Source organism: Phragmites australis, chromosome 12, assembly GCF_958298935.1.
Source record: "Phragmites australis chromosome 12, lpPhrAust1.1, whole genome shotgun sequence".
Taxonomy (NCBI): domain Eukaryota; kingdom Viridiplantae; phylum Streptophyta; class Magnoliopsida; order Poales; family Poaceae; genus Phragmites; species Phragmites australis.
In genome coordinates, this window is record NC_084932.1 from 5,608,439 (window position 1) to 5,680,527 (window position 72,089).

The window sequence follows — 72,089 nt, forward strand, 5'->3', positions numbered from 1 at the left end:
CAAGAACGACGTGGAGGGTTTCCTGGTAGTAGCCGTGGTGCACAAGTCAAATACACAGTCTCAATACATGTGATGTCCATCCGTCGATTGTGAGAACAAGAAGCAGTTCTCCACCACCCAGTAGATATATTCCCACTTGATGCCAAGGGGCTTTATGCCTGGCTATACCCGTTGAATCGAGCATGGTGAAGCTGAGATCGTATAGAAAGGGCAATACATTGGAAGAGAAGATGAAGATATGTGCACCGATATGCCGGTCGACGAATACATCGATATGCTATCTGCTGGAGATACGTTGGCCGATGATGATCTAGAGGAGATGTTGGCCAACGTCGACGTCGATGATCTGGAGCAGATGTTGCACGATGGGGAGGGGAACTTCACCAATGAAAGAGAGTTTCAAAAGTTCCAGCGTATGGTAGAGGACTTTAAAACACCGTTCTTCCCGGGCTGCGAGAAGGATCACACAAAGTTGTGTACCGTGCCTTCACTGCTGCAATTGAAGGCAAGCAACGGGTGGTCCGATACAAGCTCCACAGAGTTGTTACTGTTCTTGAAGAAATTGCTTCCAAAGGAAAATGTACTGCCAGAAAACATGTACCAGGCCGAGCAGGTTGTGTGCCCATTGGGGTTGGAAGTGCAGAAAATACATGCATGTCCAATTTGCATGTTGTATCGTAGAGAGAATGCGGACTTGCAAGCGTGTCTCATCTGTGGTGCAGCACGGTACAAGTGTGACGGTGACGATATCGATGGTGAAGGAAAGAAGAAAAGGCTTCCCGTGAAGGTGATGTGGTATTTTCCTATAGTCCCCCGTTTGGAGCGTTAATTCATGAACAAACGGCAAGTTGAACTGATGCGATGGCACACCAATGAGCGCAAGGATGATGGAATGCTGAGACATCCCGCTGATTCTATGCAGTGGAGAAACATCGATAGAAAATACAAGAAGCCCTTTGCAAAAGATGTGAGGAATATAAGATTTGGGTTGAGTATGGATGGGATGAATCCATTCGGTAACATGAGTAGTAGTCATAGCACTTGGCCTGTGACTCTATGTATCTACAACCTTCCTCCTTGGTTGTGTATAAAGCGGAAGTACATTATGATGCTGACGCTGATACCAGGGCTGAGGTAACCTGGCAACAATATCGATTTCTACCTGGAACACAGATGCTTCCAATTGCAATTAGAGGTATTTTGCTGCCGAAGGTCCGAAACCCAATCATAAAGCTGTGTTCATTCTTCAACGCGATATCACAAAAGACCATTGATCCGACCAAGCTAGATAAGCTGCAGGAAGACATGGTCGAGACTCTATCCTAGCTTGAGGTGTTGTTCCCTCCATCGTTTTTTGATATCATGGTGCATCTCATTGTTCACATTGTGAAAGAGATACGGATTCTTGGCACCGTGTTTCTGCATCAGATGTACCCTTTCAAGAGGTTAATGGGAGTTCTTAAGAAATATATTCTAAACCAAAATCAACTAGAAGGCTGCATGGCCGAGGGCTGGGGAACCGAGGAGGTCATTGATTTCTGCGTTGATTGTTGTGCCTGTATCTCGCCATGAGGGGAGGCTACACTAACGACCCCATTTCATTCACGCAAGCACATTTCGTAGTTCTGCAACAATCAGTTGTAGTGGACTCGTATGTCGAAGAACACCAGAAGATGCTACGCACCAGAAACCCAGGGAAGTCCGATGTTTGGATCGCGTGAGAGCACGGAGATCATTTTGGTGCTTGGTTATGTAGACAAGTGATGGATAAATAGATAGAGTGTGCTTAGTTGAATGTGTTGGCTCATGGACCGTCAACTACAATCTTCACATTCCAAGGATATGACATAAATGGCTATACATTTTATACGAGAGCTCAGGATAATAAGAGCTCCAACCAAAATAGCGGTGTCCGTATAGTTGCCTACGATTGCAATGGAAATAGGGAGACCTACTACAGATTCATAGAGGAGATATGGGAGCTCAACTATGGAGTGTTAAAGGCTCCTCTTTTCTGGTGCCAACGGGTCAAACTTTTAGGGGGTGTGAAGACCGACTAGTACGGTATGACTACAGTAGACCAAAAACTCGTTCAATATAGTGAAGAACCATTCGTACTTGTGAATGATGTTATTCAAGTCTTCTATGTAAAGGACCCAGACCCGACTAACAAGGAGGAGCGTCACGTGGTTCTTCAAGGAAAAAGAAGGATTGTCGGAGTGGAGAATGTGTTGACGAGGAAAACTACAATCAATTTGACGCACTACCTCCTTTCGGAGAGGACGTCAACCTAGGTCCAATGGAAGACACCGACGAACCTCCCTATGTATGCCGTGATCATAATGAAGGGAAAATCATTAAGACAAAGTAGCTAAATTGTATTAATTACTATGTACAAATTTGTTTTAGATGCAATTATACCTCACTTTTGTTATGGAAGCTTCAATTGCTCTGGGCGCACGCGTGACAAAAAACAATTTTTTTGCACCCCACGGTACCAACACTGAAAGGGGTTTCACTGTCGGTTGACATATTGGGCCGGCAGTGAAACTACTTTCACTGCCGGTGGATTTATTAAGCCCACAGTGAAAGTAGTTTCACTGCCGATCATCTTATTGAGCCGACAGTGAAGGTACTCTTTCAAATTTAAATAAATATGTATTAGGATTTTAGGTCAACAAAATATTAATAACTATAGATAGTACAAACTCAATCGAAAACTCTTGAGTAGCCCAGCGGTTTGTTCATTCTTACTTGGTGAAGGTCGTGGGTTTGATTCTTTGGTGCACGCGTGAAACAAAAACAAATTGTTTGCACCTCGTGGTACCAACAGTGAAAGGGGTTTCACTACCGGTAGACATATTGGACCGGTAGTGAAACTACTTTCACTGCTGGTGGACTTATTGGGCCGGCAGTAAAAGTAATTTCACTGTCGATCGTCCTATTGAGCCAGCAGTGAATGTACTGTTTCACTGCCGGTGCTCATATTGAACCGGCAGTGAAAGCCCTCCCCTATATAATTGCTCGACGCCTGACCTCTGACACTTCAAAAAAATTTCCCGGCATGTGCCCTCTGCGCCGAAACGTTGCCGTTCTTAGAGCCCCATTGTACCCGGCCTGGAGGCCACCGTCCCCTTCCCTGGAGCCATGCCGTCCCCGTCCCAAAGGCCATTGTTTCCATCCTCGATGCCACCGTCCCCCGTCCCGCTCGTGCCGCCGTCATTCGCACCCGCCCGCCTCACCGGCCAATAGAGCAAAGGTAAATTTTATCATCACCTCCCTCCCTACTCTATTAATCTGGACAACAAGTTACATGTGCTTTATGCTCTGTGATGAAACAATGCACTGAGACTGGGCTTGATTTCTGAGTACACTAGCATATACCTGGATGGTACTTGTTGTATGTTCGGTTCTGTACTTGTACACTGAGAAATCCATGTTTGTTTGGCTATCCAGTGCAATATATATTAAATTGATCCCTGGATGTGTGATGCTATGAGTTCAAAGTTTGTCTAATGTACATGATACTTGGTAAATTGTTATGTTAGCTTCTTTGAGCAGTCATTTTGCAAATTGATATTTAGTTCTCCTACATGGGCACTTTCTTATTTGTTCTGTTCAAAGTTTGTGCACTTTGTTGGCATAGCAGCCATGTCCATGATGATGTCTTAAATTTTGAAGAACTAGATCACGTTCTATTTGCAAGCTGAAATCTCAGAAACATTGCCCTGTCTATGATGTATTCACTAGAACTATTAGGGAGCAGAACTTTAATAATTCTGGGGCCAATTGTTACTCAATATCTGAGAGCAGTTTTACACAAATTATGTTCCTCGTGTCCATTACTTTATGTATACATGATGAGAGATACTGTCCTTTATGGCTTGTTGTCTTTTTATCTCAAGATCATGTGTAATGAATACTCTTGAACAGTCTCTTGTATTTTGATATGTGGTATGATATCCATGCTTTTGAAATACTAGTTGGTTTGGCTATCCAGTGCAATACTAGTTCAGAGAGCATTAGTGTGGTTTGTAGTATATCATTTTTGCATATTCTCTGAAATTTAGGACTGCTATGACATGTTATGTTGTTCACCGTGGTCGCCAAAGTGGAGTGTTCTCCAGTTGGGAGGAATGCCACACACAAGTTAATGGATTCAAAGGAGCATGTCACAAAGGGTACAAGTCCAAACATGTAGTTGTTGCGGCATACAACAGTCAAATCATCCAAGCTGAGATAAAATTGGCTAACTTCAAAAATAAGAAGTGTGACGTCACGTGTAAAGATGTTATAATCCTAGTTCTGGTTGTAATCATCATTATTTTGCTATGATGATGTGACTTGTAAGATCAATGTGTCAATTGTCAATACCTTTATGCTTATTTTGCCTCGTAAGATGTGACATCTTTTTGTTAAATGTGGTCATAATGTACTCAATTACAATATTGTATTTGTATGCATTCTATCTAACGACTCCTTCATGGTTATCTCACTCTATCGACAGTCTCTCTCCCTCCCTCGTCGGCTTTATCACTATTTGTAGAATACTCAACCGCTCGTCGTTCTCGCATGCAGAACTTCCAGGAAGGGATGGCACCACCAACCACCAATTAGGCCCAGGTGCCAGAAGGAGATGTAGTGCTGCCGTCAAACATTGAAGAAGGTAGCCCGAACCACTACCTCAACCTGGAACAAACAGACGCCTGTGGAGGCGATGAGGTAATTCATAAGTAGATGAATGCATATGTTCTACATATTATCGTATAGGTTCCCGATAGTTTTTTCGCTTATGCGCAGATGCTTGATGCTTCGGAGGGTCACGACAATGAGCAATCCCAAGAGCGGCATCGTGTCCTAGGTCCCTCGAAGATGCCTACGGGACTATTTGTGACCACGGTGGTCTCACCAGCAGGGGAGCCAACTGCACTTGAGAGAGTTCTGGGGCCATACAAGTCAGTCTATGGGATTGTTGTTAAGGATCACGTGCCCATCAGCTACAGATTATGGACTGGTGAATGAGGTGATCAACACGTGGTTCCTGATTCGATCAAGAATGACATCTTGTGGCCCAAGATATTAGAGAAGTTCGACTTCCCTGAAGGGTCAGATATGGAAGTAGTTAAGTGTAAGACGCTAATGATCATGGGCCTTTCATTTAAGAACTGGAATGGCACACTGAACAGAACGTATGTGCAGAAAGGTACAATGCCAGATTTCTGTAAGTGGCCACAAATGGAAGATCATTGGCAAGCCTTTGTGGAGTACAAGTCATTAGAAAAAGCACAGAAGTTGAGTAAGGTGAACAAAGCGAACTCAAAGAAGAACCTCTACCCCCACAAAGTCGACAGTCGTGAGTACGTGAGGAAAGAATAGCAGTGGCAACAATAACTAGATCAACTATGAGAGAGAGGTGTCAAGCCTAAGATGGAGGGCTGGAGCAATCGATTGACACGCTTCCTTCTTGGGAGGGATGCTTCTTACTCATCTGATGGAAGCTTATGCTTTACAACCTCCAAAGACCAGAAAGTGACGCAAACTCTTGCAAAAAAGCTTGCGGAAGCCCACGAGCAATCTGCACAAGGCTCTTTCAAGCCAGATAGGGGTAGGGATGAGCTCACCTTGGCCCTGAGAAAGAAGGAGCACAGTGGTCACACTCGAGGCATTGGGATGATGGTTGGAAATATGGATTCCCAAGCGATGTCGACAGTTATAAGAGTTGAAAGAGATCTCAAGCAGAGCAAGAGGCAGAACAAGCTAGGATGATGCAAATGCTTGAACAAGTGCTACAACGTGAGAGGGAACATACAGATGAAAAGATAGCACAAGTGGTACAACAAGCCCTCATGCGTGAATGAGGCGCCATTGTGATCGATCGGGAATGGCCTGCAACATCTCCTAATGTTGCGCGCTCCAACCCCGGTGCTCGTCGGAGTAGCTGTGCATCCACGGGAGTACCGGGAGCTGACCCCATCACTTATCCTATGGACCTCATCAAAGCACAGACACCGTGTGAACTACACATTGGTGCTAGAAATATTACCATCAAGGTGACTTTTGGTGTGGCTTATCCCTACGACTCCCATAAACATTTTCACGGATGTCCGATACCGAAGGGCTACACCATGGTTGAAGTAGACAACGCAGTTGACCAGTACCGTCATGTTGAGGTGGATTAGGAGGGGGCGAACAATATAGGAGAGAACGAGCACACATCCATCACATGGGAGAAGCCTACATAGTGTTTTCACTAGGGACAGCTATCAAGAATCTCTACTCTCCACTATGCCTCGAGCTGTCATCGCCTCGAAGATCTCCCTCTCCTCAACCATCTCCCAAAAGAAGTCCACCTCCTCAGCCATCGCCTAGAATAAGTCCAACACGCAAGAAGCCAACACCATCAACAAGCCGGCCATCAGCTCAGAAAACAAGATCAGGTTCTAAAACATCCAAGCAGATGACATCATCTAAGAAGCCGGTGGCATTTAAGAAGTTGGCGGAACCCAAGGATGTCTATTCACTCACTGCTGAGGAAACCAAAAAGATTGTGGACGCTAGTGTCACGACTCATTTATATCCTCCACCACCTCCACCGAAGCCTGTTGTGCCTGAAGATACCATGAAAGTTTTCATGCATATGACCAAATCTAAATAGACGGGGGCAGCTTCAAGTAAGCCGCTGAGTGACTATGAACGTATCAGTAAGAAGCAAGCTAAGAGCAAATCAGCTCCAATCGTTTAGGATGCTCCAAGCATTAGGGACTTCCTGGCTACTTCTGGACTATCAGTAGAAGAACTAGCATGACTTACTGCGGGAGCAGATATTGCAAAGTTGGATGTTACATGGCCGTTTGAGTTGACCAAACCTTTGGTCAAACCAAGTATAGAAAGAAACCTTACAACTCAAATACACCGATTACATCAGTAGTACTTGGATCAACCCAGGCAGGGTTTGTAGGCGTTCCTCATAAGATACACAGAAGAATATTTCCTCAACGGGGATGACTTCTTCTGGGTGTATTTCAAGGACTTGTATGAACTGTACAAGAAAGATGCTCTCGACGTGGCTATAGTCAGAGCGTGGACTCTGTAAGTGACTTATGTATATAAATCATACAATATGATCTTGTACCTTGAAATTGCATGGCTAACTTCTCTATTTCGTAGAATGGAGAATCGCACATGCAGACAATAATTTGATCGTAAAGTAGGATTCATCGATCCTGGGCTTATGAACCAGACGCTTGTAAGGGAGAGTCCAGACGTCACTGAGAACTACATATTGAAGTGTTTTCTTCACCACCAATACAATAAATTCATACTCTTACCCTATAGCTATGAGTACGTGCTTGTGCGCATGGGTGTTCTGCTTTTATGGGCAACTCAATTCTAGTACTAATTTGCTATGGTAACATAATATTTCTACAGCTTTCATTGGATCCTCCTTGTCATCCACCCAGACTTGAGCAAGATCATTGTCTTGGACTCACAAAAGAGAGCTCAGACGACTTACCAAAACCTCATCGACATGCTAAATAGGTAAACTTGATCATTTCATCGTCTCGACGATTGCATCTAAGTTTAATTAGTATTCATATTCACGTACAGGGTGTACACAAGATACCATAAAAAGAGTGTTATTCACTTTCCATTCAGGAATGAGTATAATGTAAAAACAGACTTTCCGGTATGCACGGAATATTCATGTCTTTCTATCTCATTGTATGCATGTATTGAGTGGGAGAGAGACAGAAAGATCAAAGAGAGAGAGGGAGGACAGAGAGGGAGGATAAGTCCGGAGTAGAAGGGGGGAAGCACAACACTGCCGGCTGAAACCACCAGCCGGCAGTGATACCCAGGGCATCACTGCCGGACGATGGAGCCGGCAGTGATAGTCTCCGACTATCACTGCCCGTTACCCACTGTAGGCTCCAAAACCGACAGTAAAGGGGGTTTCTGTAGTAGTGGCCCTACAAACTATTAAGGAGACCCATGCAGAAGGTGATGATGTGTTCAAGGAGGAGAATCTGAACAAAGTGTTGTTGAAATGGCAGACCATGATCCGCTGTCCCTGTTTCACCACTGAGGAATGATGGTGAACAGTAAGCTCTATGACCTCCATGAACCTAAAGACGCACTTGTTAGAGTGCCATCAGAGATATATCAGGGTGTGTGAACTAGCCAACATAGCAAAATGTTTTAGCAAGCAAGCGCACACCATATTTATGCACCGTCAGCAGTACAAGGAGCACATTAAGGTATGTTCATCGTTATTACATGTCCTCATTATTTGTTAGGATGCAATTTTAAGACACATTTATATTTTCATATGCTCTTTTTCTATACTAGGTGTTCCCTCATGATGAAGAGTTGCTGAACAAACCCATCGAGAATTTTATTCTTTTGCATCTGCTCTTCGGCGACGGCTGCCTACCCGGACATAACTGGAGACGCAGATGCGGTTGTTTGAGACCTCCACGCCTTTGCAAAAGAGGCGATGGTTTGAGCCGCTGTGAAAGAGATGGTTATTCGACAACCACCACAAGAGGACGTGCTTCTACCACTTCCGCCACAACCGAATGGGTTGGTTCCGACGATGATGACTTCATGTCAACTCCTCAGAGACGTCCACGTCATTGCGAATTCTCTGACGACAGGGCAGGTGACTGGGATCCTAACTTTGATTATTTCCCGTATACACCGGCACAACATAGACCAAAATCTTCATAATACGATTACCAATGGATGGACCGGGAGATAAGGCACAGACAACTTCAAGAGTCATTTCATTTGTAATGTGTATGCTACTAATTGTTGAACTTGTTGAATTAAAGGTGGTTTTATCATTTTTAATCTATTACCTAAGCCGTGTATGTATCTTAGATGTAGCCTACATGCCATTAGTAATGTTTAAATTTCATGTACCCATCTTATATACACATTCTATCTTACATTCAATATGGTTTTATCATTTCACTTGCATGTATTTATTCTATCTTCACTTAAATATTTTCTGGGATTTTTGTTATTTTTATCTTAAATAATTTCTAAGATTTTTGTTATTTTTATATAAAAAATACACTGAGCCTAACCGCCCATTCAGAGAGCGGTAGAGCTACCCGCCCTCTGAGGAAGCGGTAAGGCCTACGGGTCTGCCACCGTGGCGCTGGGGGTGGCACAGTAGCACCCTCGGGTGGATTACAGCCCTCTCAAATAGCTATATTTTTGTAATTAATTTTTTAGAAAATATAAAAATAAAAAACTCTTGCAGCCGCAGCTTCTTACCAGGTGCAGCCCAGCGGAGCGGAGGACCAGCTAGGCCGGTGGTGTGGCCCAGGTGCGGGCGCACGCGCGAGGCAGGCCATGGCCGAGGCTGAGGTCCATGTGGGCTGGCCGACCAAGGCCAACTCGGTTTTGGCCTGAGTATAAAAAGAGAGGTAGGGCTGCTGGGTTTTAAATCTGTGAAAATAGAGAGCCCTACTAGAGAGAGAAACAAGAGAGAGATTTAGGAGAGAAAATAGAGATATGTCTAGAGATTTATTTGATGCTTTTGTGAGGCATCTTGTGAACACTTCCTGCTATAAAGATGAAATTTTCAAGATGATGTGTTGATAATCTCCAAGTTTGCATAGGTTGATTATTTTCACCATCAGACACGGTTTTGTTTTTAGGGGCATATCTTAATATCCGAATATCCGACTGATGCGATTATTGTTGCATTAGTTACGAAATTTTATCTACTTTATGGTGCCAATATTTCAAGTCAATTGGAGCTTCTTTCAAAGTTTTTTATTAAGGTTAAAAAGATGATGGATTTATATAGGGTGAACTTTTAATCATGAAAAAATTATTTTTAGCTTCCGCAATTATTCACTGCCCCCTGATTGCCAAATTAGTGAGTAATCGATCCTACATGAAGCATCCCAAAAGCTGGAAAGCCTGGATACACAAAATTCCTACCAATTAACTACAAACATACATATGAACCACACAGCAAAGCCTATTTCAATGACACAAGCAAAGCCCATATAGTGTGCAGTTTCTCTTCCTAACTTCATTGCATCCTCAAAATCTATTGAGTCAATCATCTGAAGACGAGCAGAAAAGGCATCCCAGATCCCAAATGATTGACTAACCAAGCTCGTCGACTAAATGGGTATCACATGCATGGGAAATGGTGAAAAGCTGAAGGCTTGAACTTAACATCAAGCAGAAAAGGCTAAGAGAATAGAATCCAAATTTGTATTAACACAAGAACAAGGTAACCGGTACTTCACCTCTGCATTATGCTCGATCATAACCTCCTAGTGTTGTGAACTTATATTCAACAAGCTTTTTTGTGTGTTCAATCATCTGTCAACCTGTGCGACGAAAATGCTTCAGTACTAAGCAATTGAACATTTCTCTGAATTTGTTAGGGTACTACAGAATGAATTTCTTCATTATGTTAGATCCATAACTGCTTACCATAGCTGGTCACACTTGAAGAAATCTCTAAGCAAGGTAACTGACCAACAATCCCTCCAGCAAAACCATAAATGAGTTTGCATCTACCTGAAAGAAACAATTCAACGATATCATTATATTACTCAAGGAGTTCAAATTTGCTAATTAATTAAGTTAAGAGGAAAAATATATGGAAGTACTTCTTAGACAAGCTGATAACCATCAAGAACTGGAAAGCAGGAATGCGCCATAGGTTGCTGCCTCCTTGAGCACGGCCTCGCTGAGCTTGCCGATCAGCGAGAACTGTGGAACACTGTTGTCAAACGGCCCCCAAAAATACATCTGGTTTCAACTCGAACTTGGGACACCTCAATTTCACAAATCAACTCGATTTTCAGATCTTTCTGCACAACAGTCTGAACTTGTGAACCAATGTTGAACAAACTTTGAACTGATGAAATTTGATGGAGGGTTACCAGGATAAGGCAAGCACGCATTGCAGATCGGGCCTTGATGGAGCTCAATCAACGTGGACGAGTCGGAGGAGTTACGTCCGGCGAGCTACATTGCCGCAGTGCAGAGGATGACGAACAGCTAGCTTCGGGTGACCTCCACCACTATCGAGTCAACAACCAAACGAGAGCGAGGGAAAGAGGGGAAGTAAATCGTGGCTTGCTGGAAGGAAGGATCCGATGTTGGCTTCTGCCCAGGATAACGAGCGCGATCGGCACTCTCACGACCACTCCGGCCTCTTAATACGTGCTAAGAGACTTTGTGCTCAAGCGACCAGTGCGATGCGAGCACGCGAGAACACGACCACAAGTTGCGACCACGCGTCGCCCGACCACAAGTTGCGATCATGTGAGCGCCTAACACTATTAGAAAAATTATTTCTAGAAGCGGGTAGTAACTCGTTTTCATAAGCGTTTAGTGTATTCGTCTGCGATCGAAGGCCTGTAGAAATAAATGATTTTCATAGGTGTAAAAGTGACCACCTGTGAAAATCTATTACAACAGACGGTTCACTTAAGGAACCGCCTGTGAAAATAGGTTTCCACAGGCGGTTCCTTAAGCGGACCGCCTGTGAAAATTGATTTCCACAGGCGGTTCCTTAAGCGGACCGTCTGCGATAATCGGTCCCTCAATCGATATTTTTTGAACCGACCAGGAACCCCACGCGGTCGCGACGTCATAAGTCACAAGTCACAAGTCACGCGTTTTTTCGCGCGAAATACGCGCGCTACGCGGTTTTTGCACTCGAACTCGAAACCTGTCGGGTCGCGCGAACCCTCCCCACCATCACACCAGAGAACGACTACTGAACATATGAGCATATGTAATTCTTTTGATATCTGCAATCCGAAATTTTAAACGATTATTTGGGCATATAAATGACTTCAAATGAAAAACTTTGCAACTACAAAGTTGTAATCTCGTCGAGGGCTACAATTTTCATATAAACTTTATCCTCATCCGACTTCGTATGAAAAAGTTATGAATTTTTGAAGATAAGCTGTCACATATTTCCACAGGCGATTCCTTAAACGGACCGCCTGCGATAATGTGGTCATTTTTACAGGCGGTTCACGTAAGTAACCGCATGTGAAAATGAGTGACAAATTCTCTTCAAAAATTCATAACTTTTTCATATGAAGTCGGATGAGAATAAAGTTTATATGAAAATTATAGCCCTCGACGAGATCTACAACTTTGTAGTTGAAAAGTTTTTCATTTGAAGTCATTTAGATGCACAAATAATTGTTTGAAACTTCAAACGATTATTTGGATATCTAAATGACTTCAAATAAAAGACATGTCAACTACAAAGTTGTAGATCTAATCGAGAGCTACAATTTTCATATAGATTTTTTCCGCATCCGACTTCATATACAAAAGTTATACAAAAGTTATGAATTTTTTAATGGATGATCATTTCTAGATGCGGTTCACATAAGGAACCACCTGTGGAAATGACCATTTTTACAGACGGTTCCTTATATGAACCGCTTGTGATAATAATCTATTATCACAGGTGGTTCACATAAGGAATCGCTTGTGAAAATATATTTCCACAAGCGGTCCGTAACCACAGGAGGCCCTCGCTAATTGTTCAGGCGGTTTTTCAAATAAACTGCCTGTAGAAAGTTAACCTAAGTGTCTCAAAAAAATAGTTTTTGTAGTAGTGTAATCACACGGCGAGAAAGCAAAGCTGGAAGTCAACGAGAAACACTTCTCACGATCAAACACAGCGAGTACCAGGAAATCAACGAGATACAAATTAAATGCCACTCGATGAGAACTACAAAGACCAGAGGCAGATTGAAAGATTTTTTACTCTATTCAACTTTTCTCAACTTGCGACTTACACAATCCAGGGATTACAACTCTATATTTATAGCGACCTGCTAACTTCGAATCCTAATATGAATCGCGCCACCCCACGATCCGACTCAAACTCTATACACATACGAACAACGCTATAGCCGTATACGAACAATATACAAACTCCTTGCTTCTGCACTAGCGTGAAACGAGTCCTCGAGGCCCACGACCAGGATTAAGTCCAACGTACTCCCTCCTAATCCTGACGTGGGCCAAGATCACGAATTCCCAATAGATATCGCATGACCACCAGCTTCACTGCCGGCAATGCCTTCGTCAGAGCGTCAGCTCGCTGCTCCTTCGTGCAGATGAAATCCACCTCAATTTGGCCTCTTTCAACGTCGAAATCAGATGACTCCCCGCTGCATGCACCTGTACACCAGCTCCACTCCACATTTTCATCAAATTTAACATTGCGACTTACATGAATTTTCCCGTGCCTTGGACAAATAGACGATGCGCCTTGCACCTGTCCTCGATGCTACACCATCGGCTGGCTTCGGTCGTCGAGCTTCTTCAAATGTGGTGTTGTCACCTTCGCGTGTGCCGTGCAGCCGAACACACGAAGGTGTGCCAGATGCGGCTTCCTTTCATTCCATGCTTCGAACGGAGTGTGTTCGTCCAGCGCCTTCATCGGCAAGAGGTTCAGCAAATACACTGCATGCCGCACCACCTCACCCTAAAACCTTCCAGGCACAATCATGCTCTTGAGGAGAGACCTAGCCATCACCATCATGGTCTAGTTCCTTCGCTCCACCACGCCGTTTTGCTGTGACGTGTATGGCGCAGTGAGGTGCCGTTCGATCCCGGCTTCCTCGTAGAGTCAAGTGAACTCGACAGAGAAGAACTCCCCACCGCGATTAGTCCTCAACATCTTAATGCATCGCCCTCTCGTGTTCTCGACCTGCAACTTGAATCTGCTAAACACGGAGCAGGCCTGATCCTTCGACTTGATCACATACACCCACATCCACCGAGTGTTGTCATCAACAATTAGCATAAAGTAACTATTACTGGCGAGAGTCAAAGGTGTGATCGTCCCACAAAGGTCAGCATGTAACAGCTCGAGTGGTTTCTCTGCCATGAAATTAGGCGCTGTCGGGAACGGCTGCCTCGCCTACATTGCCAGCAAACACCCTTGACATAATTGATTCAGGTGTATGATCGGTGGCATGCCCGCCGCCATCTCCTTGTTAAGAAGTAGCTTCATAGCTATGAAGTTGACAAGTCTGAGCCTCGCATGCCAGAGCCACACTGTGTCTTGAAGGCTGGCTAAAAGACACACCAGTGTTGCTTGATGTAACTCGATCTTGTAGAGGCGATTTGGAGTTCGCCTCACTTTCATTAGCAACCGTGCAGGACTATTATAATACACTCGTAGATGTTCAGCCTTGTGTCCAACTTTGCTAAGTTGTCCAAGGCTGATGATATTGCTGCACAGTCTTGGAATGTAGTAGACCTCCTGCAACAACCATCGATCGCCGTTCTTGCAGCTAAACACGACAGACCCTAACCCCATGATCTGTACCGTGGAGCCATCCCCGAAGTTCACCTTGCCAGTGAAACCTTCGTCTAGCTCTTAGAACATCTCTTTGTCACCGGTCATGTGATTACTGGCCCCATCGTCTAGGTACCAGACCTCAAAGCTGAAGCCTCCCTCCATTGTGTCACGCAGTTTCGGCTTCAACTTCTCCTTACTTAGCAACATGCCCCCCCGCCTCTGCTACTGTCTGGTACTGTCTCCTCCAACACTGCAAGCAATAAGGCCGGCTCGGTGTCATCGGAACGTGTGAGATGAGACTCACCTTTCTCTTCCTCCTTCTTCATGGGTGCCCTACACTCGTTCGCATAGTGCCCCATCTTGTAGCAATTGTAGCACTTGATGTGGCTCTTGTTGCGGCGATCGCTGTCTGAGCCGCTCTCCTTGTCATTGCGTGACGTACCGCCACGACCACCCTAATCGCGATTGCTATCTGCAAGAGAGTGGTATTTACCCTTGTTGCTTGATGAGGAGTCATTGTCGTCCTTCTTCTGTCGCGCCTGCCACTCGGCCTGAGTGAGCAGAAGCTGGTCGTCGCCATTATTATTGCTGCCGAATGCATGTGGGCGAGCACGTTCTTCAAACGCCTTCAGTCACCCCACAACTTCCTCGAAAGGCAACTTATCGAGGTCGTAGAACTGCTCGATCCCGGTGATCACACTCAGGAATCGATCTGGCACGGTGTCAAACAGCTTTTTGACCAGTGCAGCATCGTTGACTGTCTCCCCCAGATTTGCGTACCTGACAGACATGGCATTGAGCTTTCTGGCATATTGGTCCAATGTCTCTCCCTCCTGCATGCGCATAGCGTTGAAGTCGCCCTTCAAATAGTCGCACGTTCTTGACGCAATCCGCGCCTATGAACCTTGTCTTGAGACAGTCCCAGACCTCCTTTGCAGTTTTCTTCCTTGCCACCTGCATTAAGAGATCCTCCGGGAGCACTTGGAAGAGATGCGACCTCGCCTTCTTGTCCTTCTTCTCGTCGACGGCCGCACCAACCACTGGCTCGACTGCCTCCCAGACACCTTGATCCTCCATCATCGCCTGCACGTGACTAACACAGCTCGTGTAGTTCATCGCCGTCAACTGTTGGTACAGGAACGGCCCACCACAGCTCTCCCACGCTGCCTCGCCCTGAGGAACGATCGACATCTTCACGAGTTAGTGATGTGCCCTACCGGCTTTGATACCAGATGTTGGCTTCTTCCTAGGATAACGAGTGCGACCAACACTCTCACAACCACTCTGGCCGCTCAGTACGTGCTCGAGAGACTTCGTTCTCAAGCGATCAGTACGACACGAGCACGTGAGTGCCCGACCACAGGTCACAACCACGCGTGCGCCCGACCACAAGTTGTGACCACATGAGCGCCTAATCACGCAACGAGAAAGCAAGGCTGGAAGTTGACGAGAAATGCTTCTCATGATCAGACACAGCAAGTACCAGGAACTCGACGAGAAACAAAATGCTACTCGACGAGAACTACAAAGACCAGAGGCAGATTGAATGATTTCTGGAGGAATTTTTACTCTACTCAACTTTCACTACTACAGAAACCCCCTTCACTGCCAGCTCCAAAACCACCTTCACTGCCAGCTCTAAAACCACCTTCACTGCCGGTTTTGGAGCCGGCAGTGGGCAACGGGTAGTGATAGTCGTGGACTATCACTGCCGGCTCGGTGGACCGGCAGTGAAGGGCCTTATCACTATCGGCTCAAGGATTCAGCAGGCAGTGATACCCAAGGCATCACTGCCGACTAAATCCTTCAGTCGGCAGTGATAAACCTGAAATTACTATCGGCTGAATCCTTCAGCCGGTAGTGTTTTGCCTCTCCTCCCTCCCCTCCTCCCTCTCTCTGTCCTCTCTGTACTCCCTCTCACTCCTCGACCTCTCTGTCTCTCTCTTAATACATGCATACACTAATAAATATATTGAATGTCAATCAATAATAAAAGCAAATTCATTAATACATAGTAATGAACACATATTTCAAGCCATAGGCATCGACAAACACACATATATACATAATAGTTCTCACAGGTCACCCCCTAAAAAGTCGGTCGAGTTCAGCCAGTCCAGTATCCCTCTACCTCTACCTCTACCTCTCCCGCGATGAGGACCGTGTCTCCGCACTGTCGAATGTTGGCATGTGTACATCCAGGGACGCCGGGGGGCCGATGGTGGTTGAGCGGCGGACCCGGCCATGCCTGATCGACCGCAGCGTCGCCTAAGCTCCAGGCTCGCCGGCGTGTCAAAGACATCGAAGTCTGACACCTGAACGCCTCTATGGTTTGAACCTTCAGCCTCCTCTGCAGCATATTGACGGGCCACCCTCTCATCCTCCTCCTCCTGGGCACACTTACAGGACGCAGCTTCTTGCTTCTCTGCAGCGCATAGCTGACGAGCTAGCCTCTAATCCTCTTCCTAGGCACGCTTCCTGGCCGCTGCTTCTTGCTCCTCCTTCACATCATCATTGGAAGGCCATCCCGTTGATACCAACTTCGCATCATACATAGTAATTCATATCATTCATTAATAAATAGTAATTAATGACATACATTAGTATTGTGTCATCTAGCAAAATATAATACGTTGTCAAGCCCCTTGGTAGCCTTCCTCCCTGTCACATACTCTCTACTAGAAGGAATGGTGTCATCTGAAGATCTGTCACGCGTGGACGGCATGATCGGTTCATGAAACTCGCTGTTTGGGTTGATAATATGTTCCAAGAAGAACCTGGTGATCTGTTCTTGAAGGGCATGTATTTCTACAGGTTGTAACGCATTTGTACGTAGTTTCGAGCGCTACGTTGAAGAATCGAAAGAATTAGTCCTTGAACACGTATAGAAATTGAAAAGAAGGTATCGATATGTTATTTCATACCTCAAGATCATTGAACCTAACAGCGTCTCCATTCGGGCTGAATGCGTGCATGTTAGTAACAACATAAAATGCGCAGAAATTGTTGTCGATTGCCTGCCTCATACACTTCAAGAGGAAAGGATTCATCAATGGAATGAATTGATCCTTTTTATTTAGTAGGAAATGCAAAACATGAATATTACCTGCATACTGAAAAGTCAGTTTTTACATCATATTGCTTCCTGAATGGAAGTAGATGATACTCTTTTTCCGGTATCTTGTGTACGCCCTATACGTGAATATGAATACCAATTAAACTTAGATGCAATCGTGGAGAAGATTAAATGATCGAGTTAACCTATTTAGCATGTCGATGAGGTGTTGGTAAGTCATCTAATCTCTCTTTTGTGAGTCCAAGACAATGATCTTGCTCAAGTCTGGGTGGATGACAAGGAGGATCCAATGAAAACTGCAGAATATGTCACCATAGCAAATTAGTACTAGAATCAAGTTGCCCATAAAATGAGGATGCCCTGGCCCGCAAACACATACTCATAACTGTAGGGTAAGAGTATGAATTTCTTGTATTGGTGGTGAAGCAGATACTTCAATAAGTAGTCCTCGGTAAAGTCTGGATTCTCCCTTATAAGTTTCTGGTTCACAAGCCCAAGATCGATTAACCCTACTTGCTTATCTAAGTCTTTTCCACATGCTTGGATCTCCATTCTACGATAGAGAGAAGTTAGCTATGCAATTTCAAGGTACAAGATCATATAATGTGAATTATATTCATAAGTCAATTACAGAGTCCACACTCTGACTATAGCCACGTCGAGGGCATCTGTCTTATACGGTTCATACAAGTCCTTGAAATACACCCAGAAGTAGCCATCCCCGTTGAGGAAATAATCATCTGTATATCTTACGGCGAACGCCTGAAAACCCTGTCTGGAATGCTCCAAGTACCACTGATGTAATCGGTGTATTTGAGTTGTAAGGTTTCTTTCTATATCTGGTTTGACCAAAGGTTTGGTCAACTCAAACGGCCATGTAACATCCAATTTTTGGATATCCGCCCCCACAGTAAGTTGTGCTAGTTCCTCTGTTGTTATTCTTGATTCAGCCAGGAAGTCTGCAATGCTTGGAGCATACTTAATGATTGGGCATGACTTGCTCATAGCCTGCTTCTTGCTGATACGTTCATAGCCAGTCGGTGGCTTTCTTGAAGCCACCCCTATCTGTTTAACTTTGGCCATTTTCGTGAAAAATTTCACGGCATCTTTAGGCACAACAAGCTTCGGTGGAGGTGGTGGAGGATGGAAATGAGACGTGACACTGGCATCCACAATCCTTTTGGTTTCCTCAGCAGTGAGTGAATAGATATCCTTTGGTTCCGCCAACTTCTTAGATGCCATCGACTTCTTAGATGATGTCGTCTGCTTGGATGCTACGGAACCTGATCGTGTTATCTGAGTTGATAGCTGGGTTCTTAATGGTGCTGACTTCTTGAGCGGTGGACTTCTTTGAGCCGATGGCTGAGGAGGTGGACTTATTCTAGGAGATGGATGAGGAGAGGGAGATCAAGAGGCAACGACGGCTCGAGGTGTACTAGAGAGTAAAGGTTCTAGGGAGCTGTCCCTGGTGAAAACACTATGTAGGCCTTCTCCCACGCGATGAATGTGTGCTCGTTCTCTCCTATAGTGTTTGCCCCCTCCTCTACGGGGTAGTCCACCTCAACATGGCGGTACTGGTCAACTGCCTCGTCTACTTCGACACAGCATAGCCCTCCGGTATCGAACGTCCGTGCAATTGTTCATGGGAGTCACGGAGATAAGCCATGCTGGAAACCACCTTGATGGTAATGTTCCTAGCATCAATGTGTAGTTCACACGGTGTTTGTGCTGTGATGAGGTCCACAGGATAAGTGATGGAGTCAGCTCCCAGAATCCCGTAGACGTACAACTACTCCTACGACCACCGGGGCTGGAGTGCGCACCATTAGGAGATGATTTCGGCTGTTCAATTTCCTGGTTCAATTTTCTAATACAATAAATAAATAAAATAAATATGTTCATAACTATAGGTAATTCATTAAAAAAATTAAATAAATATGCTCATAACTATAGGTAATTCATTAAAAATAAAAAATAGTAATACATAGCAATAGTGCTAGCTTGTGCTATTGCTAATTCATTATTAAAAATCAAAAATCAATATGCTCAATCATAAAGACATCTTCCACCATAAACTAGAAACTGAAGGTTCCATAACAAAAGTGAGGTATAATTGCATCTAAAACAAATCCATACATAGTAATTAATACAATTTAGCTACTTTGTCTTAACGATTCGCCCTTCATTATGATCACGGTGTATATAGGGAGGTTCGTCGGTGTCTTCCATGGGACCTAGGTCGACGTACTCTCCGAAAGGAGGTAGTGCGTTGAATTGATTGTAGTCTTCCTCGTCAACAACATTCTCCACTCTGACAATCCTTCTTTTTCCATGAAGAACCACGTGGCGCTCCTACTTGTTAGCCGGGTCTAGGTCCTTTACATAAAAGACTTGCATAACATCATTCGCAAGTATAAATGGTTCTTCTCTGTATCCAACGAGTTTTTGGTCCACTGTAGTCATACCGTACTTGTCGATCTTCACACCCCCTGGGAGACCCATTGGCACCGAAAAAGGGGGACCTTTCACACTCCATAGTCGAGCTCCCAGATCTCCTCTACAAATCCATAGTAGGTCTCCCTCTTCCATTGCAGTCGTAGGCACCTATACGGACACCGCTATTTTGCTTAAAGCTCTTATTATCTTGATCTCTCATATAAAATGTATAGCCATTTATGTCATATCCTTGGAATATGAGGATTGTAGTTGACGGTCCGTGAGCCAACACAGTCAACTAAGCACACTCTATTTTCTTATACATTACCTGTCTACGTAACCAGGTGCCAAAATGATCTCGGTGCTCTCGCGCGATCCAAACATCGGACTTCCCTGGGTATATGGTGCGTATCATCTTCTGGTGTCCTTTGACATATGGGTCCACTACAACTGATTGTTGCAGAACTGTGAAATGTGCTTGCATGAATGAAATGGGGTCGTTAGTGCGGAATGAGTTTGCACCTATCGTCCCTTTCCCCTGTAACCTCCCCTCATGGTGAGATACAGGCACACCAATCTATTTGAGATTCATGTAGTCAACGTAGAAATCAATGACCTCCTCGGTTCCCCAGCCCTCAGCCATGCAGCCTTCCGGTCGATTTTGATTATGAACATATTTCTTCAGAACTCCCATGAACCTCTCGAAAGGGTACATCTGATGTAGAAACACGGGGCCAAGAATCCGTATCTCTTTCACAATGTGAACAATGAGATGCACCATTATATCAAAAACCGATGGAGGGAACAACGCCTCAAGCTGAGATAGAGTCTCGACCATGTCTTCCTGCAACTTATCTAGCTTGGTCGGATCGATAGCCTTCTGTGATATCGCGTTGAAGAACAAACACAGCTTTATGATTGGGTTTCGGACTTTCGACGGCAGAATACCTCTAATTGCATTTGGAAGCATCTGTGTCATCATCACATGACAATCATGAGACTTTATGCCAGTTAATTTCAAATCTTTCATATTTACTAGTCTCTTTATGTTGGCGGAGTAACTCGATGGAACTTTGATTCCATGCAAGCACTTGCACATTACAATTTTCTCCGCTTTGCTCATACTGTAGCTAGCGGGACCCAGATATTTGTTGCCTTCTTCTATATTTTTGGGATGTAGATCATGTCTGAGTTTCAAACATTTCAGGTCCTTCCGTGCTTTGAGTGTATCCTTTGTTTTGCCAGGTATGTCTAGTAACATACCAATCAAGCTATCACAACATTCTTCTCAATGTGCATGACATTGATTGCGTGTTGAACCACCAAATCCGGCCAATAAAAGTCATAAAAAATAGATTTCTTTTTGAACATAGGAGCTCTAAGATTAGATTTTAGAACCGATGTACTCCCGCATCCCTTTCCAAGGATAACCCTAAGTCCATTTACCATGTCATATACCTATCTCCCAGTGCGATGCTTAGGAGGTGATCGAGTCTCAACTTTCCCATCAAAAGCTCTCTTGTTGTTGCGGTACGGGTGATTCTTGCGAAGAAATTTACGATGACTTAGGTACACCATTTTTTGGCTATTCTTCAGCCACAAACTCTCTGTTTCAGCCAAACAATAAACGCATGCATAGAAGCCTTTGACAGTCTGGCCCGATAGGTTGCCAAGGGCTGGCCAATCCTGGATTGTTACGAACAGCATTGCGTGTAGGGTGAAGTTCTCTCATTTGTATGCATCCCATACATGCACATCATCGTTCCACAATATTACAAGATCTTCCATTAATGATTTCAAGTATACATCGATATTGTTGCTAGGTTGCCTCAGCCCTGGTATCAGCACCGGCATCATAATGTACCTCCACTTCATATACAACCAACGAGGAAGGTTGTAGATACATAGAGTCATAGACCAAGTGCTAAGACTACTGCTCATGTTGCCGAATGGATTCATCCCATCCGTACTCAACCCAAATCTTATATTCTTTACATCTTCTGCAAAGGCCTCCTTGTATTTCCTATCGATGTTTCTCCACTGCATAGAATCAGCGGGGTGTCTCAGCATTCCATCATCCTTGCGCTCCTCGGCGTGCCACTGCATCAGTTTGGCATGCCTTTTGTTTGCAAATAAACACTCCAAATGGGGGACTATAGGAAAATACCACATCACCTTGACAGGAGGCCTTTTATTCTTTCCTTCACCATCTATATCATCACGGTCACGCTTGTACCGTGATGCACCAAAGACGAGACACGCTTCCAAGTTTGCATGCTCTCTGGGATACAACATGCAATCGTTTGGACATGCCTGTATTTTCTGCACTTTCAACCCCAAAGGGCACACAACCTACTTGGTCTGGTACGTATTTTCTGGTAGCACATTTTCCTTTGAAAGCAATTTTTACAAAAAACAGTAACAACTCTGTGAAGCTTGTATCAGACCACCCGTTGCTTGCCTTCAATTGTAGCAGTGAAAGCACGGTACACAACTTTGTGTGCTCCTTCTCACAGCCCAGGAACAACAGTGTTTTAAAGTCCTCTACCATACGCTGAAACTTTTGAAACTCTCTTTCATTGGTGAAGTTCCTTTCCCCATCGTGCAACATCTGATCCAAATCATCGGCATCGGCGTCGGCCAACATCTCCTCTAGATCATCATCGACCAACGTATCTCTGGCTGACAACATATCGGTGTATTCGTTAGCCGGCATATTGGTGCACAAGTCTTCGTCTTCTCTGCCAATGCAATTTAGCAAATAAAATTCAACTAGAAATGGATTGGAGATGAAGTTACATACCTTGGAACACCTAGGGCATGAGGATTCCTCAAAATTTTGAAGCCACTAAGATCTTAGTGACCAAAAATGGTCACCACCGAGCAAACAAAGCTCCTCTCTGTTGTGTGCTCAGGCTTAGGGAAGCAGAGGGTGACTTTTTTATAGTCGAGACATCACTGTCGGCTCATATAACAAGCCGGCAGTGATGCCCTGCTATCATTGCCGGATGGTGGATTAAACCGGCAGTGAAGATGGAGCAGGGCATCACTACCTGCCCTTATCATTGCCGGTTCGTAAGCTATGATGATTGTATTTTCCCGCGTGGCTTATGAACCGGCAGTGATTCCTTATCACTGCCGTCCTATTAGGAACCGACAGTGATGGACCGGTATATATAGGGGTTTATGTAGTAGTGTTTTCTCAACTTGCGACTTACACAATCCAGGGATTACAACTCTACATTTATAGCGACCTGTTAACTTTGAATCCTAACATGAATTGTACCATCCCACGATCTAACTCTGGACTCTAACTCTGTACACATATGAACGATGCTATAGCCGTATATGAATTTCTCGCTTCCACATCAGTGTGAAACAAGTCTCCGAGGCCCACGACCAGGATTAAGTCCAACATCCGCGGAGGAATCTATTTAAGTGTGAGTCAAGTAAGAGAAGAGTTCACATGCAATGGATGCTTCAATTCAAAATATCACCGCACACAAAAAAGTTCGCATGCAATGGATGCTTCAATTCAAAACATCACCACACACAAAAAAGTTCGCATGCAATGGATGCCTCTCAGACTTTGAAGTATATCCTCAAAATTTATTGAGTCAAGCATCTAAACACGAGCAGAAAATTAATTGACTAACCAAGCACATCGACTAAAACAAGGGGCAAAAACCAAAGGGATCTTGCATACTGAATGAAAAATTGATTATTTGTACTAACGCCTAGCCTTCCAAAGAAAAAACTTAAGACAAGGGGAAATAAACTGTGGCTTAGTGGAAGGAAGGATCCAAGGAAGAATCTCTTTACGTGTAATGGTAATACTAGAGGCTGGATCGGACGGCTCCAAGGCCCTTGGACACGATGTGGTAGTCTGTACAGTGAATTATTATGGCATGAACAATATTAAGTGCTTATGGCTAGGGTCGAGTGTTAATCCCTGATAATGATTCCAGGGTATGCTGGAGAGTGGGTGCATTAACGGTGTTTCAGGAACTGGATGTGTGTGTAGACGTCGACGGTGAACTCGGGGACACCGAGAGTTATACAGGTTTGGACCTCTCGGAGGATAATAATCCTATGTCCTATGTGTTATGGAGAATCTCAGTTGATTACAGATGATATTCTTGCTGGTTGCCAGACTTTTTTCCCTCTTCTACAAACGGGGTCCTCATCCCTTTATATAGTAGGGAGGAGCAGAACTTATATGTGAGTCCAAACAGAAAATCTCTGCTCATCCTAATATGTAACCCAAACCATCATTACGGAGGACAAGGCGTGCCCACTTGCGCTGAAGGCTCTGTATATCCTATCGCCATGCACCGCCATGCTAGCCTGCAAAGTCCCACTCCGCAGCATTCAATGCTACGGGACGGGACAATGCCTTTCTGCGCCGTCCCCGTCCACTTGTCTGGTCAGGCTGCGATGACGTCCCATCCGTCATGCGTCGTCGTGCTGGTCTGCAAAGTTTTACCCTGCAGCATTTAATGCTACGGGACGGGATAATGCCCTTCTGCACCATCCATGACTTCGTCCATTGGAGTTGACGCCTGGGGAAGGAAAACACTTGAGTGGATGTTAATAAATGCGCTTTGGACCGATTGTGTCAAATTTGGCCCTGTGACTAGTGGGGCTGGTAGCGGGTTTATGCGATGGCTTAGGGAGACTGGTCGCATAGGCGCTATACTGGTCGCTAGAGCCATATCCTGGTCGCATGATCGACCAGTTTTCTAGAAATATACATCTAGTCATTAAGTCCTCTGCAGGACTCGTTAGCCAGGGTACCCCTTTACTCAATACACCGACAGCTAGGTACTTAAAGAAAGAGTGTTAAACACCTATATAAAAATTGTAATTTCCAGTGCAAACAAAAACTACAAGTGCTTAAAAATTGTAATTTCCAATACAAATAAAGGCTACATGTGCTTAAATATGATTAACTACCTTGTATCACTAATATAAACAGCGGTACTTAAGTAAGAACCTTACTCTCTGTCTAAGCATATGTGCTACTACAATTAAGGAAAAAATCCAATTTTTTTTATAAATACCTCATTATACATGCTCTTAGCTATTCTAATGATTCGGCAGAGCGCAATGTGCGGTTGCTGCATCCTGGAAGCTCAAGATGACAGTTTCCAATCGCAACCAGGCGCTGCACTAGTGGAAGCTCATGACCAACTGACCAAGACGTGGCGTTTTGTAGTAGCCTGACGTAAATGAATGTAGCAACTGTGAGATTATGCGTTAAAAAATTGGCAAAAGGTATAATTGGGTGTAATTGTGAAATTGACAAAAGTGCAAAGTGATTTATCATTTTATGTGATGCTTTATCATTTTATGTGATGATGATATTGATAACGTGCATGCAATGATAATATATTGCTTGATATACTTCATGTGATGATATGCATGTGAGGATGATGCTCGTAGTAGCATAGTGATATTTGTGTTTTTAATATGTGTAACATACTCGTGTGAGAGGTGTTATGCGGATTGCCGTGAGTCAAATTTGTGAAACTTGTGCTCTGATTGTTTGTTGGTTTTGTTCATGTGCAAGTGTCATCCTGAGGATGGAGGTGGTTAGTGATAGAACCGTGATTGGACTAGGTTCAGGAAGGAACTGAGATCAAGATAATCAGAAGATCATGTGGGACGTTCGGGTTAAGGAGTGATACACGTGAAGATGATGACGGTTTAGGAAGGAACTGAGGTCAAGATAATCAGAAGATCATGTGGGACGTTCGGGTTAAGGAGTGATACACGTGAAGATGATGACGTCATGAGATGTACATAAAAGTTGTATGAGCTATAATGTGGTAGAGATAAATGGCACTACGAGACGTGGTATGTGGTGCGGAGCAATGGCGTGAAGGAATTACCCAGGGTGTATGTGTGCATTGAAATAAAGAATAAAAAAGGCCTTACATGCAAGTGAGAGGCTCATGGTTTGTATTGGCCGAATAAAAAAAGGGGATATATGCAATGGCTGGTTGCTGGTGATTGGCCTGGTTCTCTGTTGTGCGCGTGCTGGTGTGAGACCAGGAATGGCCTGTGAAGGTGCGGTTGTGCGGGCCTGGTGCGCGTGGAGCGCTGAGGCCGGCTCCAAATGGTAGCCCGTGGAGGCAGGATGCAGTGCATATGCCGGTTGGGAGCACAGGAGAGGCCGGCAAGGCAGTCGACCGGGTGTTGGCCCATGTGGGCGGCTACTGTGGAGTTTTTTATTTTTATATTTTTATATTAAATATTTAAATAAATAGACTCTTGATGATAAGATTTACAAAAATAGTCGTCTATCATCCTCTGAAAAGGCTGCAACCCTTTCCGAAGGTAGTAAGGAGGCCACGGTGGCACGTCCACCCTTTACCGCCCTATCAGAGAGCGAATAGGGCCTAACCACCCTCTCTGAGGATGGGTAGGGCCCGCCCCCCACTTACTGCCCTATGAGAGGGCGGGTAGCCCCTGCCCACCCAATGAGAGGCGGGTAGCCCCTAGGGAAATTGTTTTTTATTTTAATTTTTGTATACGTCAATTTGAAAAATAGTGCACATTTATTCAGTGAAAAATGTTAGTTGTCGATATTTTGGAAATTTTGGATCGAAACGGTAAAAAAGTGGCTAAAACGGCATCACGAAGTAGTTACTTTTTGAAAATTTTGGATCGATGTAAATTTGTCGATATTTATTTATGTATTTGATGTAAAATTGTATGAGTAATTTTTTTGTGATGTATTGTTAGGAGGATATAAAATCTAATTTTTTGAACAGTTGTAGATGTGAAGGACTCTTAGCATATTACCCGGCACGGAGGTTACATACGGTGACAAATATTACATGGGACATACGTGACAAACATTACATAGGACCTTAACCATAAAAACACGATGATAACAAATTGTGGCATGTACGGTACGCCTAAAGACCAACCTAATAGCGTGCCACTACTAATCCTAACAAGCCTTAGAGAGTGAAAATATACCGAGTTACATTAGATGCTCTCTACTGAGTGCACCTAGGATATTTTCTCTTTCTCAGGGCATCGGGGCTAGCCGCCTTAGCGCGATGGGCCCTCTCCCGCTTCCTTGCCCCCTTAGCTTCGCGGGCTTGAGCCGTGGTATGGTCCTACGCTGCCTTCCTCATGCCTCCACTTCTTGCCACTTCAGCTGTAATTCCTCCTGATGTTGCTCGTACTCCTGGCGTGTGTACGCTTCCCTCCTCCACTGCATGCTCATGTCGACCCACCGCTTCTAGTCTTCATTTTGCTCCATGTCGAGGCATTCAATAAAGTCACAGATAGGTGGAGGAGACTAGACAAATAAAACAAGATGTGAGATTAGTAAAATAGTACGTGAAATTGGAAACCAGATGTGGAAAGTGCCACATGACTGATCTATGTCGTTGTACCGGTGGGTACACATACGGTCCATGTTAAGGCCTGTTGTATTGGTAGTTGGCACACATGAAGGAGCGTAAGTCATAGGTGTAGGAGATGTCCTGGGACTCACGAAGCCTACAAAGGTCGCCATAGAAGCACATCAGTGGTTCAACCCCCTGGGTGATGAAAATCCCTCAATGTTTCTTGGGTGGGCTTGGTGGAGCTGAGGAAGACATTGCAGTTGAGAGAGCTAAGGAATGAGTGGTCTATCCATGGATGAAGGTGGTGTTATTTATGGTGGCTGGGGGCTGATGCATGGACTGAGTGCATGGGCTTGGCGGGGGGCTGGAGCATTGGATTCCCTATTAAAGAGTGGAAAAGTTGTGGCATTGATGCTGGGCAGAGATTCCCTGTGTCAAGATAGATGTGTTGTCATTTAATTTATGACCAAAGCTCTTCCGTGTGGTCACTTCATGTCTACAGTCTGCGTCAGGACAGAGGTGTTATCATTTCATGGTTAAAACTGAGTCGTGTGGTCACTTCATGTCTACAGCTTACGTTAGGACAGAAGTGTTGTCATTTTATGGTTAAAGTTGAGTCGTGTGGTCACTTCGTGTCTACAGCTTACGTCAGGACAGAGGTGTCGTGTGGTCACTTCGTGTATAAGTAGCTTTGTAAGAAATGCTTTTCTAGCTCTGTCGTGAATGGTTCACACAAAGCCGAGGACGATAGAAAGTAGCGTGCGGTCACGTTGGATTAAGAAATGCAACTAGCATAAGGTCACATTGGATTAATGCAGTTATGACATGGTAAGTGGACCATAGAAAGTAGACACGTCCGAATATGTAAGACTAGTTCACGAATCGAACATGCATCATGAAACAGACATATAAGTTACAAAAGCAAAAGTACAATTCAACTGATGTCTCCCCCGCTGCCGTCGGCTGTTCCAACCGTCATGGTCCCAGAGCCGCTGTTGCTGGTTCGCCCTCACGTAACCCCTAGAGTAGGTCAGGGCGTCCGGTGGACCAACCTCACTGGTAGGCCTAATAGGGATCAAATGTGTCGAGGCCTCCTCCTGGGTGTGCTACGTCTGAAGTGGAGCACTGGGCAGCTGGGACTGTACGACGACGTCGTAGTCCGGTGTGGCCTCGAAGAAGTCCCTCACGAGGTCGAACGGGGGGTCTGGCCCAGGCTCATCCTCCTGACTCAGGTATGACGACTGCGTAGGTTTCACCATCATCCATGTGTACTCGCTCGAGGGGCCTACGAACAGATGAATTTATTAGATACGGTAAATGTGCAAATGAAAGTATTTGTATAAAATGCAATGTTGTACCTGTATGGTATGCAGGTGCAGCAGTAGATGGCCAGGCGTGAGTGCCATAGTAAGGTGCGAACGGTGGAGCTCTGAACGGTGGATGTGCGAACGGTCGAGGCGCAGATGAAGATGGCCCGGCTTCATCACCGTAGTAACCTACGGAATATATTAGTATACTATTGAATATATTGAATACGTCAATATAATTTCGCCTATTACCTGAGAGGCCTGCAAGCGGTGAGGGTGTAGGCACTAGGCACGGTCTAGGTGGCAGCGTCAAAACGTATGTAGGTGCACCTAATATTTGTTTGAAATTAATGCATCAGTAACAAAAGAATATCGCTAACCGTCGTGCATATGAAAAATGCGTACATGTTGTGTCCGGGCATGAAGGGCATGGTCCAGGTGGCGGTGTGGATGTCTGTCCCGGTGGACGGCGTTTTACAGCAGACCTCCTGGACGACTCTGCATGGACCCCACTTGACCTGGCAGGAGCACCGGCGATGTCTGCGGTGGATCGGCAAGAGGTAAGCTTTAGGGCCCACATGGTCTTGTCCAAAATCCGCTTGACAAACCCCGCTACATCTGCCGCAACTAAGCTTCACCCCTTGCCTGAGGCAGTCTATGGTTCCAGCCGCGTCCCTATGGATATCGTAAATGATATCGGCCTGTTGAAAGAAACATGAAATGAGAATTTCAGTTATAGTGGTTCTTATGGGATTATATGATAAATAAACAAGACGTTAAATACACATATCGCTAATGCAGCGTCCTTGTCCGAATGGCCCGGGTAGGCCTCCGTAGTCGACGCGACGTGCTGCCGGGTACTCCTCGATGACATCCTCAAGGGCATGGGACCACGTCGAGACGTATGGCGCCAAGCGATCTGCCCAGAGGTTGGCACTTAGATGTCCCTTTTGTGTATACCTGCATGTCAACCACGTTAGATAGACTGTCAATGAGACGAATGCTATGGATTATTTATTTGATTTTAGTTACCTGTGGACGTGGCCCGGAACCGTGAAGCCTAGAAGCATCTAAACTACCTCATCACGTGGTGGGTGAGTACTCCTCGATGTAGATGTCAAAGACAAGCAGCTTCTTCGTAAGCCAGTACTCCTCGTCACGGCTACACAATGGAGACAGACTAACAAGCGCACAGACTTGGATCAACAAGTGGCTGTAGGGGGTCCAGACCACGTCGTCTGGACGCAGATGGTCTAAGTGCGACCTAAAAAACTCGTACGTGTTTTGGGCATGCTCGTGTGCCTAGTGCAGCTGTGGAGAAAAATAGTAAGAAACCAGAACTAAAACATGTGACAAATGAAGCATAACTATATTTCATACGTACCCAGCGACGACACCACAGCGAGCCCATGGTGAGCCCGTCCTCCTCGGGTTCGCCGTACCATTCCTCAGGGTACGAGCACTGGTCCACAACGGGCCAGCCAATCGTGAACTGCTCGTAACACCATAGCTGCAGCAGTAGTGGGCACCCAACAAATGTGGCTAGTGGCTCCTTCGTGCGCGCGTCGCACAAGGCCCGATACGTCGCAGCAAGGACAGCAGAGGCCCAGCTCAACTAGGGGACATCATCGGGCTCCGCATCTACCATCCACCTCATGTGTGGAACAAGGGTCCTCGACACCAGGTGGCCTTGGCCGCTGGTGAACATAACATAGCCAAACAACCAAAGCAGGTAGGCCTCCAAGTGCCTCGAGACCGAGCACAAGCCGGCCTCCAGGTGTATGTATGCAGGCTACAAGTAATGCAAATGAAACCAAATATACATATCGTTTCAAAGCCGTCGAGTTTGTTGACGTCTCGGTGTGTTTTTCATCCTCTCAAAGTCTGGCGCATAGATTCATAAGGGACCTAGATTACTTGTAAACGTATCAACAATATCGTCGCCATACAGCTCATGGTTCCTTATGTTCAGTATCTGATCCTTCATAAAGTACTTAGAAATATATTGCCTGGGTAGCATATTGTGCTCCCCACATGCAGCTATGACGTGTGTACACAGCCTGTGTAGCAATTGTGGCTTCTGGCATGTACAGATGCATGTTCCAATCCTAAGCACGCACTCTTGCACATGGCGCTCACGTCTGCCACCCCTACGACCATTATTACTGCACAAGACACTGAACCTGTGCTCCGCCGTTCCCTCTTGATTGGCGCAGTGCATATGTGCCTTCTTTATGTCCTTCTCCATATACTCACATAGCATCGATCCATACAGCATACGGTTATCTTCCATTGCCTTCGAAGCAGCTGCGTAGCGATCAATAAAATATCTGCAAGTCCCATGCATAATACCTTCTACAATTCCAACAAGTGGGAGGGACCTCATACCCCGCATTACCCAGTTGTAGATCTCAGCAAGATTAATTGTCATTATCCCATATCTTGCCCCTCCAATGTTGTACATCAATGCTCATTTCTCTCTCAGCTCATTCTGTATCCACTGCAAAAAGTTCCTAACAGCTGACCCTGACCTCCATACTATCTGGGGAGTATCTGTTGGGAGTGTTCCAAGAGCAATTGGGTCATCTCCTATGGCTTCTAGCTCAGCTGTCTGCTTCATGGTTAGTTCATCTAGTCTTTCCCATAGGGCATTAAACTTTCTCTGCCGGTTTTGGCTGCATAATTTCTTAAGAAGATTCATCAAGTCCTTGTTTTTGAATTGTCTGTAAAAGTTTGCACCCATATGCCTCATGCACCACCTGCTCTTCAAGTCAGGCCAATTTGTTGTAACACACCGTCGAACACTTCCATATTGCATATTTAGCAAAGTCTGCAACAATCCTGCATGTCTATCATGAATCAAACAAACATCAAGCCAGTCCAGAACAATAGCATGCTTCACCCGCTCAAGGAACCAATACCAACTGTCCCCGTTCTCACTCTCCACAAAGCAAACCCCAGTGGCAGGACTTGGTTGTTCCCATCTACCCCAATTGCAGACAATATCTGTCCTTTATAATTCCCAGTGAGGAACGTCCTGTACAAGCAAATGATGGGTCGACAATGCCTAAATGCTTTGATGGTTGCCGCAAATGCAAAGAAAGTACGCTGCAATACTCGCTTCCCGCTATACTTCACATCAGTTGAGGGGTAATGCTTGATGTCATAGTAACTTCCAGGGTTTCTTGCACATTTGTGGCTAATTGACGCAGTAGGTTGTCATATGAATCTTCGTATGTCCCAAACCTCATCTCAATAGCCTTCTGTTTCGCCCTCCATGCCTTGGCGTAGTTTATTGTGTACTGGAATCTTTCCTCAATAGCACGGATTATTGATCATGGCTCATACTTCAGGTTGTCCACAATCTCCTCGTACATAACATTGGCAACAAAAGTAGATGACAGGTTCCAGTGGGAGAACTCTATTTTCTCAATGTGACAATTATGCTCCCTAACTATTGAGCACTCCCAGTAGTCAACCCACTTCCCCCTGAATACGCGCACCCGCTAAGGACAATCAGGCACCAAACACTTGACATCGAACTCCCTTTTACTCGACTTCACAACCTTGAACTGCCTTTGAAGAGACAGCAACCAGAATTTAACTGCATCAATAAGAACCTTCTTACTAGGGTACATAGCACCCTGGGACACCTCGTTCTCATGATATTTCCACGGTGTCCGATGAGCCTCACTGACCACTAGCTTTGAAAATTCATGATTCCTCCACTCTGCAGGAGCAAGAGCATTTCCCTCCTCGCCGGATGAATCCTCGTCGGCAATGGCTTCCTTCAAATCTTAATCCTCCATCTCTATCTCTTCAATTATGCAAGGGATGTACTCCCCTCATCGGCTACACCCCTTGGTTGCATCTCACGCACATCCCCAACATCTTGCTCGTCCCCGACATTTGTCGGGTCTGCTTCATCCACCACTGCCTGACTTTTTTCTGCTACTGATTCCGCAGAGTTTATCTCTGTTGGATCCTTCTGGTACGCCTCAGCTAGTAGCACAAGAGGGAGACCACGTTCACATGATATATCTACATACTGCCTCCAAGTAGATGTCGCATTAATCGGGACGAGCTCCCCAACGTACCCCTGAGTAGCACGGCTTAGCATAGCTCTCAGCTTAAGCTCATGTTGCTAGGGATCCAGTTGAAAATGGTGCATCAGCCACTTGCACACACCCACTATGGTCCTCTCATTGGCTCTACTAAGGCCCTTAACGACATGCTAAAATCCAGAGAGATCTACACTGCTAAAATCATAACTAATTTGACCTTCACCATAATATATCAAAATATAATTTATGTGACATCCTTGGAAAAATCCGAAAATATATCTAATGTTAATACCAGAAAACTATATTTCTGATTATCGAAACTCTAACAAAATTACCGACACCAATGATCACCTAACAATAGGTTTATTTATATTTCTCCTAAGCAAACTAACCAAATTAAACTAATTAACCATCCATTTATTTAATAAAGTTTCTAATTAGCTATAATTATTACTTACATCATTATTCTGTAAAATCTAGATATTCGAAACTATCTTACTCTAAATACTACTATACATCTGATGGTTATCCTACCATGTCGTAATTAATCTTTACAATATACTACAAAATACAGCATTCCTACATTTCTAAACCCTAGGTCGCATATAATATAACTATTGTTATACCGCTAAACCCTAGATCTAGTGGTACTTTAATTTCTAATAAAAACATAAGTCAAAAAAATTACTAGAAAGCGAGATCCAAAATCCGCAGATCAAAAACAGTAGAGCTTCGCCGCGCTGCCTCCCTTTCCTCTCCTCTCCTCTTCTCTTCCCTCCTTCCTCTCCTCTCCTCTTCCTTTCTTTTTTTCCAGATTAAAATGAGGAGTTTTGCTGAATTTTGGCCATTGTATAGTGGTGGAGGGCGGCAGTAAGGGGGCTAACCACCCTCTCTGAGGGCGATAAGGGTGGCGGGTGCGGGGGAGGTTCCTACCCGCCCTCTGAGAGGGCGATTAGAGCGGCGGGCATGCAGTTGAGCCCCACCCACCCTCTGAGAGGGTGGTAAGGAGTGGACATGCCACTGTGGCCTCCTTACCGCTCTCTGAAAGGGTTGTAACTCTTTCAGAGAGCGGTAGGCATCTATTTATGTAAATCTTGCCATCAGAAGTCTATTTATTTAAATATTTAATATAAAAAATAAAAAAACTCGCTACTGTGCAGCTTGAGAAGCACGTGGCCGCTGGAGGTTGGCGCGTGGGAACGAGGTCAGGCCGTTGGTGTTGTGAGGCCAAGTCGGGCTGGTGGTGGACCGAGCAGCAGACGTGCTGAAGTTGGGCCGAGTTGGATTTGGATTCAGCGTACTGTACCGCCTATAAAAGAAAAAGGAGAATCTCTCTCAATCCACTCTAGCTATCCCCAATAGTTCCAGAAAGCGACCGAGGCGGCGATTTCCTATCCTCTGGCGTCGATTCCTCCGGCCCTGACCTCCGACCAGGGAACAGTTACCGAGATCAGATGAATAGTACCCGACCACTAAACAGTAACCACGACTAGGCGATACGGGTGAATGTTCGGACCGAAAAGGTAGTCGAATTGAAGACGACCGAACTGCAATAAATAATACTCGGGTAGATATAGGGGATTTTACTGGTTGAATAGGAAAAATATGTTAGTTATAGAAAGTTTAGATTTATATGTTATAGTCAAATCATATCTGTAAGTCTTGTTCGGTTTGAATTAGGAGTCTTAATCTTGTACGGCTAAGACCCACTGCCCTTTAAATATGAGAGAGTCATGGCCAATTGAAACATACAACAATCTCATCTACTATTTTTCTACCTAGCCCCTATAGTCCTGTCTCTTTTCCTTCTTCCTCCTCCTACTGCTACTCGTTTTTAATCTCGACAACCAAGAACAAGCCGCCGGCTGACCGTTACCTGACGGGGTCCCTCCCGTGTGTGATTTGCTGACAAAGATTCATCGCCGTAGTGTCAGACTGGGTTTCTCAAGTACTACTCGCCGGGTTAGTTATCCTTTAGATCGGTCGCTCGTTGCCGCGAAAGCGTAATAGTTAATTCCTTTGCTGAACGCCATGCGCGCGGTGCTACGGATTTTACACGAGATGCTCGTGTGTTGGCGCGAGGATCCATATTTTTGTGCCAACAAATCCCAAGGCAGAAATCTGATCTCTTCACGGTGAAAATGGTGGGAAGCTAGATTCAGGCTCTGGTTTCATGACTACGTTTGTAAAACCTGAGAGGCCTTAAAGCGAGGGATTCAGTCCCTTGTTGTCCTCTCAGGCAAGTGGTGTTGATTTATACTCTAACGAAGTTAAGATCGTTTCAGAAGAATGGGATCGGGAGGAGATGAAGCATGGAGGCAAAAAATTGATGATCTGAAGAAGGAACTCGCAGATCTGAGGCACCTTAAATCAGATTTATCGAAAATCAAGTGCTTACCTATGATCATGAACGAGGTAGACTCAGGATCCAACAAATTTACCAAGGAGAATTTCAGGATTCCAAAAGCTAGCGACCAAACAGTGCATACTGGCAATGGGATTTCTCATACACCTACCTCAAGATTTACATGTGTAGTACATTCCGCAGGATATGAACCCATAGTTGTCAACCCTCACAAATACCATGTCCTACTGTAGGATCAAATATGCACTAAAAACCCAATCAGAGGAGGACGAACGATTGTGGAAGCTAAATTTAAATTTTAAAACACCCCAATCAAATATTCAATTTAATCGTGAAATTCAATTCAGGGCAGACAACTACTCACGTCACTAGAACAATGCCCATAAATATCCAACCGTTGAATTGCTCTAAAATTTTTATTGTAGAAACTAGAAAATCATATGAAACTATTACCACAACAATCAAGTCAATCGGATCTCTGAATCTAAAGATATAAAATTCATCTGCAGACTGTGACAAACTATATAAGTGCTGCCTCTTTCTTTTCTTGCCGGGCCTCCTCTCAGAATCCAGTGAAGAAGTGCTTGAGGTACCTCTTTTTCTTGTAACTATCCTAGTGCTCTCTTTTTTTTCTTTTCAGCCTTGTACGGCACGTCATGAAATTGCACAGGCCATTATCGCTTCTCGTATATCTCAATTTTTCTATCAATTAACTGCTCAAGCATTTCAGGAGGGAAATCACCCAGAGCCTTTGGCATTACACTCAATTGTTTTCTTTTTGGCACCCATCTTGTGCGACCAGAGGGGGATCCTTGAGGCTAGAGTTAGGCCATGGGGTTCACCATGCCCTGAGCTTAGATGGAGACTAGAGTGGCGGCAAATCAGCGGTATAAGACCACGAGGTGACGAGGTGCTGCTGGAGGTAGGCTCTGAAGACGAAGGAGGAGAATGATGGAATGGGCGAGGGCACAGTGAGAGAGCTTGCCAGAGGCGAGGAAGCATAGGGAGGGACATTGGTCGTCAGCGCGGTGGGGCAGAGAGAGGGATGTGAAGAGAAAATCAGGTGTTGGCTCATTGGGAAAACACGCAAATGTTGGATACACCAGTTTTTAGTTAAGTTGGTTATGCTATAATAAATATAAAGTGGGTTTGTATTGAGTTATATATATTGTCTAACTTCGGAGCTTATTGCGCTACATGTCAGTATGCCGGCTCTGTTCTTGCTTGTCACGGTTGTAGCTTGCCATAAGATAGTTGTGCTTCTATACGTATCACTTCACTTTAGTACCATAAGCCTATCACCTTTTATAGGCATTTCCTATGCTTTACTGGCAAGATCTTAATTGATGTTTGTAATTTGCATGCAATCCGAGAGAAGCTTCACTTGTTAAAGAAAGGAGTGCGGAACCTGCCCCATTGTTATACACTACAAGAAACACCGAAGTGGAGTATCTTTTGTTTTTTCATCACAACACTGAAGTACGTATCTCCCGGAGCAAGTAAGTAAAATAACTCTAGACGGCATTCCGTGTCCAAATCTTAAAGCTGGGACTGTGAATCAACTAGCATCCTCTTTCAGGCACATCATTTGAGTGCGAAGTTTGGCTTTTCAGTGCGACGCTCAGGCATTATTTGGCTAGGTGAAAAAAGTGTTGAAATGCATATAGTTCATAAAAAGTAAGCTGGGCGAAAAAAATAAAGAACGAAAAAAAATCAAATAAATTATTGCGCCACGCGGACTGCTAAATGTCTTCATAGGCCGCAAATGGGCCGACGGGCACGTCATCTTGGCCCATAGAACCTCCCTGACCCCCAACTGTCGTCATTATACCAGCAAGTACGAATTCCAAATTTATCAAAGCATGCGACAACACTGGGTAAATTCATAAAAAGGTTAGCAACCATATATATGATCATCAATAACCACACCAAGAATTGTGAAATTTATCAATGGACTATATATACCAGGCAGCAAACAAACTCAAGAGTCACTTAACCAGGTCCTGATCATGATCACATCACAGCATTCAAAAAGTCTCAAGTGATACTGAGAGAGTAACGCTTCTTTTGCATCCCACCTGCCTTGTCAACTGCATCCCAATTGACTCGATCAGTAGTTTTTCTTTATTGGTCGTAAAGCAAGCACTCCACAGTACATGAGTGTATAACTATAATAAGTTGAAATAAAGTGCTATGCAACTTCGTTCATCTCATGGGGAAAAAAGGTCTTAACTATAAGCTCCCAAGCTCCCTCAAGCAAAGGCTGTGTGCACCGTCCAGTGCAAAGGCAGGAGTTTTATTTCATTATTAAAAAAAGTTTCCTCAAGCAAACTATAAGCTCCTCATCTCACTTCGATTGTGCAATGCCCGGTACACGAGAGATTCGCACGGTATATGCCTTTACGGGTTGGCCTGCAGTCACAGAACAACAAAGCTCAGCACATCCACCATAAACCACGGGAATTAATTCCACATAGTACATAGTAAAACAGAAGTAATGCAAAATTATATTCTCCTAGAGTTTCTCAAATTTTGAACGATACGAAGACTAAACGACAACTAAACAACATTGGCAAGCTACAGTACATGAACAGTAAATATCAGTGAACAGTAATTCAAAGTTCCGTTTCAATCCATCTTCTCTATTCAAAATAGTGATGTTATGTTGCTCCAAAAATCCTAAATTTTTTTTACGTGTTACATAATCCATGTGCAACCCATTTTAATTGAATTCACCCAAAAAAATCATGTGTAGAATTTAAACTAAAATTCTCAAAAAAAACTACTTTTATAACTTATAGCAATTGTTAGGGTCTCAAATAAATTTCTAAAAATCTGGTAAAATTCACTAGTATTCTTACTATGTGATGTGATAATTTTTAAATTATTTTCATCCCTATATTATATGGTAAAAAAATGGATTCCTTTGTAATGCACCATTTATATGTATTTTTATAATTTCATGTGATATTGTTCTTTTAACTTAATTTGAATTCAAACATATATAAACCTAGTGCTAAAAATAATTTTACAAATTATCACATCACATAAAAATAATATTAGTGAATTTTACCAGATTTTTAGAAATTTATTTGAGGCCCTAACAATTGCTAAAAGTTATAAAAGTAGTCTTTTTTGAAAAATTTTAGTTTAAATTCTACACAGAATTTTTGGATGAATTCAATTAAAATGGGTTGCACATGAATTATGAAACAAGTAAAAAAAATTTGTACTATAGCTTACCGCCGCTTGAGAGGACTGTAAGCCTACCCGCCCCATGAAAGGGCGGTAAGAGTCTGTGCGACTGTTTACCGTCCTATCAGGGAGCGGTAAGGGACTAACCACTCTATGAGGGTGGTAGACATCTAGTTTTGTAATTTTTTTCACGAGAAATCTATTTATTTAAATTTTTAATTAAAAAAATATAAAAAAAAACTCTAGGAAGCTTACCCTGTCTAAACCTGTGGCCCAGGAAGGGCTTCGTGCCTCAGACCACGGCCCATTATTTTCTCCCACATATCCTTTGCCCATTTACTCACAAGCTGAAACGTGAAAAAAAAAAAAGTTCAATGCACAAGTGTCATATGTGTCATCACTATTGTTTTTAATGTAAATTCAACTATTATTATGAGCAAAATACTATACCGTTGGCCGCTGGAGCTCAATGTAACCAACCGAAGGGAGCACTGCGAAGAGGAAGAATGCAATTCCAAAGGGGCATACAGCCCAAATGGGGATATCTAGAAAAACATGCAGTGTAGCACAATATTCTGCAATGAAGAGTAACAACCAAAGAAACAGCCCACATATGAAGATATCAAATCCAGCATGGTCAATTGACTCGCCGTCCTTGAAGTGTGAAGCGAAAGGTAACATAAGAATGCCGCCGCCTAACCATGATGCAAAATTTACGAAGCAAATGGCTTTTGTCTTAGTCTCGTCAAAGCTCACTAGTGCCTTTTGGGTACCAGGGTATGACACCGAGAAAACGACGAGAGATGAATGGAACAAAAACAGAGTCCCCGCGAGAGCGTAGACGAAACTCAGTAGACCCTGAGTTCAAACAATGCAATAAATAAACAAGTGTCCAGGTGTTCCGAAAAGATTTGAATGAATGTCACTTGCAAGATATCAAACAACTACAAAGTACCTTCTTCTTGTTTGCATCAGCATTATTTATCGGACTATTGGCCACCTCCTGTCACGCATCAACAAGGCGAAATCATCATCAGAAAGGAAAAAATAGAAAAACAGGAGGAGAGGTAGAGGGGGCAAGAACACCACATAAGTTTCTCACCGCAGGTGCAGTGGTAGAGTCCCGTTTAGTATCCATCCATTCAAGCTTACTCACTATTGTTTCCAGGCGATTATCAGACAAAGCAAGGATATTCACTATTTTTTTCAGGTGATTCTCAGACGAAGCAAGGAGATTGAGTGTTGTTGTCAGGTCATTCTCAGATGGAGCAAGGATATTCCGTGCAGAGCTAGTTTTATCAATTTTGTCACTGGAATTGCTGGCCTCATCTCCTACATGAATGTTAGCCTCCTGTAGAGCACAAAAAATGCAACAAGACACAATGTTATTATGCTCATGTTCAACAGGACAAAAGCAAAATTAGAGGATACCGTACTGCTGGAAGAGTCAGACGAAGATTTTTTTTTTTTTACCGAAAACAATAGGAAAGGATCCTACTGCAAATATATATTAATATTAAAAACACTGTACAAGTAAAGAAAGAAAGAGGACAAAAAGAGAATATAAGAAAAAACACCGCTAGAAGAGTTGAATAATGCCTCAAATCCTAGTTCTAGTCGAATTTGACTTCAAAGGAGTCTAATATAAAAGCCACCCCATTGCACTGGTAAACATGCATCATCCTTAATAAAGAATTATTTCCCGTGGTTTTTTCCTCCCATTGAAAGGTTTTTCCTTGTAAAAATGCTCATCTCTCGTGTCCCTTCTTCTGAGCTAATAGGTAGTATCAGAGCCCAATTCGTCTTCGCTCGGGTTCATGCGACCACATCCAGTTTCTTCCACGTCGCCTCCAGATTCCGCGCTGTTGCGTGCGCTTGTTTGCGCCGCGCCGTCACGATGGCCACCCGACAGGTTCCGCTCGATCCGACTTCGATCCGGCGCTCTGGGACTTTGTCGCTATCTCGTCGGAGTACCAAGTCTAGAACCATCGTGTAGCAGTTTCGCCGTTCGCATCTTGGTCGATCGCCACCAACTCGCCGAGTTTCGAGCCCAGAACAAGCTGTGCAGATATGCGCACATGATTTTTTAGCTGAAAAACTACTACAGCACACAGCCACAGAAGATCTAAGTTCTTTTTTGGGCTGAAATTTGCTACGTGCACCCACAACATACCAAAAAAGTTTTTTCTTTAGAATCTATTATTTTTTTATCTGTAATTTTTCTCCACCATATCATCCGCTAAATTTGATATTAAAAAGTTCAATGGCAAGATTAAATTTTCCATATGGTAGGTTCAGATGAAAGTTATTCTCATACACAGGTAGGCATACAAAAGATATATTGCTTGTTAAACCGACGAATTTGTCAAATGACAGATAGAATAAATTGAATGAAAAAACACTCTTCACCATATAACCCAGCTTGTCTACAGGTGTTCTACGTGAAGTCATTAATAAAATGACCGTCGCCTCATTGTGGGCAAAATTAGAGATGTTGTACATAAAGAAAAGTATCGCCAATAAATTACGCCTCAAAAAACATCTATACACGATTCGTATGGAAGAAGATACCTCCATTCAGTCTCATCTTAATGAGTTCAATTCGCTCAACATAGATCTTGAGAAGTTAGATGTAAAAATTGATGATGAAGATAAAGCTATTCTTCTGGTTGTCTCTTTGCCTGCTACATTTAAACACTTTAAGGAAATTATGCTTTATGACAATTATGATACTCTTAGTTTCGAGAATGTTAAATCAGTGTTAATTCTTGTTCTGAAGTTAAAGTTGAGCGTTTAATTATTAAAGGTAGATCATCAACTCTACTATATCAAAGTCCAGATCTAAATCAAGAGACCATAAAGCCAAAACCTTTTGCCGTTACTGCAAGAAAAACAATCATGATATTTTTCAGTGCTTCAAGTTGAAAAATAAGACATAAAGGAGTAATAAGACTCAAAATAAAAAACTACTACGGCTAGTTTTGTTGCAAATGAATATGATAGTGAGGCTCTAATCAGCACTACTAATTTAAGGAATCAAACTGCATGGATTATCCATATAAAGAGTGGTTTTCTACTTATGATCGTATTGGTAGTGGTGAAGTTTTGGTTGGTGATGTGTGTCCACTTATAATTGTTGGAATTGATTTTGTTCAAATCAAAACACATGATGACACTGTTAGAACCCTTACAAATATTCATCATGTTTCCAAAAGAAATCTTATTTCATTAGACACCATTGAAACTTTGGGATATGAATATGTTTTCTGAATATGGTGTTCCTAAGATTTCAAAAGGCAGCCTAGTTTTGGTTAAAGCCAATAGAATCAATAGTCTTTATTACTTACAAGAATCTATAATTACATGTACTGCAATTGTTTCTACAACACCAATAAGAATGAAGCATTTTCAATATTCCAAAAGTGAAAAGTTTTGGTGGAAAATCAAACTGGCAACTTAGAATCGATAATAGATTAGAATTTTTTAGCGATAAGTTTAATAAATTTTGTGCTAATCATGGTATTACAAGACATTTGACTATTATAGGAACTCCTTAGCAAAATGGTATGGTAGAGCGTATGAATCACACTCTTCTGGACAGAGCCCATTCCATGCTTTCAAATGCATGTCTATGACATAAGCTTGCTTTGTGAGCTAAGATTATTTTTACAGCTTGTAATCTGATCAATCGTTCTCCAAATTTTGCCATTAATTTTCAGATTCTAGAAAAGGTTTGGTCAGGTAAACCAGTTGATCATTCCAATTTGAGATTTTTTTGTTATTCTGTTTATGCTCATGTTAGCACTGGAAAATTAGAGCCTAGATCAAGAAAATGCATATTTATTGGATATGATTTAGGTGTTAAAGGATATCGTTTATGGTATTTTTATTCTCACAAATTGATTATTAGTCGTGATGTTATTTTTCATAAAGACGTTTTACTCTCATCGAGTAGTGATAACGTGGATAGTTCATCCACAATTGAATCTGGAATTTCTGATGCTGTTATAAAGAATGCAGAATTTGAGGTAATTTTACCTATCATTGATAATGATTCTTCGACTACTCCTATTCCATAGCTAATTTCTGATTCAGCATCTTCTAATAACAATGATCAGTGTATTGCTCGGGATAGAACAAGAATAAATATTCAATTGCCTGCTAGATATCGTGACACTAATAATATGACATGTTATGCTCTTCTTGCGTCTCAAGATATTCACGATATTGTTGAATCTTATTTTTATTCAGAAGCTATCTGATGTGAAAAAATTTCTAAGTGGTTGACAACTATGAATGAAGAAATTAAAAGCCTTCATAAAAATCGTACATGTGATTTGGTTGAGCTTCCAAAAGGAAAGAAAAATGATGATATCTCTAGAATTGAACCTGCGGGATGGAAAGCCTATTTAGTGGTAAAAGGTTTTGATCAAAGGGAAGGTATTGACTTCAATGAAGTTTTTTCTCCTATTGTACGCCACTCTTCCATTCGGGTGATGCTCGTCTTTGTTACTTTATTTGATTTAGAATTAGAGCAATTTGATGTTAAAACTACTTTCTTACATGAAGATTTAGAAGAGGAGATTTTTATGACACAATCTAAATGTTTTGCTACTCTGGGAAAATATGATTTAGTTTGTCATTTGAAAAAAATCTCTTTATGGTCTTAAACAAGCTCATATGCAGTGGTATAAAAGGTTTGATTCATTTGTGATTGCATAACAATATTCTCATAGCAATTATGATAATTATGCTTACTTCAAACAACTTTCCAATGGATCATTTGTTTATTTGTGCTCTATACTGATGATATGTTCGTTGTCATGACAAGTGCTTGATTGATCAGTTGAAGGCTCAACTTAGACATGAATTTTAGATGAAAGATCTTGGTCTAGTAAAGAAAATTCTTGGGATGGAAATTCAGTTTGATCGCAAGGCTGGTAAATTATTTTTTTGTCTTAGAGGAGTTACATTGAGAAGATAATTGATAGATTTAATATCAGTAATTGCAAGAATGTTTCTACATATTTTGCTTCACGTTTTAAGTTATCTTCAAGTCAATATCCTACTAATGAAAAGAGAAAGGATATATGTCATGTGTTCCTTACGGCAGTGCAATTGGAAATCTCACGTATGCTATGATTTACACTAGATTAGATTTAGCTCATGCAGTTAGTCTGGTTAGTAGATTTATGTATAATTCTGTCAAAGAACATTAGAATATTGTTAAGTGGATTCTTTGTATTTGAAAGGTACTTCTCGTTTTGGCTTGATATTTGATAAGAATAAGGTGAAGATAAATAATGTTATTATGTTTGTTTATTCCAATTATACTAGTGATCTTGATAGATGAAGGTTTATTTCTAGATATACTTTCTCTCTATGTGACTCAATTGTCAGTTAGAAAACTTATCTTTAGACTGTTACTACTCTTTCCACTACTGAAGCAGAATATATTTTAACTACTAAAGGTGTCAAGGAAGCTATTTGGTTACGAGATCTGGTTTCTAAACTTAGTATCCCACAGGATATTATTATTGTTTGTTGTGATAGCCAAAGTGCTATTTGTTTGACTAAGAATGATATGTTACATGTCAAGACCAAGCACATTGATATCACATAACACTTTATTCGTGATATTGTTGCCCCAGGGTAAATTATTGTGGAAAAGATACATAACGGTTGATAATCCCGCAAATATACTTACCGAGCCACTCTCTAATACTAAGTTCAAGTATTGCCTGAACTTAGTTGGTATTCATCGTGTTTAATAGCTCTTTGGAGTTTCAGAGATAATTTATTTATGGATATCTTTGTAAGGATTTTAAGTTAAGAGGAGGTTTGTTAGATAATGCCTCAAATTCTAGTCTTTGTTGAATACGACTTTAAAATAACCTATATAAGGGCCTCCCCATTGTACTTATAACCATGTACCATCATTAATAAAGAATTATCTCCCGTATTTTTCTACCTCTAATTGGATGTTTTTTTCATGTAAAAATACTCGTCTCTCGGTGTCCCTTTTTCCTAACAAGATCGATAGGTCATATTATCCTGATTAAAGAAAAATAGCATATATATGTTAGCATATTGCAGCTCAGGGACAGAGCTTCTCTATGGCCAACAGGGCTATGGTCCCTCATTTCCTAGAGAAATTAATTATCTAGTAATTGATTATTATACAACCTAAATTCTAAGCTATTTCTATCAATTTATGTTTATCTAAGGTTGCAAGTATGTATTTGGCACCGCTATAATTTATTTCAAGCTCCGCCACTGTTGCAGCTGACCACCTTATCGACGCCCTCTTCATCACAATAGGATCAGTAGCACATCAACACATGTTTTAACGGGCATAGATATTCGGTTCTTCATAAGCCTTGGGAAATAAATATCATGCTTATATAGTGCCATATGGGTGCATTCTGGTCAGATAGTAGACGACAACCTGGACCACATTCAGGAGAGATTCTAATACGAACCACTGCCCCTTAAGCGATACTATGCACAGTTTGGGCACGCATGAAATATAACTATACAAACAGTAAGCATTCTAGGGCAAGTGACTAAGTTCAGCAGGTTTAACATGCAATCAATAAACGACCACAGGGATTATGAGAATGCACCGAGCTGGTCAAGGCTGAAGAATAAGCCCAGAACACAGCATATCATACTCATTGGTGAAGTCAATAATTAAGAGACATGAAAACTGTAAACAGGATATAACGCTAAATAAAACAAACTATGCTACATTGAACGCTACAAGCACATATAACCTAACTCTTAGCAAAATAAGATGCAGTAAACTAGATCAGAAACCCATGCATGACAAGAAACTAAAAGGAAATGGTGAATTTTCTGTCGGACCTCGACGCCGACGACAGAGCCGCACAGCACGGCGACCTCTGAGAAGGGGGTGGCCAACTCACTACCGGAGACGGCGTCTTTGCCGAGTGTCCCATGCTTTGCCGAGTGCTTTTTATCGGACACTCGGCAAAGAGGGTCTTTGCCGAGTTCCAGAGGTAAAGCACTCGGCAAACATCTGGCACTCGGCAAAGAACCTCTTTGCCGAGTGCCAGAAATAGGACACTCGGCAAAGGAGTATCTTTGCCGAGTTCCAGAGGTAAAGCACTCGGCAAACATCTGGCACTCGGCAAAGAACCTCTTTGCCGAGTGCCAGAAATAGGACACTCGGCAAAGGAGTATCTTTGCCGAGTGTCAGAGAGCTAGCACTCGGCAAACCCTAATTTTTTTCCCCCTTTTGGCCTCCAAATTTTTTCTACAGCCCTCATACAGTACCTGGTACTCCATGTTCCAATGTGGCATATTTCTCGGACTTTTTCTATATTTCTTTAATTCATTTCAATTAATTGAATTTTCTTGGATAATTCAAATTATAACTGCTAGTCATTCGAATAATGGAAAAAAATGAATGGAAAAAAGATATTCATGTTATTTAGTATATTGTGAGACCGTATCCAGGAACAGACCACCAATTTCGAATATCAAGGTCACGAAACATGACCACGAACTTGCGATCGAGTTGTTTTTAAATTGTATAAAAAGCAAACAAAGTCCGAAAATCTTGAAACTTGTCAAGATATCATGATTTCATATGTGGAGGCTGTCATAAAAATTTGAGAAGGTTTTAAGCAAGTTATCACGTACGATGCTTGCAAACCGAAGAATCTCAGCAAGGTTGTAAGCAACTTCTTCGGAGAGGTCCAGACACTCGGCAAACAAAACGTACTTTGCCGAGTGCCGCTTTCACTGGCACTCGGCAAAGAGGAGACCTTTGCCGAGTGTCAGATTAGCGCTCGGCAAATCCTTTGCCGAGTGCCCGATAAAGTGCACTCGGCAAAGAGGTCTTTGCCGACAAACTGTTTACCGAGCGCCCTTTGCCGAGTGTAGCACTCGGCAAAGGATTTGCCGAGTGCCTGAGGCACTCGGCAAAGGGGCTGTTTCCGGTAGTGACTGTAGCAGGCAGCGGACGAAGGGGTTCTTTTGGAGGGCCTCCAACACCCTCTCGACGTTGTCAGCCACGCTAATGCTCTCAAGCGCCGCCGCGTCCAAGCCCAGGGAAATGATCTCGAGCTCCCGCTTCAGCATCGGCAGCACCGGCAGCGCCTTGGCCGACTCGTCTGCCCCGTCCCCGCTGCCCACTTTCTTGCCTTCTCCTCCTTCTCCTCCGCCGCCGCCGGAGACGACGTCATCGCCGCCGTTGCCACAGGAGGGGAGGACGCCATCACTGCCGCCGCCGTTGCCGCAGGAGGGGAGGACGCCATCACTGCCTCCACCGCCGGAGGGGACGACGCCACTACTGCCGGAAGGGAGGACGTCATCCCTGCCGCCGGAGCTGCCACCAAGTTTACTGCCGATTCCCGCGGAGGCGAGGGGGAGTGGACGGCGAAAAAATCGAGTGCTGCTGAGTGGACGGAGGGTGCAGCTGGACAAGGAGCGGGTGATGCCGACGCGGTGGCGGGGATCAGGGCGGCCGCTGATGAGGTGGGTGGAGGTGTAGGGGAGGCAACGGACGGCCATGGGGGGCAACTGGCTGGAGAACGTGTGCATGGTGCGGCCACCGAAGAAGGGAGGCCGGAACGTCGGAGGGGTCGACAAGGGACGGACAAGCAAATTGCTCTCACTGATGCTTGCTGGGTTCCCAGTCAACAGCGGTAGTTTCTCACTCGGGACTTTTGCGTGCTGTTTTTCGCATCCTTTAGAGCTCGTTTGGGTGTTTGGGATCTAATTTCCAATGTGTATTAATCCCCACGTGGATTTGGTTGTCCACCCAAACCCCGTGCGAAGGGTCACACGTTGCTTTGTTTGGGGATCAGGCAACAGAGAAAGAAACTAGAATCCAAGGAAATCGGTAAATCTCAGAAAAACTAAATAAAAAAGAGATCAAACGTAAGTTGAAGAATCTATATATGACCTGTTGCTGCAGAGATCGGTGCACAAAAAACAGAAAAGGAAAGTAACAAAATATTGAGGAATTCTCTCCCGTGATGCATTTAGTCGAACAAATTGCGTGCGCTGATGCTCCAAGTGTAACACCGACAAGCCACCGCCCATGGCCAAGCTATCGATGTGCTGCATCGTCGAGCATGATGATGGCGACGTCAGTGAATGCCTTGCGGGCGTAGCGGATCTTGGCCTCCCCAAGCAGCGGGGCGGGTCGGACAAGGAGACAAGGACGATGACAGCTATGGTGAGGAGCTTGAGCCACTGCCGTACGAGGTCGGGTCCGCAATAAACAGAGTTGAACGAGGCGGTCAAGCGGTGTGCGCACGGCGGCGGCGGCCCCGGAGGTAAAGAGGGGACCGTCCAACTCCTCAAGGGAGAGGAGGAAGGAGTCGAGGAAGCGGCACGTCCAGACAAGGGAGAGGGTGGCGGAGGAGGATGGGTCAGGCGACGAGGTCGATGAGGACGACGGCTAGAAGGTCGGTGAGGACAGCGGCGTAGCCGTCGAAGTCGTCATGGTCAAAGTCGGAGGAGTTAGCGGTGCAAGCCGTGACGTGAGCGGCATCGCACAGAGAGAACTAGAATGTCACGGGAGATGGGGTTGGCCTTTCCCGTGGAACAAAGTGGATTGGCCTGGAAAATAACCTTCCAGTACTGCTCATCCAAATGGATTTGTAGGTTGACCATGATCTCGGCCGATCCCTGCCCATCCAAACGAGGCCTTAGGTGAACGGGAACTCTGTCCAGGCCCATGCTAGAGGTGCTAGGCATCTTTGCTATTGGACCAATTTCATGTTTTGTGAGTTAAAATAATGTATTTTTTTTGGATTTTCCTCCGTGCTTTCACCTAGGTTTGCTGGGCTCTGGATCCGCCCCTGGATCCACGTGTGTCAAGCACGAATCCATGATTCTGTCACATGCACACACTCCGCTTCAAAAATATGCTTTTTATAATAAGTTAATAACTAACTCATTGCTTATCAGACATTTTATAATCATGGTCAACATATATTTGAGCTTCACCAGCTGCCACGGCAGTATTGCCAAAGGAAAGATGCATTAAGAACCAACATGGATTCATTAAATCAGGAAGCGAGTGATTTCAGGCCAATCTCTCTACTAAATTCCTCCATCAAGCTCATCACCAAGCTACTGGTAAACAGACTGTGAGCAGTAATTTTATCCCTTGTTCATCAGAACCAATATGGATTCATTAAATCTCGAACAATACAAGATTGCTTAGCCTGGGCATTTGAATATCGAAATCTTTGTCACAGGTCGAAGAAGGAATTAGTGATCCTGAAATTGGACTTCGAGAAGGCTTTTGATAAGATAGAACATCAGGTCTTTTTTTTTAACATATTAAGACACAAAGGATTTGGAGATGGATTGAGGGCAGCTTACAATTAGGAACCTCTTCGGTACTTCTGAATAGTTTGCCAAAGAAAGTCTTCTATTGTGAAGAGAAGTCAGGCAAGGTGATCCTTTCACCCCTCCTACTTGTCCTTTCTGCAAACTATCATGAGCAAGGGCAAGGATGAAGGGTTGTTCAAGCTACCAATTCCTAGAAGAGCAGGGTCCCTATCATACAATACGCTGATGTTACGTTGGTAATCATGGAGGCTTTGCCCTAAACCTCAACACTTACGCAGACTCAACAGGGCTAAAAGTGTATATATCAGTCAGTGATGGTCCCAGTTAATGTTTCATAAGAAAAACTCAATATTCTGGCCAGAACTTTTAACTGACAGATTGGAGTCCTGCCTTTCACTTACTTGGGGATGACAAAGCCAAAGGTTGAAGATTTTGTACCTTTGGTTCAAAGAGTGGAGAGGAGAATGATTTGAACATCTTCTTTTCTCACACAGGCAGGCAAGCTGGAAATGCTTAATGCTGTCCTTTCTTCTTTACCAACTTTCTACATGTCCACTTTTCAGATCCCTCCCACAGTGATCAAGCAGATTGATAAGTATAGGAAACATTGCTTATGGAGGGGATCTGACATTAATGCAATAAAACAACCTCTAGAAGCATGGACAAATGGTGTGCCGGCCAAAGTGTGAGGGAGGATTGGGAGTAATCAATCTCAAAGTACAAAATGTAGCAATGCTGCTAAAGAATCTGCAAAAATTCTTCAACAAGTATGATTTGCCATGGGTTGTACTTAATCTAGGACAATTAATATGCAAATGAACAGCTCCCAGGGTTCTCAAGAAAAGGCAGATTCTGGTGGAGAGACAATGTAAAACTCCTCAATTCCTATAAAGGGTTAGCAATGGCGACAATAGGAGATGGTTCCTCAATTCTTCTATGGCAGACATGTGGGATGGCATGGTTTCCACGACTGCAACATCCAGAACTTTTCAGTTTTTGCCACAAAGAAAAAAAAATCAGCCTCCAACAAGCAGCAAACTCGATCTGTTCCTCTGCATAGGATTTTTCAGCTCCCTCTGACAGTAGAGGAAATTCCATTCATAGGTAACCAAGACATCTGGACATACATCTGGGGTAACATCTCTTTCTCACCGGTCAAAGCTTATAAGAGGCTGACTAGCCATCAAGAAACTCACCCTGCATTCAGGTGGGTTTGGAAATCTTCATGTCAGAAGAAACACAGTCTTTTTCTGGTTACTGCTGAAAGACCGACTCAATACCAGAGGACTCCTACACCGAAAAAATATGGACCTGCCCTCACATGATTGTGTTACTTGTTCATACCAGATGGAAGAAATAATACAACACCTATTTCTATCCTGTGATTTTGCCAAAACATGTTGGTCCACAGTTGGTCTGACAGTCCCAGTGCAACTAAATCCCATGGAGCTCAAAGTACCTTTTTTCATGGAGATCATCATTTTGGCTAGATGGAGCATTTGAACGGCAAGAAATAACTTAATTTTCAATCATGTGGCGCCAACGGTGGCTGACTTCAGAGCAAAGTTCAAGTTTGAATTTGCCATGGTTATCCATCGAGCAAAAACTGTTTACTTTCCAGGTATTGAAAACTGGCTAGATTCTTTTTAGGATCCTCCTTCTTTTTGTTATTTTTCCTTTTCTTTTCTGCACTCTTGTAAACTTTTGTTTTATTAATATCCCTAATCAGTAGGGGGGCGCCCCTCTTGTTCATTAAAAAAAAAGATGCATCGCAGACTCCTCATTATTACTAGGAGTAGGACATAAGAAAAAGCATGTGTTATTTAATTATTTCCTTTTAGTTAAGTTATCCAGTAAGTACTAGGAGTATTCCAAAAGAGTGTGTCTGCGCAAGATGTAAATGTTAAACGGTTGATTAATTAAACGTTCAAAGCACATTAATTTCCACACTACAGAAACAAGCAATTTCCATTTTTCTCACCCACACGGTTCATTAACCTATCACTAGCTAAGACAAGACATTCTCTCTCTCAAAAAAAAAAAAAAAAAACTAAGGCAAGACAGCTCGTAAGTGTAAGCTTCAATTCATGACCGTTCAGAACCACAGATATTGGCATATTAATTTGTAAGTACAGAACAACTGATGCCCCGGTCCCATTTTAATTTGTTAGGTCATTCTCAGTTGGTTTATTGAACAATCAGCGTGAGACAAATGAAGAATTCACGTGTCAATGTGGACATCACAACACATAAAAAGTTCAAATGCAATGGATGCCACTCAGACTTTGAAGTATATCACGAAAGAAAGAGAAGGGTTGTTCTAAACATGTACCTTGTACATGAGCAGCGCGCAGTTCATCACACCTAGGCAGCAATCATCTTCTTGTCAGTACATAGTTACTGGCGCTATGATGCATCCCAGAAGCTGGAAAGCCTGGATACACAAATTTCCTACAAATTAGCTGCAAGCATACAAATGGGGAAAAGCTGAAGGCTTGAACTTGGTAACATCAAGCAGAAAAAGCTAAGAGAACAGAATCCAAATTTGTATTAACACAAGAACAAGGTAACCGGTACTTCACCTCTGCATTATGCTCATAGCCTTCTAGTGTTGTGAACTTATCTTCAACAAGCTTTTTTGTGTGTTCAATCATCTGTCAACCTGTGCGACCAAAATGCTTCAGTGTTAAGCAATTGAACATTTCTCTGAATTTATTAGGGTACTATATAATGAATTTCTTCATTATGTTAGATCCAGAACTGCTTACCATAGGTCACACTTGAAATCTCTAAACAAGGTAACTGACCAACAGTCGCTCCAGCAAAACCATAAACCGAGTTTGCATTTACCTGAAAGAAACAATTCAACAAATATCATTATATTACTCAAGGAGTTCAAATTTGCTTATCAAATTAAGAGGAAAAATATATGGAAGTACTTTGAAGGCAAGCTGACAACCATCAAGAACTGCAAAGCAGGGATGCGCCATAGGTTGCTGCCTCCTTGACCACGGACGCGCTGAGCTTCAACTAGAACTGTGGAACACTATCATTCAACGGCCCCCAAAACTTCATATCTGGTTTCAACTCGAACTTGGGACACCTCAAATTTCACAATTCAACTCGATTTTCAGAGCTTTCAGCTCAACAGTCTGAACTTGCGAGACAATATTGAACAAACTTTGAACTGATGAAATTTGACGGAGGGTTACCAGGAATCTAGGATAGGGGAAGCTAGAAGGCAAACACGCGTTGCAGGTCGGGCCTTGATGGAGCTCAGTCAACTTGATGTTGCAGGATCAAACCAGGGAGTGATTATGAACAAAGGTGGAGCTCGACAGTTAGCAAATGTTGCATCTAAAACTGAGGATCGGGGCAGCATTGCCGCAGCGCGAGAGGATGACGAACAGAGCTAGCTTGGGGTGACCTACACTATCAAGTCAACGACCAAACGAGAGCAAGAGAAAGAGCGGAAATAAATTGTGGCTCATGTGGCTTGGTGCAAGGAAGGATACCAGCAGAGGCGGAGCCAGGGCCCGGAGACGTTGGGCCACATGGAGAATGTATGGAGTTGGAATTCGTAGTTGGGCTTGGGCTGATGTTTAGTCCGGCCACGTAGGGGCCAGACATGCATGCACTGGGTTTTGGATCGTTAAGAGTTTGAGCCCAATGGACGGGGACAAGCTTAAGCCTTCAGGTTCTGCTGGGATTGGACCAAAGAAGTCCGGCTGGATCATTGGAGAAAATAATAATCTGGACGCCTCAATCCGGATGGCGTCAGGGTTTTCCAATGTTAACAACAGGGAATTCTGGAAGGATATGTGGGAATTGGTTTTTAGAATCGATGGCCCAGAGTTCTTCAGCATCCGTGCTTAGGGATGAAAACGGGCAGGAGAAATCCTGTCCCGTCCCGTCCTATTTTTTCTTTTTCTTCCAACCATTTTTTATTTTTGGGATTAAAATGAAAACGGAAAACTTAATGTGAAAACGGGTCGAAAATGGTTTAGCACTTTTCCTGACCTTTTTTCGAAATTCCATTTTTATTTGGAAAATTCCCGTGGGATTCCTATATTAGCCCACTACGCACCCAATACCCAAATCGACTCAGTAGCCGATTGGTCACCCATGAGGCCGTGACCCGCCCACCCCAAATCCCTAGCCATCTTGAGAGGACTCCTGCGGTGCTGCTCCTAACTTCCTCGCCACCACTCCACCCACGCCGTCCTCGCCACCCCGCCCTGCGCGCCACCACCGCCGGCCCCGACGTCCTCGCGGCCCCTGTCTTGCGCGCCACCTCCGGCATCCTCGCCGCCCCCAGCCTGCTTGCCACCCCTGCTAGTGAGAAGCTCTAAGTTCGGCATGGACACGATATGCATGCACGCATACGGTCACCCATGCCTCCCCTCCTCCGTGTTGCATGCAGGATGCAGCTCGTCCCCTTCCCATTGGCACTCGGCTGTTTAACCGTGCTCCACCCTTCACCAAACTCGCTCTCACTCACTCGCAGCGCACCCACCGCTGTGCCACGCTCCTCCTCCTCCTGAGTCCTCACTAGCTGAGTGATTTAAACTGTTCACTAGCTCAGCCTCAGCTAAGCTCAGCTGTAAAGAGTTGTAGTGGTGGTCGCCGGAGAGAGTAGGGAGCAGCGTTCAAATTTTAATTGCTCTTTGTACTAATCAAATTTGAAGTGCTGGTTCGATTTTAATTGCTCTTTCTACCAGCTCTTCCATTTTAATTGCTCTTTGTACTAGTCAAATTTGAAGTGTTGGTTCGATATGCATGCACCTCACCTGTTCTTCCTTGCAGTTGGATTTATCATGTACATATGTTTTAGTCATGCTTGATCCTAGTACATACTAGATGAGTAGGACACATGTATGGAAAACTAGATAGTATGTAAAAGATAATCAAAGTATTACCTGCTAGTTTCTAACTAGTCTAATGTGAAGTCTTGTTCCTATGTACCATGCAGGTAATTGCAGTTAGTAACTTTTAGCTATCGATTTAATCAGGGGAAACCAGCAAGGGTGAATCCAATGGAGGAATAGCCCACGATGCCGCCCACAGGAGATGTGCCTTCCGGATCTAAGTCCATGCACCGCTATCTGTTATGAAATTAGCTATCAGCGGAAGCAACGGATGGATCTTTTGAGATAATGCACACGATCACAGATGACACCAGAGGTATGATGTTTGTTAACGAGGTTCAGCCGAAGCCTACATCCTTGAGGCATAACTACATACGTTTCTTCCCAACTAGCAACATCGGCCGCTTCCTAGGGTTCTCACAGACTTGTTGCCCCCTGCGAACCTGTCGCTATACCGTCATAGTTACAAACAGCGATACTCCTCTTATATTTATGAGGAGGCTGAAAACAGGAGTCCTACTAGGATTCCACTAGAATCCTACTAGGATTCCACCATGTCCATCATGTGCCGCTAATGCAACTCTAAGTCATATATGTAACCAACTCTGTACAATTATTCGACACATATCCAACACTATCTCCTAGAGCCGCCGCCACCACATGCTACTGCCAACACAGCTGCTTGTTTTGTTACTTTGTTTTGCCACCGGAGAAGTGACTATGTCCAGTTTTACAAACTTGAGATTATTTTCCTATTCTTTTTGTTCTTGTGCAGGTAGAGAATCGGTCTATATATACAGTTACTGTTATTCTTGAGTTAGTTATTCTAGTAATTGTGGATATGCTGTGGAGCTGCATTGTATGTTTATGTTTGTAGTATATTATGGGTTGAGACTTGAGAGCTATCCTCTGAAGTTTGTATGTTTCAATTTTTCAGAAATTTGTGTGAGCACTTTAATGGCAAACATAGGCAAAACAAACCATGCAGAACAACACTTATTGATATTCTGCTAATTATGTATAAGTGTAGTAGTTACTCTATTTATATTGTTTATCAATTTGTCTCCCCTAATATTTACAAATGCTAAAATAAACTTGTGCCTCTTGTAATATGTTATTTGTCTCTTATTTGGTCTATAATAAATTACAGGATCTAAGAAGTCTGCAAGTGTGAGTGTTACTGCTAGCTCAACTCCTGCAACATCTGAGAGTGAGAGGGGTTCTGTGCCAAGTGAAGATGCACATAGAACTTTTGGCAGTGGCATCGGTGACATAGTTGCAACTCCAGATGTTGTTTATATTGATGAGCAAGAGCAACCTTAGCTTACTGGAAAGAGACATAAGAAGTGCACATCTGAAGTCTGACAGCACTTTACCAAGAAAAAAGATATAGTAGGGGTGAACGGGCAGAAGTTTGAGCAGTTGTAGGGGTATTGTAATTTCCCAAATTGCAAGACCAAATATAGAGCTGAGAGCAACCATAAAATAACTGAATTTAAGAACCATCTGAAGTCAGCACATAATATTGTAAAAGGGCAGTAACATATCAAAGTTGATAAGGATCATGAAAATGACATTATATTACTCATGTTCAGGCTTATATGTATGATCAAGAAGATAGCGTAAAGAAATTTTACTTGACAATAAGTATGCATGAGTACCCTTTCAATATAGTTGAGCATGAATATTTTGTTGATTTCATTAAGTCCCTACACCCAAGCTTTCCAATCAAGTCTCATATCACTATTAGGAAATAAATAATGGACATATATTTGGAAGAAAAGGAGACGTTGTATACATACTTTAAAATTGTCCATTACCGCTTTAGTGCAACTATGAATATGTGGACATCATGTCAAAATAAATCATACATGTGTGTCACCATTCATTGAATAGATGATCATTGACATATTTAGAAGAGAATTGTCAGTTTCTTCCATGTAGAAGGATGGTGTACTGGTGAAAGGTTGTCATAGACCTTCACTGAAGTTATGGTTAGATGGTATATTAAGAAGAAATTGTTTGCCTTGACTTTAGATAATGCTAGTGCAAATGAGGTGGCAATCAACGATATAATTTCTGATCTCAATGAGAATATTCATGCTTCCTTAGTTTGTGATGATCAGCTTTTTCATGTGAGATGTACTTGTCACATACTCAATTTGGTTGCTAGAGATGGATTGAAAGTAATTTCAGGAATAATTGACAAAGTCAAAGCACTTGTGCTAGCTGTGAAGAGCTCTTCATTGCAGTGGGAGGAACTCATGAAGCGTGCTACTGAGTCTGGGTTGGACACATCGAAGGGTCTCTGTCAGAGGGTGAACTCCTATCGCAGGGATCCCGAGAGACCTCTTTTTAGAGATTCGGCCGGGGGGATGATCCTGAATGAGTTCGTCGGAGGAATAAATGGAAATGGAAATAAATGCAACGGCTGGTGGTGGGGGACGATCGACCTAGTGCAGGGGAAGTAAATGCACAGGAGTTTAGACAGGTTCGGGCCGTGCAGAGGCGTAATACCCTACTCCTGTGTGGATGTAATATCCTTCCCCGAAGCGGATCCCTCAGGGATATGTCTGGTTACAAGAATGTATTATCTAACTGAGAGCTTGAGGCTCCCTTGTTCTAGCTCTGCTCAAGCTTGCTTGCGGTGCTCTTCGTCTAAGTGTGGCACGGTCGATTGCCTCGAGTCAATCCGGTCTCTTTCGATGTCTTCTGATCCCTCCTCTTCTTTCTGTATCTCCATCCTTTTATGCACTCGCCGGCCACAACATACCCCAAACGGGAAAGAAGGGGCACATGTTCCAAGACGCCACGACTGAGAAAGGAGTCATCATTCCCTCTGGGCGAAGTGACAGGGGCGGTGGAAAAACGCGGCGCGCGTCCGACCACCCGTCACTGTGGACGCCCTGGCGCCATTGAGAGGGCCCACCGGGCAGCCACAGAGGCACCCGGCGCGCCCACCCTGTCCTGTTCCTCTGCCAGGGCAGGGTGGCAGGCGGAACGCTTTGATCCTGGCAACGTTATCCCGAGATACCCCGGATGATACGGGACGGGACCCGTGCAATTAATGGACCCACACCCCCTGCCAAAGCATGGCAGGGACTGACACTGCGGCGGGAGCAGTTGGGGATGTCAGGATGTCAGGATGTCAGGCCGCGCATGCCCATTAAATGCGGCCCTGGACCTCTGGCTAGTTGACGCCTCGTCGGTGGGCCCCTCTGGGTCGTCGGGGCTTCGGGTGCCCTCGCGCGAACCTTCGGGGAACCGAGTGCTCGAGGGCTGCTACGTGCAACCCCGAGTACCCTCTCCCGAGCGCCTTTGCACGCACCTTCGGGGAACCGAGTGCTCGGGGGCTGCCACGTGCAGCCCCGAGCACTCTCTCCCGAATACTTTTGTAGAACCTTCGGGGAATCGAGCGCTCAGGGGCCGCCACGTGCAGCCCCGAGCACTCTCTCCCGAGCACTTAGCTCTTCTACCCATCGGGGGACTAGGGTACTCGGGGGCGAGCGGGCACCTCCCCGAGCACTTTCTTCCCAGTACTTGGACTCTGCGGGTCATCGGGGAACTGGGGTGCTCGGGGACCAGAGGCTGCGGCCCCGAGCACCTTCTCCCAGAACTTAGATTTTCCTCATCCTGCAGGGGGGACCTCGCGGGATGGTGACACGTGGAGGAGGGCTGGCCTGGTCTCGGGACTCAGGGGCCCCCGGTTCCTGATACACCGACAGTCTCTCACTTGATGTTTTAACAAGGTGGAATTCAACCTATCTGATGTTGAGGGATGCCTTGTACTACAAGATTGCTTTTGTGAGGCTTAAGACTTCAAATCGCCATAGGTATGAGAAAATTTCTACATCTCCCGTTGGATGGAACAAGGCACTAAAACCTTTTCGGTGCTTGAAGAAATTATATGATCTTACTAAATGTTGGGGAAAACACCCCAACCTGAGATATTTAGACAATGCACTGTAGCATTACTATAGTGATCTAGTACCACAGTTATCACGTTACATGTAAAGGGGTGAAAGGCCCTAAATACCCTCCTATGTACATGATTGTAACATAACATCTTAGGGGCAGGGTGGTGATTTCCCATGCCCCTTCCCTCTGTAAATAATCCCTCCAAGGGCAGGAGAGGGCACTCCTCCACATTTTTCCCCATTACACCAACCCAGACTCTCCTCTTCTCTCTCCTTCTAGATCTTGGTTCAGCCCTAAGCTTGAGCATCCTCATTGGAAGAGGCTCTCACCGCACTCTATCCGGGGTACATTTTCGTGCTCCAACAGTGCGTTGTCCATGGGGATCTGAATAAAGAGCCTTGTTGGAAGGAGAAAGTAAGAGAAACGGCACCGAGCACCAAGAGCAAGATGCCGGCGTGCAGGCTGTCTCCGACCCCGACGTGTCATCACCACACGAGCGGGCACGGTTTGAGGCACGTGTAGGGGCCATGAGCATCGTATGGAGGCATACCGCTGGCCATGCAAGCGAGCTATGGCCTAAACTGCGTGTGTATGCACGTGCCAAATTGTACCTGGCCACACTTTCAAGCGCAAGCCAGGGCTAGGGCGCGCCCTCGCACACCCTCCGGAAGGAACACGAGGACCTCTCGGGCCCCTCTGGCTTGGCACCAGGTACACATCCGGGTATGTTTTAACTCCTTGTTGGGTTGGAAACTCGAATGGCCCTTCATTTATCCAGCACGCTTGGTCACGTAGGATTGCGTCCCTAGATGGAGGCTAGGCCACCCCTGCCTGCCGTTCCTAAGCTTGCACGTGCCACACTGCATGGTTACAGTAGCAATAGCAGTGCTCTCACCATGCAAGCATGGCTATAGCATGCTTGGGAAACCAAACATATCGTCGTGGTTGAGTCCTGCTGGGTGATGGGTCACCATCAACTATCGGCATTGGGGCCTTTGGTTTATTATTAGCACCAAAGGGCTACGCCCAAGCTAGAAAAGTTAATGGTGAAGAAGAGAACAAATTCGTTTAAATACTACGAGATAAGGCTATAGCTGCTACACCGTATAGATAGTGGCAGAGAGAGAGAGAGAGAGAGAGAGAGAGAGAGAGAAGGTAGCCAGTAAAAAATTAGATTACCCCACAACAAAAGGAGTAAGTAGCACAGAGAGTAGGTGACACACGGGTCAAGACGTGACGTGCGGGTATGGTACACTGACCAAAGGAAAAGAAAAGATAAGCCTTTGTCAGCACTGCATGGGCTTCATATCCTTCCACCTACAATTTCGTGCACCACGGCATGCCGTGCTCTTTTTGCTTTTGGCCTATGACCTCATCTGCAGCAAGTGCCAGCTACGACTTGCCTTGCTCCAGCCACCTCTGCACCCACGCTGGAGGCCCGCTTTGACCACCTCTGCTCCGAAGGCCATCCTCCAGCTCACTGTGCTTCGGCCACCTGCATTGGACCACCTGTGCCGGAGGACCGCTCCAGCCACCTCCATGCCGGAGGCCCGCTCCGGCAACCTTCGAGCCGAAGGCCGCCCTGCAGGTCGCCTCCGTACCCGCACTAGAGGCCATCCTCTGGGTTGTTTCGCTCTGGGCTACCTCCATACCAGAGGCCCCGCTCTGACCACCCTACAAGCCGACTCTGAACCCGCGCTGGAGGCCCACTGTGGCCACCTTTGCATCAGAGGCCATCCTCCAGCTCACCGCGTCTCGGCTGCCTACGCTGGACCACCCGCACCGAAGGCCCGCTCTGGCCACGTCCGAGCCAAAGCCGGCCTGCAGGCCGCCTCCGCAATCGTGCCGGAGGCCATCCTCTGGCTCGATGCGCTCTAAGCCACCTTTGTGTTGGAGACCCTGATCCGGCTGCCTCCGCACCGGAAGCTCCAGAGGCATTGCTCCGTGCCGCGCCCCTACTGTTGTCGTCCATCGAGATGAGGCCGAGCTTCTATGGGCTGCCCATGGAGATCGCACGCACAGAAGTACAGGGTAGAGGACCTACTGTTGATGGTCACCCATGCGCAGAGAAGGGCAGAGCCCCCTACTGGCTGCAGCCACCGAAGGATGGGTTTTAGCTGGCCGTTCATGTGATTGGATATGTTCCTGCCATCGTCATGCCGCTGTTCTGATGGGTAGCATAGTGTGCATGTGCTGTTCTCGGCTTAGGAGAGCCTCTACTGCCACCATCGTCGAAGCTCTGTTACAGCCAAGCCCCGTCGCTTCACCGGTGATGTGCTAGGATCGCTGGGGAGTGTGTTGTGTGTTGGCTAGACGTGCGTTTGCCGTCTTCAAGTGAGGTGTGTCCAGCCATGTTGCCATCAGGCCAATGTCGTGCATATCTATCCGGCCAAGTGTTGTGATTCGCATCACCGTGTGAATTGCTCGTACTGCACATGCAAGTTGCAAGGAAGACTGCAAGGGTGTGTGAAACTGCAAATAGAGCCCCCTACCGGGCTGAGCTCCTGCGGCTGTTGTGAGTCTCTGCCATGCCTGCTGTGCACCACCCTCTGCTATGGGCACTCATGCCAAGGCCCCGCTGACACCCTCCTGCGTCGCACCATCCCTGCTACTGCCCGATGGCTGAGCCTTGCGCCGCACCGAAGAGCCTTGTAGGCTGTCACTTGTGTGCCATGCCATTGTGGTGGTCGTTACGGAGGCAGGCCAGGGCGGCGCTGTGTGCGCTACTTCTCGACAAGCAGGTGCACGTATAAAGTGTCGATGCAGTGGTACACCTCGGCGAGCAATGCCGGGTCCATGCCATGGTTCACCACCAGGAAGAACCCGTGCCGCTCGCACACCTCGGCCACGCCGCGCGGGATGACACCGCCCTTTTAATTGCGCAAAGACAAGAAGAGTCTGACCGGCTGACGAAAAAGTGAAAAATGGTTATCTCTAGTACCATTTGATCCTATAGGGGTTGGCTAGATGACAATATGTCAACTCTATCATCACATAAATGCATAAGGCATATAAAAACCAGGACCGGCCAGGGCGGTACCATACTGCTTGAGTTCTTAAGTAGGACTGTCTATAGCTAGAGCACACTGCAGTGTGCCTTGAAAATATACATGGCTAAAGCCTAGGCTGCGTTACTTATGTGATTGCACAAAGCACCCACTACCTTAATGGCCCCGCGCCTCGGCAAAAACCCACGACGATGGCAAAAGCCCATCACAGTGGCACTGCCTCCGCATCTCGAAGGCCAGAGGCCTCGGTCGCGTTGAGGAAGATTCCCTCCGCACCTCAAAGGCTAGAGGCCTCGGTCGCGTCGAGAAGATTCTTTCCGCACCTCGAAGGCTATAGCCTCGGTCGCATCGAGGAAGATTCCCTCCGCACCTCGAAGGCCAGAGACCTCGGTTGCGTTGAGGAAGATTCCCTCCGCACCTCGAAGGCCAGAGGCCACGGTCGCGTCTAGGAAGATTCCCTCTGCACCTCGAAGGCCAGAGGCCTCCGTCGCGTCGAGCGAAAAATCCTTCGCCACCTTGAAGGCCGTATGCCTCCATCACATCGAGTGTAAGCTCCTCCGCCACCTTGTAGGCCGCATGCCTCCATCGCATCAAAATTCCTCAGCCACCTCGAAGGTCGTAGCTGGTTGAGGAGGAGCTCCAAGGGTTCTAGGCCTCAAACCAAGAACATCATAGTGAAATCACTAGTGTGTTGCATTGTCACACTAGTCGCACCTAAGGGTCCCTGTAGACGCACCCTCTGCTCGCTCACAACCGAAATACGTGAGGGGGTTGGGGGATGAAGCTCTGCATGCCACATACTGCATGTATGTGGCAAGACGTGCCCTCCACTCACTCGCGAATGAAAGACATGAGGGGGTTGGGGGATGACGCTCTGTGCACCACATACTGCACGTATGTTGCAGGATTCACCCTCCACTCGCTTGTGACCGAAAGACATGAAGGGGTTTGGGGATGACACTCCACGCACCACATACACCACGTATGTTGCAGGACGTGCCCTCCACTCGCTCGCGAATGAAAGATGCGAGGGGGTTGCGGGATGGCACTCCATGTAGTACACACTGCACGTATGTTGTGGGATGCGCCACCACTTGCTCACGACCGAGATGCGAGGGGAGCTGGGGGAGAAAGTCATGATGGAGGGCACTGCACAACGCTGGATCAGGAACAATGCCCCTTCTCTCTATAAAATAAGCCCTCCATGGGCAGGAAAGGGCACTCCTCCACATTTTTCCCCATTACACCAACCCAGACTCTCTTCTTCTCTCTCCTTCCAGTTCTTGGTTCATCCCTAAGCTTGAGCATCCTCGTTGCAAGAGGCTCTCGCTGCACTCTGTCTGGGGCACATTTTCGTGCTCTAACACTAACATTCTCTCTGGTACTTCATATCCAACTACAAACTTGTTTTATATAGGTTTTTGTGAGATAAAGGTTTTGCTTGCTGAATGGTGTGTTTGTGGAGACACCACTATTAGTCAAATGACAACTGCTATGAGTCAAAAGTTTGAGAAATATTGGAAGCAGTCCAACATTACTCTTTCCGTGGCATGCTTTCTTGATCCTAGGTACAAGAAAAATGTTATAGCATTCTACATGAAGAAGTTCTATGGTGATATGTATCAAGTTGAACTTGACGAGGTTGTTAGTGTGATAAAGAAATTGTATCAATATTATGCTACTTCTGCACCTTTACATGTTCTGCGTGTTTGAATTGTAGGAGAACAAGAAGGAGAATAAGAAGGAGAACAAGGACGAGAATGAGGAGAAAGAAGAAACAGAAAGTGATCCAAACATGATGAATGATGCCGATGAGCTGTAGGTTGAGTGGAAGAATGTTTGTCTAGGTATTTTGTTCTCCTATTAGGCTATTAATCCGATTATTGTGACTGTGTATCGTGTCGGTGTGTGACTTTACCTATTTATGACTCATATGTGTTTATGTGAACGGTTGAATGCTATGTTCTGCTAAGGTTCGTATTTTCTTGCCAAGTTTCTATATCAGGTCTGCTGGCTGCAACAATGAAAGTTCTCTTGTAGTGATGTCCAAAGGTATTGATATCTTTCTCATGTCATATTACATGAATGAGCTAGCTGTTCTGTTTTTTTTTTTCGCTAGCTGTCATAGATGATAGATCTTGCTACATTGTGTTAGTGTACGTGAGACCAAATTTTATGGCCGCAGCAAGCTTTTTTATGTATGTACACTGCTCATGATCAGCCTGCAAGGACGGCTGCTTTGTCTTCAATATTGATGGCATGACCTTCACATTCTGATTTGGTATGCTGGGAGCCTGGGATCAGTTGATCATCGCCACAAAATCACATGATAGTTACTAACAACAATTAAAGGTTAGACTATTGTGACTAATTATCAATATGAAATACATTGATTGTCAACAGAGAGATGGTTCTTTGGTGAATTGTCAAAATTTCATATGGGAATGAGCCTGAAAAGTAAACATGAACATAAAAAAAAGGACTTGGTAAATTTAGGCAAGATTGAATTATTGGTTTAGTTATTTGATTCAACATATAGTTAATGTTTCCGGATTGAACTATCGGTTCCCAACCAATACCGGCGTATTTCCATTTGGATTGGTTCATTTTCGATATCTCGACATTCCCAAGTTTGTACCCGTTTCCGACCTTCCCGTTTTCGATTTCGTTTTCGAGAGAAAATGTGAAAGTGAAAATAGTTAAGGAGTTTTCCCGACCGTTCCTGTTCATTTTCATCCCTTTCCATGTGACCTCATGACATGAAACAAGAGATGCAGGCATTGTTATCTCTTGAAGCAAAACTATTGGAGCTGCATTAGGATTGATGAATGCTAACTTTGCATCTTCCTCAAGCTGATCTAACGTGAGATCATATGCTGAAAAATTGGTATAATTGAATTTATTGTGAAATTGACAAAAACACAAAGTGATTTATCATTATCATGTGATTATGTACATGCGATGATATGCATGTGTTGATAACATATTGCTTAATATGCTTCATGTGCTGATATGGATGTGTTGATATGCATGTAATGATGATGCTCGTGGTAGCATGATAATATTTATCAGTTTTGATATGTGCAACATACTTGTGTGAGTGATGTTATTGCGGATTGACGTGAGTTAAATTTGTAAAAATTGTGCTTGAAATTGGTTGTTTGTTTTGTTCATGTGTAAGTGTCGTTCTGAAGACGAACGTGATCGGTGACAGGATCGGAACTAAATTCAAGGAGAAATTGAGATCAAAACGCTCAGAGGTCATGTGGGATGTTTGGGTCAAGGAGCAGTGTATGTGAAGATGGTTCTATGATACGCACATGAGAGATGTACAAGCTATATTGCGGTAGAGATTAATTGTATCGTAAAATGTACATATGAGTTGTATGATTTATAGTGCAGAAGATCACCACACGTGGTACCAGGTGCGTCGTGGGAAGGACGGATGTACGTATGGTCCCTGGCTCGGAAGGTTGTGTTGCTTAGCTAGATTCGTGTGCGTGTGTATCAATTGGCTAAAATGCGTGGTGCTAGAATAAAAAAGGTTTCCATGCCTGTGGGTTGAAATAAAATAATGCGGCAAGGTGGTTGCATGCATGCTAGTGGGCAGGTGGCGGTCTGGCCTGGTGGCTGGACGCGCACGAGGCCGAGTCTGGGACTTGGGCCCGGCGGGCTGAGCGTGCCGGCTGTGCCGTGCTAGTACGGTAAGCTTACGGTCAGGTTTAAGCACGGCGTACCGTTGCCGTGCCAATCCAGACACAACGTTCTGGTTTAGTCACCGTATGGTTCTCACATTACGTCTGCTGGTTGCTTTCGACCAGTTGTTATTGGCTTTCTCGACCCATACGAAATGCACTGCTGGTGCTTTATAGACTTTTCCCACTCTGTCAACTTGCACACCGGTAGTAGCTTTTTGCTTTCAGTTGCATAATTGCATGCGTACAGCACATGCATGGATGACAGGATGAGAGAGGTCGGTACGCATTCAAATGCGAGCACCATGTTGTTCGTGCTAATAGGTCTTTTTCGTGCTACATACCATTTTTTTTACCGTGTTGATCCAGTCACAGCCTAATATTTAAGCCAGGTTGAGCTCTCCATCGTACCAAGATCCTAGATATGGCATGGCCCGTGTATTCGTGCTGTGCTGGCCTAGCATAATTTTTCTAGTACCGTATCGTGTCATAGGCCGTGCCAAATCGTAATGCCATGAGCCATCCTAATTCGGCCCGGCCCAAGTCCCAGCGGCCGAGGTGATTCGGTCAGCGGGCCAGGTCAGTGCATCGCAGCCCGGCACGGAGTGGTCGGTTGACCATGTCGCGGGTGCGCGCGGGAGTCCAGCAGGCGGCCAGGCGGTTGGCTGTTGTCGAGTTGGACACAGTAACCGGCCGACGCATATAAAAGAATGCTTTCGGGACGTGAGCAGTACCCGAAGGAAAGAGTTTAGAGAAAGAGATTGAAAATAGAGTTTGATTTAGGGTGTCGTGTGAAATTTTTTAGGGATGTTTTGATGTGCATCTTGATTTAGAGTTTCTCTTTGTTTATTTGTATTGTCGTTCCGCGGTGATTTTAAGTGAATCGCTTGATCATTGCGATTTATCTTGATTTCATTCATCCAAAATCATCATCAAGTATCAAGGTAATGTTTTGAGAAATCTGGTTAGTCAATTTTTCGTAATTATTGTGATATGTTTGATCTATTTTTGTTACAATCTGTTAGAGAATTTCATATATTTAGATCCCGAAATCTGATCGACCTACTTTTAATGGAATATTTTGCATGGTTGTTTAGTTTCTACAGTGAAAATTTGAGGGTAATCCTACGGTTGGATTTTTTTGACATTGTTTTTAATGACGTGATGACAGTATGTCCGAACTGATTTAATAACTGCACACACAGTACATGAAGATAATAACCGCACCAACAATTGAGAAATTATCGATGGACTATACAAGGCAGCGAGCCAAAACGCAAAAGTCACTTTTTAACCAGGTCCCGATCGTGATTCATGATCACATCACATTATCCAAAAAGTTTCAAGTTAAAGTTATACTGGGAGTATGTATCCCACCTGCCTTATCAACTACATCTCAATTGTCTCGGAATTTTTATTTTGGTCGTAAAGAAAGCACTGCATAGTGCATTGTTTTTAGATAATAGAAGTATAAGGTTGAATGGGATATGGGTATATGGCCATCCATATTTTGTTGGATGGATGATCGAATTTTTTGTTTGGTAGTATAGATAGGGTGATTCAATTTTTTATTTGGTTGGACAGATAAAATTTAGATGGGGTTAGCCAAAAATTTATGGGACCCGTTTGTCATATATTTAGTTTTTTTATCAAAGTATAATAACACGACATCTTATTTTATTGATTTAATTGTAATAAATATAATGGTATAATCAGATTGCAAATCAGATAAACGATTTATAAGATAATATTATTTAAAATATACTAATAAAAAAATATATTTACTCTGACCAATAAAAATATATCACATCAACCTGGATAAAGTTCATCCAGAATATGGATGACTCTGTCCAGCAGTTTTTGGCGGATGGACTCATCCAGTATTGAAAAGAATATTTCCTCTAGATAGACATCTCAGCCAGCTTACCCTCCAACCAAACATCTAAAAAACTAAATGGCTATCTCCCATCTAAAAATATCTCTCTAACTAAACATACCCTAATTTTCAGCCTCCGCACTAACAAGAGCTCTCCATAGTACATGAATGCATAATCATAATAAGTGGAACTTAAATGATATTATAAGCTCCCAAGTTTCCTCAAGCTGCTGGGTAGAGCGAAGTCTCCTCATCTCACTTCGATTTTACAGATGCTCGGTACACATGAGAGAATCGCACGGTTCATGATTTGGCCTGCAGTCACCGAACAACCATTCTCAACACATCAACCATAAAACCAGTGGCGTCTCACATAATAAGAACAGTAATCATGCAAAATAATATTCTCCTGCAGTACCTCAAATTTGAACGATACAAAGGCTAACAGACAACTAACAACCTTGCCAAGTCAAGGGACCATCCTAATATGTTGTTATATGTTTGTCCACACTTTCCTTGAAAACACCGAACCTGTAATAGAATTTGAGACAACCAATAATATAAACAAGCAGGATGCTTACCCCGTCTATCGCCCAAGCAGGCTCGAAGTGGAGCATCTCAGACAACATCAGATTTTCCGCCGCACAAACTTTGTCCATTTTTTCAGAAACTGAAAGAGGGAAAAAAAAATCAAAGCATGCTATGACAACTTTTTTATGTCAATCCAACTATTATTATGAACAAAACTACTATACCTTTGGCCGCTCTAAGTATATAACCCACGTGAGCACCACTGAGAAGAATGTAATTCCAATGGGCAATACAACACCAATGGGGATATGTGCATAATTTTGCAGTATTATACATAATTCTATGTCAAGGAGTGTAAAGTTAAACAGCAGCAGGATTGAGAGGATTTCAAATGGAACATCGACAATTAACTCGCTCTCCTTGAAGCATGAAGCGTAAGATGCCATAAGAACCAGGAGGAGAGTTGATATGGTACTTAGTACCAAAACGGTATCCATCCCACGTTTCTGACTTTCTCTCAAGCTCATCTGGTTGAGGGCGTAAAGTGATACAGGGATGAGAACGAGCTGGAAGGTAAGCAACTTGTCCGCAGCGGTGGAGACGAAACCCAGTTTACCCTGAGCATAAACAACACAGTAAGATAAAGAAATTAGCATATTCAGGATTTAAGTGTTCCGGTGTTCACTTTCTAAGGGTACAGATTGACGATTGAACCAGCAAGAGGAGAAATGAATTCCAAAGATTTGCATCAGCATCACTTGCCAAGATATCTGACTACATTTTTATGGTCTTGGTGTCGCATGGTAGCGAAAGAGGTAAAATGGAACGGAATAAATTACCTTCATCTTCTTATTTTCTTCAGAAGCATGCCCACCATTAGAAGTGTCTGTAGAACAATTATTTATTTGACTATTGACCACAATCTGTCAGGCATCGACAAAGCGAAACTGTCATCAGAACAGGAAAATAGAAAAACAGGAGAGAGGGAAAGAGACGACATAAGTTTCTCACCACAAGTACAGTCCTAGGATCTCTGTTAGTGGCTGGGTCATTCTTAACCCAAGGAAGGCTATTCAGCACAGAACTAGTTTCATAATTATTGTTGTCATTGGAGTGGCTGCTTTCTATTATCATAGGATTGGTAGAACCCTGTCAATCACCAAAAAGACAACATGCCACAATGTCATTGGGTTCATGTTCATCAGGACAAAGTGAAGTGAGAGCATAGCATACCATACTGCTGGAAGGGTTTAACGAAGATGGACATTGCTGAGTGTCCTAGTTAAAGAAAAATAGCATATGCTAGCATATTGCAGCGCACCACCTTCATCAACGCCCTCTTCGTCATACTAGGAGTAGCCATCAACACGTGTTTTAACTCAAAACATGCTTAGAGATTCAGCTCTTCATAAGCCTTTGGGAAACAAATACCATGGTTATATATTTCTATAGGGTTGCACTAGCTCTGGCTAGATAGTTGATGACAAACTGGAACGAATTCGGCAAGAGATTCTGATACGAACCAGTGGCCCTTAATCCACATTTGCATGCACAGTTCGTGCACACATAAAACAACTATAAAAACATTAAGCATTCTATGGCAAGTATCTAAGTTCAGCAGGACAAAGGAAAATAGGAGCATACCATAATCATACTGCTGGAGGAGTCACACGACGATGGACATTACAAAGGGTCATGGTTAAGATAAATAGCATATGTTAGCATATTGCAGCTCTGCACCTCATCGACACCTTCTTCATCATAATAGGGGTATCACTCTTGCTAGATAGTTGATGACAAAATGGATCAAATTCGGTAAGAGATATTCTGATACAAACCGGTGCCCCTTAAGCCATACTAGTATGCAAAGTTCGCGCGTGCATAATGCAAGCAGTAAACATTCTACGGCAATTGACTAAGTAAGTTCTCATGTTTAACTTGCAATCAGTAAATGACCACAGGAATTAAGAAAGTACCAGCCGGTCAAGGCTGAAGAATAAGCCCAGGACAGCATGTCATACTCATTAATTGATGAAGGCACTACGAGATATGAAATCCTAATTAAACACGATATAACCCCACACAAACTATGCTTTATTGAACGCTACAAGCATAACCTGACTCGATAGCGAAATAAGATGCAATTTGGCACAAAATGAGATGAGAATCCCAAGCAGGACAATGAAACTAAAAGGGAATGTTGAGCTTTCTGTCAGACCTTGATGAAGACGCGAGAGCTGCACAAATCTGGGATGGAGGTGAGAAACTGTGACAGGTTCCGGATGAAGGGTACCTTCTCGACGTCCGCTGACGTCCTCGCGATGTGGTCCCGCACGCTGAAGCTCTCAAGCGCCGTGTTCAGGCCCTGGGGAGCGGCCTCAAGCTTCCGCTTCAGCTGCGGCAGCAGCGCCCTCAGGTTCCGGATGACCTTGTCGACGTCCGATAAAATCCTCGAGATGTGGTCCCGCACGCTGAAGCCTTCGTTGGGAGTAAAGAAGCCGCTTCGTGTTGGGTTTTGTAGTGGCGCTGGCGCCTTTCGCCACGCCATCGCCATGCCACCACGGTGCCCGCCCCACCCAACCGACGTCCGCTCCCAACCCCCACCCCAACCAACGCGGCTTGGGGACCGCGTTGATGCATCTCGTGAGACATCTTGTGCACACTTCTAGCTATAAAGATGAAATTTTCAAGATGATGTGTTGATAATCTCCAGGTTTCCATATGTTGATTATTTTCACCATCAGAAACGGTTTTGCTTTTATGAGCATATCTTAAGATCTGGATATCTAATTGACATGATTCTTATTGTATTAATTGTGAAATTTTGTCTACTTTCCACCGCCAATATTACAAGTCAATCGGAGCTTCTTTCAAAGGTTTTTTACTAAGATTTAAAACATGATGGATTTATATAGAGTGAATTTTTAATCATGAAAATTTTATTTTTAACTTCCACAATCATTCACTCCCCTCTAATTACCAAATTAGTGAGTAATGGATCCTACATGAAGCATCCCAAAAGCTGGAAAGCCTGGGTACGCAAATTTCCTACCAATTAACTACAAGCATACATATTAACCACACAACAAAGCCTATTTCAATGACATCGATTATTCAATTAACTCAAGGAGGGCGACCAGCAAAGCCTATATCTAATTCAAATTTATTGAGTCAAGCATCTGAACACGAGCAGAAAAAGGCATCCCAGTGTTAGCATAATTCTTGAATCAAAACATCAAATTGGTAGCCCTAGCACATGAACACATACAATGCGAAAGCGTGAGAACATACCTGCGCTTGGGAATGCCATTAGTGATCGGTGAGATGATGTGGTGCAGAGGATTGACGTAGGTGTACACGTCAGTGTAGTTGATCGCCGGCTTAACGGAGGGGTCGGTGCAATGGACGCCAGCGCGGTGAAGGAGGTCAGCGAAGTCACAGTGGTGGCCTTCGACCTGTTGACAACACCCTAATGATCGTGGGATGGTTTAGATATGTTGGGGATAGACAGAGCCACGCAAGAACCTCGTGCTCGTGGGCACCGGCCCTCCCCCTTATATTATGACGCTGCACGGATCGGGGCCACAACCAATTGTTGGTTGTAAGACCCTGATCCTAGGATTTTTTATGCCTCATGTATCAGTTCCTGAATTAAGTAGCTAATACGCATAGTACAACAGTTATAACATCATAGTCATGTATCACACATAAAAGTATTATGGTTATAGAGTACAAAAAGTCTTCAAACCATACTATATATTACAAACCTAGCCTAACGGCCATCAAAAGCAGAGCGGAACAACTACCCAAAGTCACATGCAGCTAGGGTGCAAACGTGATTACTAATCTACTCCTCATCCATGCCTTCATCTCCAGCTAAGTCAGCATCTGCTTCCTCATCTAAATGATAGTAAGAATGAGTACGAAAGGTACTCATCAAGTCCTATGCTATTTCAAGATGTTGATAGATGCATAAAGGATATCTGAATGACAAGGTTTTATGGTTTAGTTTGAAACATAAAGCAGTTTTATGCAGTTTATTAAGTTGTATTCTCTATTGTTTAACTTCGAAATGGATCAAACAAGGTAACAAGGTGTATCTGGGGGTTCTTCGGTCCTAGGAGGGGCTACACCTCACTCTGTAGTCCCTATCATTGTGTCTAGTATGCCTCTAGTACTACATTGATCTTGGCAGATTGAGCCAACAACTTCATCACACGAACATCTACTCCACACACTCACTCGTCAAAGACACACATGCCCCTGAGTCTAACCAATGTGTGGCCATTGCTTTGCATGTCTATGATCGTGAACACGGCTATTTGAATAGATTTACACTCTACAGAGGTTGTACATTATACACATACGATATGCTCAGCCTCCAACCATTGCAAACGGATGAGCGAATCATACCAAGTTCTCGTACTCATCAAGCATGTTGCTACACGATCCACCCACAGGAAAACATCAGGGGTCTGGAGCACTTGATTAATCATGGCTTGGTGGCCAGCAATGTCACCAGCCAGCTCTCGTACTACGCACAGTAACGAGTATTTTCTTGAGTTCCCGTTGTACCCCTACCTCTAGGGTGGGTAATGAGCTCAACTAACGGGATGTGAGATCAAGTCCTGCCCATTTAGGACGCATGGTTGCACTGGGATTTCTTAGCATAACAGCACAATGATTCGGTATTTAACGGTCGTGGCAGGCATCTTCAGTTGGCAATGAATACCACAAAGGTAGCTCAAACCCCCAAGAGCATCTTCGACCGGAGGACTACTCTACTTACCCCCGCCAAAACAGTTTTCACCCATTTTACACACCACTTGCCATATCCCACACTATATTAAGATTCATAGCATATGGGTTGAATTGATTAAACAGTGAAGCGATAGCTCCGAAGAGACGTATTTCACTAGCGACATCTCCGAAAAGGTGCATTCCATCATAAGAATGCTAGATATCATGGTGTCGCCCGACGTTAATATAGATAACGAAAGGTCAATCCTAGAGAGATATGTATTCTAGATAAGACATTTAAGGCATGACAATTGTTTGATAGGATTTAATTACTACAAGCAGTAGAAATAACGCAATACATAACACATGCGGCAATAAGTCAAGTTTTAAGTTGATCAATTAGATTATTGCAAAACATAGACCCAGAATGATCAAGGAGATAGAACTTGCCTTCTCCAAAGTCTGCTTCTAAACCTTGGTTGAAGTCGGGGTCCTCCGGGTTCTCCGCGAAATCCTCTGGTTTTGCAAACGCGATTACGATTAACGATGGCATATAGGAGATAATAATAAAATAACACCAAATAGAATACCAAATGAGCTCTAATGAATATCACACTATGATAGAAAGATAGATCTCAAATTTAGATGAATTTAGGTGAAATAATCACCAGAATCTGAGTCAGAACGGAGAAGTTATGACTCCGAAACATTTGATCTAGAATTAAATTGAGAAAAAGAAATATGGAACTATTCATGGATGGGGCCCATAGGTGGGACCCACTGAACAGTATTGTGGGGCCCATTGAACAGTATACTGGCGGGGTCCACTGCACAGTGTGGGTTCGAGCTGGACTTGGGCCTGGGTTCGAGCTGGACTTGGGCCTGTACAGTAGGTAGGTCGGCCCATAATTTAGGATATGGCCCGCGACCGTCGTGAGCTTGGGCAAGGCCAGCTTGCAACCTCGGGTGGGTTGCA

At 44.1% G+C, this 72,089-nt stretch overlaps 2 protein-coding genes across 22 annotated transcripts in view; both read right to left on the reverse strand.

The window, feature by feature from the left end:
- Positions 1–36,878: 36,878 nt before the first annotated feature.
- Positions 36,879–51,922, reverse strand: LOC133887134 (uncharacterized). Of its 9 annotated transcripts, XR_009903525.1 has the most exons (11): positions 51,690–51,922; positions 51,437–51,570; positions 51,246–51,327; positions 51,060–51,139; positions 50,810–50,911; positions 39,242–39,490; positions 39,095–39,142; positions 38,590–38,997; positions 38,395–38,486; positions 37,178–37,356; positions 36,879–37,034 (listed from the first exon to the last, which is right to left on the reverse strand). XR_009903525.1 is itself a non-coding variant. In XM_062327071.1 (10 exons), exons 5-9 carry the CDS (start codon positions 50,834–50,836, stop codon positions 38,400–38,402), a joined length of 819 nt encoding a protein of 272 aa, XP_062183055.1. In that variant the 5' UTR covers positions 50,837–50,911; positions 51,060–51,139; positions 51,246–51,327; positions 51,437–51,513; positions 51,690–51,922; the 3' UTR covers positions 37,046–37,356; positions 38,395–38,399. The 9 variants fall into 9 exon arrangements, 8 of the variants coding, with proteins under 8 accessions (XP_062183055.1, XP_062183057.1, XP_062183054.1 ...); XM_062327071.1 differs by lacking the exon at positions 36,879–37,034 and having other exon boundaries at positions 37,046–37,356; positions 51,437–51,513; XM_062327073.1 differs by lacking the exon at positions 36,879–37,034 and having other exon boundaries at positions 37,046–37,356; positions 51,417–51,513.
- A 13,789-nt stretch (positions 51,923–65,711) lies between these two features.
- The window catches only part of LOC133886821 (uncharacterized), an 8,635-nt gene continuing 2,257 nt past the window's right edge, over positions 65,712–72,089 (reverse strand). For 5 of the 13 annotated variants that reach the window (XR_009903436.1, XR_009903433.1, XR_009903430.1 and 2 more), the window contains 6 exons: positions 67,607–72,089; positions 67,385–67,522; positions 67,213–67,296; positions 66,598–66,990; positions 66,424–66,512; positions 65,712–66,157 (listed from right to left, as the gene is read on the reverse strand). The exon at positions 67,607–72,089 is cut by the window's right edge. Coding sequence is in view for 1 of the 13 variants with exons in the window: in XM_062326677.1 (XP_062182661.1) it covers positions 66,471–66,512; positions 66,598–66,990; positions 67,213–67,296; positions 67,385–67,522; positions 67,607–67,609 (660 nt within the window). In the remaining 12 variants the exon portion in view is untranslated. Of the gene's footprint in view, positions 66,180–66,260; positions 66,513–66,597; positions 66,991–67,212; positions 67,297–67,384; positions 67,523–67,606 lie in introns of all 13 variants that reach the window. The other 8 variants (XR_009903440.1, XR_009903439.1, XR_009903434.1 and 5 more) reach the window with 8 other exon arrangements.

What these genes read in the sequence shown, in the direction of transcription:
- LOC133887134 (XM_062327071.1), bottom strand. Translation starts at nt 50,836, where the DNA reads ATGAACTGCGCGCTGCTCATGTACAAG. An exon ending in GCGCGCTGCTCATGTACAAG is followed by an intron (nt 39,491 to 50,809) that starts GTACATGTTTAG and finishes TGTGCTCTACAG; the next exon opens with GAGGCTAACATTCATGTAGG. An exon ending in CTGATGCAAACAAGAAGAAG is followed by an intron (nt 38,998 to 39,094) that starts GTACTTTGTAGT and finishes GTTTGAACTCAG; the next exon opens with GGTCTACTGAGTTTCGTCTA.